The 70710-nt window shown below is 49.3% G+C and overlaps 1 protein-coding gene and 1 long non-coding RNA gene across 5 annotated transcripts; both read left to right on the top strand.

The window, feature by feature from the left end:
- The first annotated feature begins 19476 nt into the window (after positions 1-19476).
- On the top strand, positions 19477-22917 carry FAM241B (family with sequence similarity 241 member B). Of its 4 annotated transcripts, none has more exons than XM_002820870.4 (4): positions 19477-19616; positions 20783-20850; positions 21012-21142; positions 22094-22917. In XM_002820870.4, the coding sequence occupies exons 3-4, from the start codon at positions 21047-21049 to the stop codon at positions 22361-22363; spliced, it is 366 nt and encodes a 121-aa protein (XP_002820916.1). In that variant the 5' UTR covers positions 19477-19616; positions 20783-20850; positions 21012-21046; the 3' UTR covers positions 22364-22917. The 4 variants fall into 4 exon arrangements, with proteins under 4 accessions (XP_002820916.1, XP_054379328.1, XP_054379329.1 ...); XM_054523354.2 differs by lacking the exon at positions 19477-19616 and adding an exon at positions 19633-19750; XM_054523352.2 differs by lacking the exon at positions 19477-19616 and adding an exon at positions 19783-20171.
- Positions 22918-24153: 1236 nt separating this feature from the next.
- Positions 24154-36521, top strand: LOC129048461 (uncharacterized). Its single transcript, XR_008510823.2, has 4 exons — positions 24154-27334; positions 28688-28838; positions 29910-32682; positions 32802-36521. It is a non-coding gene; the product is annotated as an uncharacterized LOC129048461 (long non-coding RNA).
- The last annotated feature ends 34189 nt before the right edge of the window (positions 36522-70710 follow it).

Here is a 70710-nt window from a genome sequence, read left to right as displayed (position 1 = left end):
CTAACACGGTGAAACCCCATCTCTATTAAAAATACAAAAAATTAGCTGGCATGGTGGCGGGCGCCTGTAGTCCCAGCTACTCAGGAGGTTGAGGCAGGAGAATGGCGTGAATCCGGGAGGTGGAGCTTGCAGTGAGCCAAGATCACGCCACTGCACTCCAGCCTGGGCGACAGAGCAAGACTCTGCCTCAAAAAACAAACAAACAAACAAACAAAATAAAACGACACAAATCTTACACCCTTCATAAAAATTAACTCAAAATGGATCATAGACCTAAATGCAAAACACAAAATAATAAAAACACTAGAAGATAACATAGGAGAAAATCTAGATGACCTTGGATTTGAAGATGACTTTTTTAGATGCAACATTAAGGTGCAATCCATGAAAGAAAGAATTGATAAGATTGACTTCTTTAAAATTAAAAAATTTTGCTCCATAAAAGATGCTATCAAGAGAATGAAAAGATATGCCACAGACTGGGACCAAACATTTGCAGAAGATGTATTTGATAAAGGTCTGTTATCCAAAATATACAAAGAACTCTTGAAACTCCACAATAAGAAAACAAACAATTCAATTTAGAAATGGGCCAAAGACCTTAACACATACCTCACCAAAGATACACAGATGGCAAAGAAGCACATGAAAATATGCTCCACATCACATCATCAGTGACATGCAAATTAAAAGAACAATGAGATACCGCTATACATCTATTAGAATGGTCAAAATCCAGAAAACCGACAACTCTAAATACTGGCAAGGAAGAATTGGGACAACAGGGACTCTCATTCGTCACTGGTGAGAATGCAAAATAGTATAGCCACTTTAGAGAACAGTTTGTCAGTTTCTTGCAAACCTAAACATACACTTAACATACAATGTAGCAAGCACACTCCTTGGTATTTATTCAAAAATGTCAAAAACTTGTGTCCACACAAAAACCTGCATGTGGATGTTTACAGAAGTTTTATTCATACTTGCCAAAATTTGGAAGCAACCAAGATGTACTTCAGTAGGTGAATGGATAAATAAACTGTGGTACATTCAGACAATCGAATATTATTCGGTGCTAAGAAGAAATGAGTTATCGGCCAGATGTGGTGGCTCATGCCTTTAATTCTAGCAGTTGGGAATGCTGAGGCAGGAGGATCACTTGAAGCCAGGAGTTCTAGACCAGCCTGGGCAATATAGCGAGACCTCCTCTACAAAAAAAGAAAGGGAAAAAGGAAGGCAGGAAGGAAGGAAGGAGGGAGGGAAGGAAGGAAGGAAGGAAGGGAGGGAGGGAGGAAGGAAGGAAGGAAGGAAGGGTGGGTGTTATCAAGCCATGAAAAGACATGGAGGAAATTTGAATGCATATTTCTAATAAAATATGAAAGAAGCCAAACTGGAAATGCTACATATTGTATGATTCCAATTATACGACATTCTGGAAAAGACAAAACTGTGGAGACAGTAAAAAGATTAGTGGTGGCTGGGCGCAGTGGCTCACGCCTGTAATCCCAGCACTTTGGGAGGCTGAGGTGAGCAGATCACTTGAGGTCAGGAGTTTGAAACCAGCCTGGCCACCATGGTGAAACCCCATCTCTACTAAAAATACAAAAATTAGCCAGGCATAGTGGTGGGCACCTGTAATCCCAGCTACCCAGGAGGCTGAGGCAGGAGAATTGCTTGAACCCAGGAGGCGGAGGTTATGGTGAGCTGAGATTATGCCACTGCACTCACACTGCACTGCAACAGAGCAAGACTCCATCTCAAAAAAAAAAAAAAAAAAAAAAGATTAGTGGTTTCCAGGAATGGGGGTGGTGCAGGATGAATAAGTGGAGCCCAGAGGATTTTGAGAACAGTGAAACTACTCTTGCATGATGCTACAATGATATGTACACATCATTACAAATTTGTCCCTACCCATAAAATGTACAACCCTAAGAGTGAACCCTAATGTAAAGTATGGACTCTGGGTAATAACAATGTGCCAATGTAGGCTCATCAACTGTAACAAATGTGTGCGATGTTGGTAATGGGGGAGGCTATGTATGTGTGGGGGAAGGGAGTATATGGGAAATCTCAGGATCTTCTGCTCAATTTTGCTAGGCAACTAATGCTGCTCTAAAAAATAGAGTCTATTTTGAAAAAAGCACTTATTCATTAGGAGTTGCTGTTTTGGCTGAACTTAGAACTCTGAGACTACAATGTGCACAGGCCTGAACTAGTCTGCTGGAGTTCATGTGGAGGAGAAACAAAGCAACCTGGCCAACTGCCTGCAAACTTCCAGAGATGTGAGTTAGCTTCAATTGGTGGATTACCCTGAAATAAACTGTGTGGGAAAGGCAGGTTAAATGCTCAACTCATGAGTTATTACCCTAGTAAGGTGTATGTGTATTGGGCTAACTTAGCTAAGCTGGAACTATGTTTTCCAGAATTTCCTTCCCTGCAGAGTTCCAGGTTAGTGTCCATCATGGCAGATATTTTGCACAAGACTTGGAAGGCAGAAGTGAAGCAGCAGCCACATATAATTGTGTATGCTTAGAAGGTCAAGGCCAGGCACTGTGCAGCTTATGCACATTGTTGATATCTGTTGGCTAATTGTCCATGTGGGATAGAAGCCAGGCCTGCAGGTACTTCAGCTTCTCTGACTTCATGGTTAGAGTGTGTTTAATTCCACAATAAAGGGTGCATGTCATCAACATCATTGGTGTTGATGGAGGCTTAGATTTGGTGAGAGACTGATGTAGGCTCCTGCTCCTTTTCACAGGTTCCAATTTGTCTTTGCTCCCCCAACTTCATGTCCATCTTACATTCCTGTCTGTCTTTGTCTTCAGGTGCTAGCAGCCGACTTAGAAGCAACAGCTTCACACAGATGGTATAACCAGCTCCCACATTTGAGTAAGGTCAAAACCCTATGATAAATCCTTTATTTTAAATATCTCCTGATGGTTATCCCTCTCTGATGACTCCAGAAGATACACCTAGCAACTTCCAAAGTAATCAGTGACTTACTTTAAAAAAAAAAAACTTATTTACTTATAGATGAGACTTCCGATTTCAGCATTAACATGCAAAGGACTTGGAAGTCAATATTCTATACCCTAAAACAAGAAAAAAGCTAAACTGAAAAATCAGTGGCTTTTCTTAGATCCATCAGAGAATCAAGGTCACAGGGCAAACCACCACCCTGGAGAGATAGGTGCACAGAGAGGAACAAGCAGAATCAGCTTTCCTGAGCAGAAGCTCCTGGAGCAATGGTAGGTACACTTACACGGTAGTTTCGATGAAATGTTGGAGGCTGAATGTGTATTAGTTTGAGAGTGAGACACTCCTGGGGGCCCAGGCATAGGGGAGTCTCTACAGTTTCATGGTTTTATTTTCAGTAACCTCACCAGGTTCTCAAGGTGAAGATCTAAGGGAAATCCCCTTCTGTCCAGAGTGTTCTCCATAACTAAGGCCTGCTCTTTAGGGGAGAGCCTTATGTACCTCAGGGCAAGTCCAGCCTCCTCTAGCCTTCCTGTCTCACCTAAGGGGAGAAAAAACAAAAAGCTAAGGAACACTTCTGGCAGTCACAGGCCAGTGACTTATGCTCAGTAGAAGAGATTTGCATGAGGTTACAGATTGCTTCCTCTCCTCCCACTTTACTTCAACAGGACTCTAGTAACAGTGGATTATATCTGCCAGAGCTATAAGACACAGACTCTATTTAAGAAGGAGTTCTTAGGGAAATCCAAAGATAATAGGGGAGGGGGAAAATCCAACAAAGACACTACAGGAAATGGAAGCTTATGGCGCCTACAGGTAGAGCAAACAGTAAACTTGGTTCAGCTCCTAGCTAAATTAACATAACTCCTCGCTCCAAAGGCCTATTTCCCTCCCTTCCTATGACTTGATACATCACATTGGTTTTCAAAACAAACAAACAAACAAACAAACAAACAAAAACGACAAAGCATGCTAAAAGGCAAGAAAAAAATGTAATTTGAAAAGACAAAGCAATCCTCAGAACCAGACTCAGATATGTACTCACAGATGAGTTTCAACCCAGTGCAGTCATTATTGTTTCTAATGTCCACATTTTTCCATTTTTGGCCAGTGGAAGTCCTTTCAGGTTGGTTTCTCTGTCCTTTTGGCACAGCCCTCACAGTAGCTTCCCTGCTACTCAGACTCACCTTGTGTATTTCTTGTCCATGTGTACAGCTAGCTTTTTCTCCACAGAGCCCTCATTCCTCTTAGGAGGCAATGGTAATTAGAGGTCACAATCTGGGGGTTCAGGGTGTTTGTTGCCACTGAGTTGGTTGTTACTTGTAGGCCTTTTCAGTTAATATAAGAGCAGAGGCTGCTTTTTATAATTATTTATTGTTATAGTTTTTTAAAAGAAAAATACATCATGAGCCTCTACTGATAATTCCAGTTTAAATTTAGCATTCCATGCATTTTAGTTAAATTCTTTGAATTTATATTTGTACTTCTTTTCTCTTCTGCAAAAATTTTGACTATTAACTATATTAGCACAGTTACTTATTTGCTTTATCTCACTATGCATAATAATAATTTCAAACTAACAAACCAATATGATTACTAAAATAGGCTTACTAAATACAATTTAAGATATTTTTGAAGTTTTAAAAATCTTTATGACATATTAATGTGTTTTAAAATCACTTGAACTAATTCTCTGTGGTTAAGCCCCAACCTTGATATGCAGTAGGTTCAGTCTGTTTTCTGTAGCTTATAACAGAATACCTAAACTGGGTAATTTGTAAAGGAAAGGAATTTATTTCTTACAGTTCTGGAGGCCGAGAAGTCCAAAGTCAATGAGAGGCATCTGCTGAGGTTCTTCTTGCTGACAGGGACTCTCTGCAGAGTCACAAGGCAGCATAGGGTGTTACACGGCAAGGGGCTGAGTGTGCCATCTCAGGTCTTTCTCTTATAAAGCCACCAGTTCCACTTCCACAATAACCCATTAATTCATTAACCTACTAATCCATTAATCCATGAACTGATTAATTCCATTGATGAAAACAGAACCTTCAAGACCCAATCACTTCTTAAAGGCCCCACTGCTCAATACTGCCACACTAGGGATTAAAGTTCAACATGAGTTTTGGAGGAGACAAATATTCAAACCATAGCAGTAAAGTTTATAGGATTCATTGTGTCTTTTATTTTTGATGTTACTTTTAATTTTAACATTTAATTTTGTTTTATAATTATGTAGGATGGCTCCAAAGTCAAAACTACAACAAGATATTTTCAGAGAAGATTAATTTCCAATCCTGTCTCCTCTGTCCTGTTATTGGAAACTATTTTCATTAGTTTTTGGTTTATCCTTTCTTTGTTAAAAATATAAGCAAATTTATTCATTTATTTCTTCTTGTTTGTACTTAAATTCTCCCTTTCTTAGAAAAAAGCCACTGTGCTATATACCGTTCTGTATTTTGCTTTTTTTCTCTTGTCGACCCTCATTCCATAGTTGTGTATCTGTAACTGGATTCTGGGTGAACTGCACCTGTCAGGATGCAAATAGGAAGCAGCTATATTGGTTCTCCCCACTTCCCCTCCAAACCAGCTCTTCTTTTATTCTTTGTTGCCCCTGGGTGAAATCTCTGGCTGTTCTCAGGTTATCCCAATCACCAACAGCTAACAAGTGAATAGCATCTTTCCCCAAACACTAGAATGTTCAGTCCAGTGTGATATCAAAACTCCAGCTTTATTTAGAGCTTTCCCTCTCCCTCAGCTCAGACCAACAGCAGATTGAGTACCCTGCAGTGGGACAAGCGTGTGGGTGGGAGGTGTTATCAACTGCTCTCTTCTTTTCCTTCCCCTGCTCACCCTCCCAGCTGCTGGTTATTCTTCAGAGTGGGAAGACACAGGATAGTTCTTGCTTGGCTGCTCTAGTTGTCACTGGGTGCTGGTGCTCTCTGGGTGTGGCCATTCCAAATGCTGATTATCCCACTCTAGAGGTAGCTTCCTGGGGTCTTTGGAAACCATCTTATCACTAAGGATCGCTCACCTACAGTTCCCTAGGCACAGATATTATCCCACTTGCTATTCCCATGTAAGTCACCACTTAGCCCCTTGGTATCTGGGGAGACACCTGGTCCCTTCATACTCTCAAGGTGACCCAGCCTCGCTTCCTTCTTCAGGCTCCACATATGAGCCAGGAACTCAGGGATACTTTGCCCATCCAGATTCTGGAAGCAGTGGCTGCTCTCAGGGTAGCTGCTTCTCTTCCCTCTGCCAACCTAGGGCAGCTGCAAGGCAGACTCTCTTAGACTTTTCAAATGTGAATTGGACACATCCAATTCACACATCTACATCCTTCAAATGCTAAGGAACATGTGTCAAACTCTCTATGTGGTTTTCCTGAAACTCTTTAACTTGGCTGGAGGTGCCAGAATGCCCAGCACGCTGCCAAATCTCTCCAAAAATTCTTCTTCACTGGACTCTTCCACATCTTCAAACATTTTTTTTTGTCTTTGTTTTTATGGCATGGAGGTGGGTGATGGACCAGTGCTGGCAGACCCAGTTTTGGCATTATAATCACACATGTCCTATAGAAGTTGTCTAGCATCTCACTTTAGAACGGGGGAATATGGGCTTCTATCACTTTGTTCTGGGCCTCTGGGGCCGCTGCCAAAATTCTGAGGCGAAAGAAAAGCTGTAATTTCATTTTATTTTCTATTTTTATTTTTTGAGACGGAGCCTCGCTTTGTTGCCCAGGCTGGAGTGCGGTAGCGTGATCTCGGCTCACTGCAACCTCCGCCTTCTGGGTTTAAGCTATTTTCCTGCCTCAGCCTGCCAAGTAGCTGGGACTACAGGCGTGTGCCACCACGCCTGGCTAATTTTTGTATTTTCAGTAGAGATGGGGTTTCACCATGTTGGCCAGGATGGTCTTGAAATCCTGACCTCAAGTGATCCACCCACCTAGGCCTTCCAAAGTGCTGGGATTTCATATTCTGTTGTCTTTCTAATGAGTTGTGTTCTGAATGTAGCATTTGAGTTATTTTCCCATATTGCAGGTGGGAAAGACAAAGTGGCTCATTCCACAGCCCATGGTAACTGTTAAAACAGAGATTCTTAGCTCTGGTGCATTTGTTAGCCACCAAGACCTGGAACTGTGGGCTGCTCTGTTGCAAAAACTATTTCTAAGCATTTATTGTGGCCCAACATTTTCCTGTTGGAAAGATTCCAGTTCCTCTCTTCCTCCTGACTCCTGGGGCTGACAGGCGGCCTTCCCCTGCTACAGGCAGCATCCCATGCTCCCAGATGGGCACTCAACATCTTCAAGCACAATGTATGGTTAAGGGCATGTGTTTAGAGACAAACCCCCTGGCTCTGCCTCTTTCTAGCTGTGAGATTTTCTGGGCAAGTCACCTAACTGTGTACTTTGAACCTTGTCATAAAATGGGTATATTAACACTATCAGTTTTGCAGAATATGGTAAGGATTGGAGAGAGGTGTGTGTGTGATGTTTAGTCTGGGGCCTAACACATAATAAATGCTCAGTAAATGGTAATATATTAGTCCAGCTAGCTAGGCCATGCTGCTGCAACAAACACAAAAAATGCTCAACCTGAGGTATTTGGCACACAGGGCTATTTTCCATGCACTGCTTTCTGATGTGAGCTGGGTGGGCCTTTCTTCTTGTGCCTCTGTCGTCTAGAACACATGACCTCCATGGTCACTATATCAGGAAAAGAGAGAGCCGGGGTCATAGAGGATGTTTTTAAAGACAAAGTCTGGAAGTGGCTTATGCCTCTACCATCTTTTTTCTATTGGGCAGAACTCAGTCATATGGCCCTGATCTTATTTTAAGGCAAATATGGTTTTCCTTTGTGCCCAGGAATAAGAAATGGTGTGGTGAACACATAGCATTGCCCACTTGCTATTCAGCAGGGATACTCTTTTGGCCATTGGTTGTGGCAGACAGAAAGGGTTCTGGAAACACAAGATGATTGATTGACTTCGCTTTGGAGGGAGGGAGAGGCCACCTTCTCCCACCCTGATTCATGGTGGCACTAAGACCACCTGGAAGGCAGAAGTCTGGGCAGGTGGCAGCACTCTGGGGAAGGGTCAGGCTCAGAAGGGCAGAGGTTTCCTGGGGGGCACATGGTGCTTACCATCTGGCCTGAGGCCTCATTCGACCCCCAGAGCTGGCTTCGCTTCTGTGGCTTCCCAGGCAGGGCCAAGGTGGGACCTTGTGCTGTTGGAGATTCACACACTTGTTTCTACAGTCAGCCTTGGTGTCACAGGCATGGTGCAGGCATGGGACTTTGCACTATTGAGGATTCCACACCTGTTTCTGTGATCAGTGCCTTGTCACAGGCCTCCATCCTCCCTGACTTTCCTCCATCCTAAGCCTCAGAGGCAGATCCTGTGTAGCTTAGGTCACTAGCTGGAGTCCTGCTGTCCCCACGGTACCTGCAGTCTCCAAAACTTCCATGGCTTCCTATGGCCTAACAGTGCAAGTCACAGACTGAGAATGTAAGAGCTGGGGTGATCTTGGAAATGTCTGAGTCCAGGGGGGTCTTTTGGTAGCTAAGGAAAGAGGTGCCCAGAGTCCTGGCTTTACTATGTATTTATGTTTCATATTCTGAACAATGTCTTAGTCCATTCAGCTGCTATAATACAACACAATAAATTGCATGGCACATAAACAACAGCAATTTATTTTGAACAGTTCTAGAGGCTGGGAAATCCAGGAGGAAAGAAAGCACCAGCAGATTGGGTGTCTAGTGAGAGGCATCTTCCTGTCTTATACAGGACACCTTCCTGCTGCATCCTCACACGGTGGAAGGGGTAAATGAGCTCCCTTGTGCCTCTCTTATAAAGGCACTAATCCCATTCATAAAAGTTTCACCCTAATGACCTAATCACCTCCCAAAGTCTCCAGCTCCAAATACCATTGTCTTGGGGATGAGGTTTCAATGTACGCATTTTCAGGGACACAAACATTGAAACCATAGCACCCAAATAATTCTCGAAGCCTCCTCTTCCAACACCCCCCAAGATGATCTCCATCTTGCCAGGTCAGCCTCTGTCATCAAACATGTCATTTAGAGTCCCAGCCTCACACCTCTGCCAATGCCAGTTGCATCTCCTGAAAGGGCACCCTGCCCTTGACTTACTTCAGTTTCGCAAGACTTTCTCACCTCCGGAGCTCACTCTTCATCTTGAGCTCCTGCAGCCTAGATGGGCCTGTGCTGTGGTCCTCTCTGACCGTCTAAATTTTTACTTGACTCTGAATGTCCTTATGGGATTGTGTTTCTGTCCTTGAACCACCAGGGCTCCGGGAGGGGAAGGGTCACTAGTAATAACAATGGGTTGAAGATAACAGCAAACTGCATCAGGCTTCATGTGCTTGATATTATTGTCTTCATCAATTCCATTGCAAACATAGAGGATGGGAATTATCATCCCCATGTTACAGATGAGGAAACAGGCTCAGAGGGATTGAGTTACTTGCCCAAGGTGACCCAGTTAGTGAGCCGCAGAGTAAGTATCTGAATGGCAGTGTGACTGACCCTGAACTCAAGCCCTTAATATTGGGCCATCTGGTCGCATGGGTGGCTCCTGCTCATGGTGGTGGCAGGTACTGGTGACTGTCTACTCTTCCAGACAGCCCCATCTGAATGGGATGCATGGGGAAACTGAGGCCCATTGAAGGTCACACTGCCTAAGCACCGAGCTGGGAGGCAGAAGTAGCTCTGTCGTATCCCATGGACTTGCCTTACACTGGGGTGGGGGCTTTGCTACCTTTCCTGGCCATTTTATTTCCTGATTCAGCAGAAAGTGACCTGGGAGAGGGTGGGCCAGAGACACTATTGGTTCTGGTACGGCATAGGGACTGCCAACCCCCTCCTCCTGCCTTTCCCCTACAGACCATAGGTCCCAGCACCATTGAAATTTCAGTCCCAAACCTCAGCCAGGCCCTGAACATATGTTCCACCCTGAAAGGAACAATGAAGCAAGCCTCCAGGCTTAATTAAGACCCCACAAAAAGCCCTTCTGGGCTGGCCTTATTCTCTGCTTTTGGTTGCTTTTTCAACCACCCCACCCCCACTCTTCTGTTTCTGCCACTTCCTCTGTGGAAAGGATGAAAGGCGTTCCAGACACCCGGGCTCTTCCATACTCCCTGGTCCTCTTTTCTTCCAGTCTGCCCTCCCTCCACTCTTCCAAGCCCTGAAGTAGGAGAGGAGGCTGCCTGGGTTCTGGCGCCAGGCTGCCCTATACTCTCAGGCCCAGCTGCAGAAACAGGCAGGCAGTGAGAGCCTGCCTGGCTTCCAGTGCTTGCAGGGCTGCCCTCCCTGGGCTGGGACCCTCTGGCTAAGTTGTGGGGTCAGCCTGGCCCAGGTCTGCAATCTGATCTGGATTTCGGAAGAAGATTCTGCAACAGGTGGCTGCACTGACTTTAAGGTGGAGCCCCAGTTCTGAGGGTTCTGTAGCTGCACCCTTGGGTCCAGGTCTACTGGCCTGTGAAGAGTTGTCAAAAGGCCAAGCATGGCACAGGGATGCAAGGAATTTTTATGTTGAATAAATATATGAATTTTTACTTATTTAACAAAGCTCATGTACTGTGTACTGGATGCCTAAGACCTATTAATCCTCACATTAGGTATTATCATCCCTATTTTGCACATGAGACCATCAAGGGACAGAGAGATTAAGCAAACTGCACAAGATCATACAGCAAGTAGAGGATTTGAATCCAAGTGAACTGGCCTCAGAGGCCATACACTTAATACCTGCCTAGGCTGCTTCTAATGGAAGAACAGACGCATTTGACCACCACCAGATAAACTGACTCCTTCCTCAGTTCTGTTCCTCTGAATTATCTGTGCAGTTCAACAAATTATTATAAAGTGAAAGTCTGTGAAACCACTAGCCAGGTCAAGAAATTGAGCACCGCCAGCACCTCAGTCTCCCTGCCCATCATGTGCAAGCCTTTTTCTGGGCACAGCTTCTCTTATCCCCTAGAGCTAACCATTACATTTTCAGTAATAATTTCATTGCTTTTCTTTGTACTTTTAGCACCCCAGTATGCATCCTTAGACAATATAATTCAATTTTACTCTCCTTTGATCTTTATATAAATGAAACCATGCAGTAAAATTTATTTTGCTTTTGGCTTCTTTTGTTCAATATAATATTTTTCTATTCAACTATGGTATTGCATATAGTTGATGTTCATAGCCTTTACTACTGTATAGTATTATATTGTATACTATAACTTATCGATTTTACTCTGATAGACATTTGAATTGTTTTCCAGCTTCTATTATGAAAAATGCTTGTATACATGACATGGTGCACATGAGCATTCACTTTTGTGTCCTGGGTCATGAAGAATGCAAATATTCCCCCTTCCTAGGCAATTCCAAATAGTTTTTCAAAGTGGTTGTACCAACTTAACACATCCACCGGCAGCGTATGGAAACTCTCATTGCTGTACCTCAGCACCAATACTTGGTGTTGTCAGACTTGGTAATTAGAGTCTATCTATTCTATCTACCTGATGAATGTATGGAAGTATCTCATGAAGGTTTTAATTTGTATTTCTCTGATTATTAATGATGCTGGGCACTTTTTCAAAACTTTATTGGCCATTTGGGTTTCTTTCTTTTGTAATGTGCCTGATCAAATCTTTTGCCCACTTTTTTACGGATTGTCTATTTTCTTATTCATTTTAGAAGCTCTCTGTATATTCTGGATATGACTCATTTGTGGCTATATGTATTGCAAAAAACCTTTTCTTGGATACGGAGCTGCCTTTTTACTTAAAAAAAGTCTTGATCAATGAGTTCTTAAAAATTTAATGTAATAAAATTTACCAATCATTTTCTTTATGGTTGGCATTTCTTATAATGTGTTCAGAAAATTTCTCCTACTCTGAGGTCTAGAATATCTATATCTATATTTATACATATGATTTATATTCTAAATTCTTTGTTGTTTTGCCTTTCATATTTAGGTCAATGATACAAGAATTTATTTTTGGTATATGTACAAATATATTAGGTAGGGGTCCAGCTTCATTTTTTTCTTATAGGAATACCCAATTATCACAGCACCATTTATTTAAAAGATTCCTTTTCCTATGTTCTGCACTTCCACTTTGCCATAAATCCCAGTTTATGGGTTTGTTTCTAGACTCTATCTACTGATTGGTCATTTTGTTATTCCTGTACCTAGGTCATAATGTCTTAATCTCTTAATTTCTATAATCTTAAGATTGAATGTCTGCTTCCAGGAAGATGGAGAAAATATACTTTTTTATATTCCTCCTCAGTACAACTAAAAACTCTGAACATTAGGTGTGAAACAAATGTAAGAAGACTTTGAAAGATGGAGAGAACAAGGCAGGCAGTTTGGGGGCTTTGGAATCTGAAGAATGACACAACATGGGGTGAATTCCGTGAGTTTCCCTTCTGGCTCATATGTCCCAGATTAGCAGCTGAAGAAGCTAGCAACCTGGAAGCAGCCAAGTGTACAGACAATGAAAGCCCCCTAAAAGCCAGCTCTTTCTAGCCAAAGTACTAGGAAAGGTACCTAGCAAGACTAAAAGTTTTTAGCCAATAGCTGCTTTACTTTAGCCAAACACCACAGGAAAAACTCACACCTGCAAAGACCAAGTGGCAAGCCTAGACTTATACCTTTTTAAGGCCATAACAAGCCATCCAGAACCCCTGCTGGAATGGTGTTAGAGGCTGAATAGGAAGTCAGTACCTTAGTCTTCCTTATCTGGTAATGTATCTCTCCCCCACCATGATGTCAGTGGAGACAATCTGGGGAATAGGAACCCCCATACCCCTCAGCAGTAATGAGGAGCACTCCCTCCCCATAACTTGGGTGCCAATGAGGCTGAGTGAGAAACCTTGGCTTCTACCTCCACAGATCATGAATGATGCAGTGTCTCTCCTTCCCCTGATGGAGCACTGACAGAAAAAGCTAGCTAAAACAGAAAGTTTAATAAGAGCCAGAGTCTCATAATATAATGCAAAAAATCCAGATTTTATTAGAAAATCACTTGTCAAAACTAAGAACTAGGAAGGCATCAAATTGAACGAAAAAGACATTAGTAGATGGCAACACTGAAAGACAGAGGTGTTAGAATTATCTGACAAAGATTTTAAAGCAACCAAAATATAAATGTTTTATTGGGCAATTATGAACACGCTTGAAATAGTGACAAAATAGAAAGCCTCAACAATAGAGTAGAAGATATAAAAAAGAACTAATGGAAAGGAGAAACGGAAAAGTATAATAATTCAAATAAAAGGCTGAGCAGATGGTCTCAACGGCAGAATGGAATCAGTGAGCTGGAAGATATTTAATAGAACAATACAAATTGCCCAATCTGAACAAATAGAAAATAGACTAAAACCAAACAAACAAACAGAAAAACCCAGAGCCTCAGGGACCTATAGGACTACAACAAAAGATTTAACACTTGTGTCATTGAAGACACAGAAGGAGAGGAGGACAGTGAGGCTAAAAAAGCAGTTGAATAAATAATGGCTGAAAACTTTCCAAATTTGGCAACAGATATAAATCTACTGATTCAAGAACAGAGTGAATCCCAAATAGGAAAATTCCAAGGAAATCCATCTGAAACACATCATAATTAAACTTCGGAAAAATCAAAGACAAAGAAAATACCTTGAAAGCAGCCAGGGGAAAAAATGACACCTTATCCTTAGGGGAAAACAATTCAAATAACAGCAGATTTTTCATTAGATACCGTGGAGGCTAGAGGGAAATGGTACAATATTTTTCAGGTGTTGTAAGAAAGAACTGTCAACACTAGTGAAAATATCTAGTCAACACTAGAACTCTCTCTCTAGTGAAAATATTCTTCATGAATGCAGAGTATATCAAGACAATCACAGATGAAAGAAAACAAAAGTAATTTGTTACCTGACCTACCCTAAAACAAAAAGGCTAGAGGAAGTTCTCCAAATAGAAAGGAAACAATATAAGAAAGAACCTTAGAATAGTAGGAAAGAAAAAAATAACATGGTAAGCAAAAATATGAGGAAGTACAATAAGCTTTCCTTTTACTTTTGAATTTTATAAATTATATTTGTCAGTTAAAGCAAAAATTATAACACTGATGTGGCTCAAAACACATGTAGAGAGAATCTTTCAGTCAATTACAGTATAACGGGCAGAGTAAAGGAACATAAAGGGAAGCAGGTTCTTACATTTCACCCAAATGAATAAAATGTTGACCCCAGTGGACTGTGATAAGTTGTACATATGTTATACCCAGAGCAACTACTAAATAAGCTATACAAAGAGGTATACCTAATAAAATACTATTGATAAATCAAAATGGAATTTTAAAAAGTGTTCAAGTAACCCACAGGATTACAGGAATGAAAAAAAAAACAACAAAAAAAGAGAAATGACAAACGGAACAAACAGAAACAAAAAATAAATTGGCAACTTAAGCCCTAATGTATCACTAATTACATTAAAGGTAATGGTCTAAATAATCCAAATAAAAGGCATTCTGGCAGAGTGGATTAAAAACATGATCCACCTATATTCTGTGTATAAGAAATTCTCTTCAAATATAACAATTTAGGCAAGTTGAAAGTAAAATGATGGGAAAAGGTATATTATGCAAACATGAATTAAAGAAAAGCAAGACTTCAGAGCAAGAAAAATTACCAGAGATGGAAAGAGACATTATGTATGATGAAACAATCAATCCACCAAGAAGACATATCAAAACTAAATGTGTATGTACCAAACAACAGAGCTGCAAAACATGTGAAGCAAAAACTGACAGGAGAAATAGACAAATGTATAATTATTGTTAGAGACATCAATATGTCTCTTTCAACAACTGATAGAACAATTAGTCAGAAAATCATAAAAAATATACAACACCATCAAACAACAGCATGTAAACAAGATTCATGGGCTGGGCATGGCAACTCACACTTGTGATCCCAGCACTTTGGGAGGCTGAGGCAAGAGGATTGCTTGAGCCCAGGAGTTCAAGACCAGCCTGTGCAACATAGCAAGAACCCATCTATATAAAAATTTTAAAAAATTAGCTGGGCACATACCTGTAGTCCCAGCTACTTGGGAAGCTAAGGCAGGAGGTCGAGGCTGCAGAGAGCTGTGATTGCATCACTGCACTCCAGCCTTGATGACAGAGCCAGAACCTGACAAAAAAAAAAAAAAAGAAAAGTAAAGAAAAAGAAAGATTTATGGAACATTCCATCCAAAACCAGCAGAATGGATATTCTTTTCAACCTTCTATGAAACATTCATCAAGATAGACCATATCCTGGGCCCTAGAACAAACCTCAACAAACTTAAAAGAATTGAACTCATACAGAGTGTGTTCTCTGACCACAATGGAATTACTGGAATCAATAATGGAAAGATAACAGGAAATCTCCAACACTTGTAGACTAAACGATCCTTTAACATAATCCATGGATCAACGGGGAAGTAGCAAAAGAAATTTAAAAATACATATAACTAAATGAAAATGAAAATACATGTCAAAATGTGTGGGGCAGAGCTAAAAGTGCTAACAGGGAAATTTATAGCACTAAATGTTTACATTGAAAAATCTCAAATCAATAATCTAAACTCCTAACTCAAGAACTTAGAAACAGAAGAACAAAATAAACCCAAAGCAAACAGAAGGAAGGAAATAATAAAGATAAGAGCAGAAATCAGTGAAATTGAAAACAGAAAAATAGAAACAGAAGAATCAGTGAAGCAGCGCTGGTTCTTTGAAAAGATCAGTCAATAAGATTGACAAACCTCTAGTAAAAGTGAAAGACACAAGATAGAAGACACAAGTACCAATATCCGGAATGACACAGGGATATCAGTGCAGACCCTGCAGGCTGCCTGCCCTGTAGCCATGTGACTCGTTCTTCACAATGGAATGTGAGGGAAGTAATGTGCTACATCTATAATACTTTCTTTAAAAGAAATCACTAGCCCTCCATTTCTTCTGTCTCACCTTTCCATGAGCTGCATATGGCGAAGAAGTTGGTGAGGCAGTTTTGACCATGCAAATAAGGGTGGCATCCTAGGGTACAGGGGAGCAATAAGCTAGGAAGAGTGGATGTCCTTGGCTGGCCTTGTGAAGCAGAGCTGCCCATCTACTTGATTGAGTCACTGTATATTTAATTTTTTTTGTTCCAGTAGCATAGCCTGTACTCAAGCTAATATATTATACCTAGGTGGGTTTATGTCTTAGGGGACTTATGTCCTTACATATAACCAAGATATTGTGGGGCCACTCCAGTCTTCTGACCATGCAAGGTGTTTTCTGAGGCCTCCATCAATCCTCTGGTCCCCCATCATCTGTCCATGGATGAAGGCCATCACTGAACCACCCTTCATACCTGTCTACCTGACCCTTTCAAGTCCAGCAATTTTCCCACTATTCCTCCTCCTCCTCCTCCTCCCTTGTCATTGCTGGAGCACAAGAATCCTTCCACCACACCTCAGACACAATGGACCCAAGGATTTCCACAAGGCCGTATAAGGCCCTACCTGTCATACTCACTATCTGGCCATTCCCTTTCCCAAGCCTTATGCCCCCCTTTGAGATCCAGCACACAACACCTATGCTCCCATCATTTCCTCCTCTCCCCGTGTTTTCTCTGAAGAGGCCCCTGACATACTGTCTTCCATGGCCACAGGCCTAAGGAGGCACCAACAGTGGGCACTGGCAGGCTAGTGCTGCCTTTCTCCTACACCATTCTCTGGGTAATAAACACAGGCATAGTGTCTGCCAGAGTAGGGGAAAGAGACAGGGGGAAATAGCAGGAGAAAGAGATAGATTAATATATTTAAAATGACATCACCATTATCATCATGCCATTCTCTTTTGAGGCAGAAACAGTTGTTCCCACCTGCGGAGTCAGAGAAGAGGCCAGGACACCTGACTTAAAAATTATGAACTCTGCTATGAACAGAAATAAAATAAATAAAAGAAATAAAAACAAAAGCACATTTTTATTGACCACATGTTGGGGTTAAGGCATGACCCAATGCCCAATCTTGTGCTGATGGCACTGGGGAAGATGGGGGCACAATTGTAAAGAGGCTGCAGAGCTGAGATGAACTCAAGGGAGTCTGTTTGGTGGATGCAAAAGCCTGGAATGCAGAGCCCGGGGACCTGCCTTCATTTGAACCCTGGCTCTGTCATTGACCTTGGGCTTATCATCTACATTGTCTCTGAGCCTCAATTTCGCCTCGGTAAAAGAGGAATAATAACACCTACTCTTTCTATTTCATAATCCAAAAAAGAATGAAGTGGTCTCTGGGAAAGCACTTTGGAAGTAAGAACTCTGCACACATAGGGGTTATTATTATTATTACATGAAACAATCACGTTTGTGGATGAAGGGATTTAGATTGAGTAGAGCTGGCCTTCCAGCAGATATTCAGGCCCAAGCAAAGCAGGCCTTTGGGTGATCTACTTCGGGGAAAGCAAAGAGGCCAGGTGGGCAGAGCTGAGGGAAGGAGTTGCTGACAGTGTGCTGGGGCTAGAGTTGGAGGGTTGTCAAAGCCTTGCCAATGAGTTGGGGCTTGTTGGAGCAGACAGTAGGGACCATTGCAGGTTCTTGAGCAGGAGAGACACCTGAAGAAGGTGGAGAGATAGCAAAAGTGGTACGTTGCCTCCTTAGGCTGTTTTAGTTGGCAATAATAGGCTGTTTCTAAGTCCAGGCAAGCACTATCACTTCCCATCCCAAAGCTGTTCTTGACTTCTCTGTAGGGACTTGCTTCTTCCTCTCGACTCTTACGGTTCTCTCCAGCTGGAGTGTATCTCTTTGGCAGCAGTTATACCAGCTCAAATCTTCCTGAAAACATCCACGATTTTCTGCCTGTATCCCCTGGTTTCCCAGCCCACAGAGGTTACCTCCCTCTTGGGGCTCCTGAGTTCCGTGACCTACTTATGGGGCTCTGTTCATGGAAGGCAGTGTTTCTTGGCCCTAGCTGCTCATTAGAAGACTGGTTTTTAAAATGTCTCCAAGCCCAGATTGTAACCCAGATCAATGACATTGTGATCTCTGGGGTGGGACCTAGGTATTGGGATGGTTTCTAAACACTCCAGGTAATTCCAATGTGCACATTGCGATTTGGGATCACAGGCCACCTCTGACAATCGGGCATCCTGCCTTGTGATTACTGCTTTCATGCATGCACTTGGCATACCTGGAACACATTGGGGTGCAGGGAGAAAGCCCTAGGATTTTGGTTTATATTTACTTTACAACCTATGCTTTCAAAATGTGCATGCTTTACAATCGACTTGATAGTAGAAGAGGTAATGATCATAACAGTCAGTAGCCCTTGAGCACGTACTGCAGCCAGGCTCTCATCCAAGCACTTGACACAGAAGTGCCAGAAAGCAGTCACACCAACATTCAAACACAGGATGGCTCCAGCAGCCACCTTTATCCATCATGCCAATCTGTTCTCACAGTACGCATGTGTAATTTAGAAACAAACAAAAATAATAACATATAAATAAGATACAGATACCAGGGCGACCTGTGAAACATTTTTTGCTGATAAGGTTTCATGATCAAATAATCAGACTATGGTGGCCGACTATGAGTCCTCCAGACCAGGTCTAAATCTCTCCCTTAGTTTTGTTCCTTCTGCCCAGCAGCTAGCAGAATCTGGGTTCTAATAAATGCTCAACAAATATCTGCCACTCCCAGAAATATTTATTAAATGATAATCATAGCTAACGTTTATCAACATTGCCAATGTGCCAGAGACATCATACTTAATCTTCACAGAGGTCCTGTAAGACTATGATTACACCTGTTTTGTGACACTGAGCAGCTAAGTAACTTGCCAGAGTCGAGAACCTGAACCCAGACTGTGGGACTGCACAGCTCATTCTCCCCGACTGGTGAGCAGGTCCACAGGGAGCAGCTTATGAAGGTGGTGGGGGAGGGGTGGATTTTAAAACATCAGAAAGGAGGCAGAGGTGGATCATTCACTCCCTGCAGGTGGTTCCTTCTGCCAAGAGTGACCTTCTCTATCCTTACCTACCCTCCTGCCCCAGCTCAAACGCATCTTCTCCTGGAAGCCTACAGAGGGGTCTGCCACGTTCCTGCCTCATCTTCCCCACTGAACTTGGAACTCCTCGAGGGCAGGGTTGGGTCCTACTCAACGGGCATCCACGGAGCTGGCTCAGCAAACTTACACTGGTCATCTGAGCCTGCGCCCGCCCTTCCTCCCAGGCCAGGGCGCCCCCACCCCCTGGGTTTTTCCTCCGTGGACTCCGCTTCCTTTTCCTTCTTTTCTCCCTCCTCCTTCTTCTTCTTTTCCACGTGTCTTCTCCTCCCATCCTCTTTTCTCTCCATCCCCACCTCCCACTCCTTCCCACGCCCCATCTCCCCTTCCCACGCCCCATCTCCCCGACTCCCACCACCCCGCGCCGCCCCCAACCCCGGGCCGGGCAGGTGCAATTCCTCAGCCGGCCTACAGAGGGCGATGTGCGCCGCCACTGGGCCGCGCCCCTCCGGCGCGCGCTTCCTGTGAGGTCAGGTGGGAGGAAGCCGCCTGGAGCCGCCGGGAGTGGACGCCGCCGAGGCCCGGAGTCGCGCCTGCAGGTGAGTCGCCGCGCCGCGGAGGAAGCGCATCCCTCGCCGCAGCCCGGGCCGGGACTGGGAGCCGGTGTCGGGCTCCAGAGGCTGGGGCTGGCGGCCGGGGCAGCGTCCCTCCCGCCCCCGGCCCGGAATGTCAGGTGCGCCGCGGGCCGGGCGCGCGGGTGGCCCACCGGGCGGGGGCGCGATGACAAAGCACAAAGGGACTGCGCGCGACCACCATCCGCTCGGCCTGCGCCAGGGCCAGCGAGCTTCAGGAGGGGGACGCGCCTGTCCCGGGCTCCAGGCTACGGGCGAGACAACAGGGGCTCCTGACCTTTTTCGGCGTATATGTCACCAGTGCTATCTAGAATGTAGATGGACACTGAGGCTCATCTCCTGAGAACGAATGGCCTTTACCCAGACTCAAGGGGAGGCGTGGAGGGGACCCGCAGTCCAGGGGTCCGCGGAGTGGAGCCTTTCGAGAGCCACCGCAGCAACCCCCTCCCATATTTTGGGAAGGCTGGGCCCTGCGCCCGTTAGCCAAGGTTGGGCTCGTGTTCCCTGCGAAGTGAGGGACAGGTGAGGGGCGTGCCCTCTGCAGCAAAGGTGTGCTCTTCCGAGGCACATGGTGGCTGGTGTGGTCTGCCGCTACCAGGCAGTGGTTGTAACGTAACCCCGAAGTGACCCCGTCTTCCTGGGTGTTCCTGGGGAAGGCCCAGGTGGTGACATTGACTCCCTGGGGGAGCAACACACTCGACCCATTTTTCAGTGGAAGGGAAATGGAACCCCACTGGGGATCCTGGTGCCCTGGACTCCCAGTTTAGTACCCAGAGAGGGCCCTAGAACCAGAGCTTCTGGCATCGTGTTCTTTCTCTGCTGCCCGTAGGTGTGATCCCGGGCAGGCCACTTAAGTCTCCCTGTGCCTCCGCCTGTGCGATGGCCACGCTAGTACCCTCCTCGGGGGAGTGTTGTGAGGCTTGAGTGAGGTGAGCCTTGCAGGATGGGCCTTCCACAGGGCGTGGGCCACAGCAGGGACTCTAGTCCCAGTTGTGCTGTTGGCAGTGTAGTGATTGGCAATAAAACTTCCTTTGCCAAGGATCCTTTTGATAGTTTTCCTGGTGGACTCAATGTCTGAAATCTTTTTGCCTGGCAAACAACTTGCCTTTATTTCTCCCCTTTTTGTTAATCAGGCACAGCACCTGCTCAGCGTGGGTCACCTCTGTGAGCATCACTGACTGCAAGCCTCCCTCAATTTCTGGTAAATTTTTTCCTTCAAGCTTTTTGAGGTCAGGGGAAGAATCCTCCACAGATCTTCATGAGTCTGGTCCCAGATCACTAACAGTTAAAGGTTTTGTGGTGGGGAGAACTTCTGCGCCACTTGGCTTCCATTAGCCTGCCCACTCTGACCACACAATGCAGGTGCAGCCCATCAGGGACCCACAGCGCCTGGGAGGATGGTGCGGATCTTGGCCAATGGGGAAATTGTGCAGGATGACGACCCCCGAGTGAGGACCACTACCCAGCCACCAAGAGGTAGCATTCCTCGACAGGTAGGTACTCATTTCCTGTGGAGTGGGACAGATGGCCTCCTGTGTACTGGCTACTCCTAGCTTCCAGAAGTCTCTCTTGCTGGTCACTGACCTTTTCTAGCCTGAAGCCCTTTTTGCAGAGAGCTGGGTAAGACTTGGGGAAGATGCAGTGGCTTATTGTCTACCTCCCCAGATCTCCTTTCTCCAGGCAGCCTCCCCAGACTTCACACCCAAGAGCTCTCTCTCCTTTAACTTGGTTAGCAAACCTCACTGGAGCTAGTGTCTTTCTTTTAAGAGTGGGTTGGATGACAGAGAAGCTGGAGAGGAAGTGGAGGAGATGAGCCCTGGGCACAGAATAATTATTTTAAAGGAGTGGCAGGGCGCGGTGGCTCACACCTGTAATCCCAGGACTTTGGGAGGCTGAGGTGGGCGGATCATGAGGCCAGGAGTTCGAGACCAGCCTGACCAACATGGTGAAACCCCATCTCTACTAAAAATACAAAATTAGCCATGTGTGGTGGTGCATGCCTGTAATCCCAGCCACTCAGGAGGCTGAGGCAGGAGAATCGCTTGAACCCGGGAGGCGGAGGTTGCAGTGAGCCAAGATTGCACCATTGCACTCCAGCCTGGGTGACAGAGCGAGACTCCGTCTCAAAAAAAAAAAAAAAAAAGGAGTGATGATGAGTATTAAAATTGCTGGCCCTAGAGCCATGCCCTGTAGTCCAACCTGCCTCAACCACTTCCTCTCTCCTCTGTCCTGGGCCTGATGTGAGGAATATAGACTGGCATGTTCTGTGCTCTGAGAGCTTGTGACTTGTTTGTTGGGATTCTTATGGGTGGCATGGGGGATTGCTGAGAAAGGAGGGTGTGACCCTGGGTGGCTGTAGGAAGGGCAGGACGCAGCCTAGAGAGGTTGATTCCTGGCTGGTGCCTCAACCCGATGATTCATTCATCTCTGTCTTCACATTCCAGAGCTTCTTCAACAGGGGCCATGGTGCTCCCCCAGGGGGTCCTGGCCACCGCCAGCAGCAGGCAGGTGCCAGGCTGGGTGCTGCTCAGTCCCCCTTCAATGACCTCAACCGGCAGCTGGTGAACATGGGCTTTCCGCAGTGGCATCTCGGCAACCATGCTGTGGAGCCGGTGACCTCCATCCTGCTCCTCTTCCTGCTCATGATGCTTGGTGTTCGTGGCCTCCTCCTGGTTGGCCTTGTCTACCTGGTGTCCCACCTGAGTCAGCGGTGACCTCTGGGGGCTGATGGGGGTGGGCCTGTTGAGAGGGACTTGCTGGGTCTTGGTGTGAGAGCAGGCATATTTGGAGGGGATCTGGTGGTGCCTTGAAGGTGTGATCAGAGAGGGAACCACAGGTGTGTGTTTCCCCCTTGTGTTAAGCATGAAGCAGAGGGAGACATTAGTCCAGCATTTCCAAAGTGTGGGTGGATCTGTTGGTTCCCGAGATACTTTTAGGTGGTATGGAGCCTGCATTAAGTGGCACAAAATCAGAGCAAGAAAGTGATGCCCTTCCCAATTCTCTCAATCCTTTTATGCCGAGAAGATCTCAGCTGGATGCCAACATGTTCTGATGCCTGTGGAAGACATGCCGACGTCTCCTCTGCCTAGGGAGCAGGACTTGGGCTTAGGGAAGGTGGGAAAAATTCCAGACTTTTATAGCTTTGTTTTTGTTTTAATGGTATATTTTTATTGGCTACTTATTGTTTAGGACAAGTGGTACTGGCATTCTATTTATTGTGACATTTTCAATAAATAGATTTAAGTAAAAATGAGTCCATATAAAGAAATGTATGAATAATCGTACACCTGCATGCAGATCTGGAAAACATGGTAAAGAGGGATTGGGTTCGGGGAACAGGCAGCAGCGAGCATTTGACCTCAGCATGCTTTCTAAGATTTTCCCAGTAGGATCGCAGAACTAGGAGAGAAGGTCTAGATGAGATCTGGCTTGGACCCCTTGCCTGATGTGTGGATAACTTTCAGCCTCACTCTGAGATGTCAGGCATGATGGTCAGCTTTGTGGGGAGGGTTCCTCTGGCCAGAATGGCTGGTGAGGCTGCAGGGTCAGGAGAGCCAGGGTGCAGGTCCGAGGTCTCCCTTGCTTAAGGAGACCTTCCTGACCAGAGGCTGCTCAGCCTCTTTCACCCTCCAGAGGCTCCTGTCACCCCTGGCTGCAGTGCATTCTCCTTAGAAAATGGTGCATGTGGAATGAGGATGCCCTGCTTCTTCTCTGGAGAGGAGGCCTTGCGTTTTGACATGTGAGCCCTGGGTCTGCGTGGAGGCCCTGCCTGGGGAGGCACTGGGTGGCTGAGGCTCTGGGCCACAGAGGGAGGAGGGTTATTTATGGGTTGGAGGGAGGCTGGGTGAGTCAAGGACTTGCCTGTCCTGGCACCAGGTTTCTCATCCTTTTCTTGGGATCCGCTGGGTTTGGTTGTTTGCAGGGAGGAAGGCATGTTTTGGAGTTGCTAGGTCTGGGGGAGGATGGGTGCGAGAAGGAGCTTGAGGCCACCCCTCCATCTGAGAGCCTGCCATGCTGTCTGGAACAGGAGCTTCTCACCTGGGGCCTGGACAAAGAGAGGTGGGGGCTCAGCCCTGCTGTTGTCCCAGCTGGTCCCCGTGGCATCTCCTTCTGTCCTGACACTTCAGCCCACCCACTTGCCTGGCTGCAAGCCCCTACAGCTCCAGCCCACCAGCCACAGGGAAGTTCCTGGCCATACCCCACTCTCCTAACTCCCTTCTCCCTCAGCTTCTCTTAGAGGTGGGTTTTCCCTTTCATTTTTCCTTTGCAAAGCTGCAGGACTCTGAAAAAATAAATTACGAGTGGAAAACCCCAATATATAAAATACCTTGAGGGGATATGAATCTGAGTCCTCAAATTCAAGGCTGAGAATCATACCTTTTTCTAGAACTCAGTTTCCATTCCCAAAGTCCAAGCCCTTTGAGAATTAGGGTCCGTTAGAGAAGGCAGGGGTGAGCAGGGCTTCCCTCTGCGCCTGACTAGAAAGAGCGGGAGGAGAGGGGCCTGCCTGGCTTTAGGCAGGATAGTGGGGGTGGGCAGGGGCCACAGCGGGCAGAGATGGCTTCTCGTGAGGCTTGCTTGGTGCTTAGCTGGCCTAAGAGGCAGGGCTGGGGGCTGGAAGTCAGTTGGTGGGGACCAAGAGGAGGTGAAGTCTTGCCCTGTTTGTTGACTGAGCTCCAGGCCCCATAGAGCTGCTGTGGTTGGATTGGACTCTTGGCCCTTCTCTGAGCTACCTGTCTTCTCTGCCTCACTTCCTAAGCCCAGTGTCTGAAAGGTGCTGGGACAGCCTGTATGCAGACAGAGGCAGCTTAGTGTGGGGAGGCGCCCCCTGGGGTCGTGCAGCCTGCAGCTGGGAGTGACCTGGGGCTGTGTGCTTCCGGCCTGCCTGAATGCGCTCGGCAGGTCTCTCACCTGCACCGACTGACCCAGGCCTCACGGGGCGGCTGCGCCCTGCACAGGCAGAGTCTAGGTCCTTTGGGAGGCCATATCAGAGCTGAGGGGCCTGAGTGAGCCTCTGCCTCGGTCTACTCAGCATCCTAATCAGAAGCTCACTGAGGGGGTGGGCTCTTCCTTCTCTGCCCACCACCAATTCTGCCTGCTGTGTGACAGGACCCCCAGACTGAGCTGCCTGACTCATTCCAATCCTGCCCAAGAGGGCAGATTTCCAGGGAGGTTGCTGCTGATCCTCGAAGCCCTGTGTCTCCGTGGCAGGCTGGATTTCCAGCCTGGCTGCCTGGGGAGAGCTGCTCCTACTCCCACCCATGTGAGCCCCCAGCTCAGATCCCACTAGGCCTCCACCACCTCTGCGGGGCCACCCGGTGAGTAGAACTGCTGGGGTCTGACTTGTCTGTTCTGCTCAATCTCTGGGGACCAGCCGGCCTCCTGGTCCCCTCCACAAATTCCAAGCCCTTGGCTCCCTAAGCCCCTCCCTCTCCACCCTCTGGCTAGTCCTGGAAGTGGGGACCAAACCATCATCTCCCTGAAGGAGACACCAAGCCTGAGATCAGGTGAAACGGTGACTCTGGTTTTGCCAGGTCCCCCGAGCAGCCGTCTCCCAGCTCCTGCCTCCCTGTGACTAGGGCCACGATGGGGCCTTTTAGCATAGGTGAGGGCCAGGGATGTTGGGCTCCATCTCTGGGGCCTTTCTAGCTCTGTGGGTCTGAGGGGGAAGCCCTGAGGCAGTGGTCAAGGCCTCTGTCCACTTGGATGCCTGAACCTGAGGACGGGGGAGGAAAGCCGCCCCTGCGCTCTGTGGCTCACTGGGTGGCACAGGAGGCCTGTTTGCAGGCCTGGCTCTGCTCTTTGTGGACAGGACACTCAGCCTCTTGAGCCTTGGTTTCCTCATCCCTGTGAAGGGATGACGACCTGGGACCTGCCCGCCTCTCAGAGCCTTTCAGGGGATCACTGAAAGCATGGTGGGTAAGAGGCAGAGGGCCATGGAGAGGGGACTGCGCCCGCCCCTGAGCTGCCTCTGCAGGTGCTGCACCACGGCCCACAGCTTCTGTACTGGCAGCTTTGGCTCCAGAGTGGCTCCCTTTTCCAAGGCACCTGGGAGCCCTGGCTGGGGCGGTGCTGGGCTTTTAAGAGCAGGGTTGCCCCTCCCGCAGCTGTTAGAGAAGAAATACAACCACTTCGCTACGCTCCTGGAAGCTGAGGGGCTTGTTGCTGGTGTTGAATGTCAGGACTGGATGATGTTTGTTGAGAGTGTATGGAGTGCCTGGCCCTGTGCTAAGCACTTTATGTCATTTAATTGTCACTAGCACCTTATGACATAAGTACTGTCACTGTCATCTTTATCTCACGGCAGAGGACATGGCAGAGGGTTTATAACTTGCTGTAGGACCCAGGGCGAGCTGGGTGGACCTAGGATTCAGAGGCCCACAGCCCATGCTCTTGACCACTCCTCTCTTTTACCTCTGGCTGTACCTGCATCAGCGTCACCTGGAAACCTGCAGATACAGATGCCCAGCTGCACTACCTGCTGAGACCCGCCTGCAGCCCCATGGGATCAGCTGTTTGGGGGCAGAGGGCACAGAAGTTGGTGCAAGGGTGCTGGCTGCAGCTGCCCAGCTGGGTGGCCTCAGTGGCTTCCCAGTCCTGGGTCACAGTCATGGAGATTTAGCTCTCTTCCCTGCATTCTCGAATGCATATTTTCATTGCAAAGTGACAAATCCAGTGATCTCTCAAAGGGTTGAGTGGGGGCAGGGGAGGGAGGCAGCAGAGCTCTGCTGCCAAAACTAGATAGAGAACCTGTGGCCTGCCCAGCCAGTAGGACAAGCAAGCCTACCCCGCCTGGTGCTGCCACCCAGTGCCCAAAAGAGCAGCAAGAGAAAGTTCAAGAAGCAGGTAGAGTGAAAGCTTCAAAGAATTACAAAGGGGGTGTGTAGTGTATGGAGGGGTGTGTGTGTGTGCCTCTGAGCCTCTGGTTTGAGGCTGGGGGCAGAGCTGAAACCAAATGGCTTTAGGGACTCAGAGCTTGGAAGGAGAAGGTTGGAGCTACTTGAGATGAAGCCGGAGGGCCACTGCCCCAAGTGCCCAGGCAGGTGGAGCACAGGGCTGGGAGCCAGGGCTGGTCTGCATTGGCCCAGGGGCCAGCTTCAGTCCCTCTGGTGGGGAGGGGCCCTGCTGGGGGCTGAATGCCTGCTTCCCATTCCCGGCTTCAGCTCTGTTAACCAGAGACCTTGGCACAACCCAGCATCTCCCTAAACCTTCGTGTCCTCATCTGCACCTCCCACAGTGAGAGGATCAAGTATATTAATTCATGGGAAGCACTTAGCCGTTTCTGGCACAAGTTAGTGCTCAATGTTACTGTATTCATAGAGAAATGGTATTAGGACTCACTTAACATTTTTTTTTTTAACAGCAGCTCACATCTTACTTAAATTAATTTTTTAAAAGGAAGCTTCATATTACTATTGTAAATGGAAAGCCAATACTACTTGCCACTCACAGTAGGTATTCGTACAAATGAATCCAGGACAAAACGAATGATATTCCATTTTAGCTAGTCACTGCCATTGTCCAAGCCCTTAGCCTGATGCCTGCTTTCTTTGTTAAAAAAGTCAGTTTATGAAGATTGGGAGTGGTGCTGAAGCCTCACTGGCCCCTCACTGAGACATTCTCCTTGATGGATTCAGAGGACTGAAGAGAAACGAAGAGGAATGACTTCCTCACCGTCCGATTAGGTGCTGTGTTTGTAAATTGCTTATAATCATCTTGTGCACCACCCCAAATCATTTCACTCCCTGGCAGGTAACAGTACCCCACAACTGTGGGAAACGGTATGATCTTGAGCAAGCTATTTTAAAAGTCTTACTCTTTGTAAAGTAATGCATTCGTGTGGTTCGAAGATGATATAATGTACAAATGTATATAGAGAAAAGCCTATCTCCCTCCTCTGTCCCCATCCATCCATCCCTCCTCCACTCCACTGTAACTGCTGTTCTTAGTGTCTTCTAAATACTTCCAGAATTTAGTTATGCAAATATGAGCAAACATGAATATACTATTTTTTCTTTTTTTTTTTTAATACAAATAATAGAAAAAATTTGACACGTTTTTCTCTGCCTTTTGCATTTTTCACTTAGCAGTATATCTTGGCACGTTTTATATGAGTACATGAAGAGCATTTTCATCCTGCAGTATTTTGGTGTTTGAGTTGTCGACCCTGTCTTGGGCTCAATCCCCCATAGGGGATTGACTCAGTTGACCCTCAGGGCCTTGCAGCTCTGACCCTGAACCAACCCATGGGGTTTTTCTCTGAAATGTGGGGATCTTGACAGAACTGTCTCCCTTTCTCCAGGGCCCGAGGGGGGATGTCATAACCTTATAGGGTTTCTCAGTCTCCTTTGCAGTTGGATAGGGTGCAATTTCTGCCCTCAGCTGTCTCCCTGAAAAGACACAGTGGCCTCACCTGAACACCGCCTCCTGGGTCACACTGCACCCTAAGACGAGCTGAGAGGGCCTCCCCACAACCTCCGACAGGCAGGGAGTGACTCCCATCTGGCCTCCTTCATTCTGGAAAAACAAACAGGCTGGGCTAGACTTCCACGAAGGCCCCTTTCAGCTCTGAGACTGACACCTACCATGGAGGGCCTTGCCCTTAGTAGACGCTTGATGGATTTTGCTGCTGCCTGGTCTGGCATTGCCAACGTCGCTGCCCAACACGTTGCTGTCCCCACTTCCTCTAACACCCCATTTTCTTTCTTTTTTAAAAAATTTAACTTCACTTCAGGGGTACATGTGCAGGTTTATTGTATAGGTAAACTTGTGTCATGGGGGTTTGTTGTACAGATTACTTCATCACCCGGGTATTCAGCCTAGTACCCATTCGTTATTTTTCCTGATCGTCTCCCTCCTCTCATACTCCACCCTCTGAAAGGCTCCAATGTGTGTTGTTCCCTTTTGTGTGTCCATGTAACACCCCATTTTCATGAACATCTGGATTAAGGAGGTTAAGAAAAGCCTTGAGGAGCGACCAAGACCCCAGCTTTCTTTAGCTCTGAACTGGGTAATGAACTCCCAATGCCCTTTTGCAGGGACCTGAGGGACCCCCACCGCCTTGGTGTGCAGACCCGAAAGGTTGTGAAAGTTGTCTCATGGCGCCACCTGGTGGAATTTTCGGACAGGAGCAGGAACTCCCTTCCTGCAAATATGCTACAAATGGATTCTTCTGCCCTCCTGCTCCCGGTTAGTGCTCACCTCAGCCAGCCCAGACTTGGTATTACCTTGTATTTTGGAAAGATTTCTGGTGGAGAGCATGCACAATTCCATTATAATTTCTAATTCACTGTGGTTTCGTCCTGGGTTGAGCCTAGTGCCCGGAACATTCATAAGTTTTGTTTCATTTCATCCTCTCCCAAGCAAAGAAAAATAGATGTCCTTCCTTTTTCCCAGAGTAAAGGAATTTATATGTGGCCACACAGTTGGCAGGCAGCAGATCTGGAGCCTGCCTCGCCAGCCTCCAGCAAACTGAATCTGGGAGCCCTAGGGAGGATGGAAGGTGGCTGTGGAACCCCCAGGGAGAGGGTTTGTCACCGGGGTCTAGTCTTGAACCAGACCTTCCAGTATTTGAGTTTTCAGCCTAGGAGACAGAGTGAGAAATTTTAGATTTGGTGGCCCAGGGTTGCTGTGATCATGTTAGGTGACCCCAGTGGAAGGGGCTTGCTTACTGTTTAAGACTGCACTCTCTCTAGGTGGGGGTGGCGACGTCTAGCCCAGTCTCACCCAGTGCAGCGCCCACCAACCCCTCACATTTGCCTGTCCTTACTCAGAGCCTGGTGCCAGGTGGTTCCCCTCGATGAACGTGATATTTGTGACATGGGGGCCATTGCCTAGCTCTTGTCTTTTTCACTGGAGGCAAGAAGCAGGTGAGTCAGACAGGCTCCCCATTTGGTAGCTTTGGGCAAGTTCCTTACTGTGCCTCATCTGTGAAATGGGGATGACCTGTCATCTAGGGCGGTGTTGAGCTGCAATTGGAAGACGTGTATGCAGTGCCTGGGGTGTGGCGGTGTGCCACGGATGAGGGTTTGTAGCAGATCACCTCCTGCAGGGCCCGTTAGTGAAAATTGTCTGCCCTCAGTCAAGAAAATGTAAAATGCAATTTGCTTTTGAAATTCTGGGAGGAAAAAAATAGAAAAATTTCCCAATATGTCTACTTACCAGTATCATGCAGTGAAGACATCTGCCTCTGAGGCATGGGCCTGTGTGAGTGCGCTCGTCAGTCTGTGAGAGGGTGTGTTTGTTTATTCTTTTTTGCAGCTTTGAGCTCAGCTAATCCTGAGAAATCACTTTCTTCTGACGAAGTGGCTAAAATCTGGACGCTGTCAGCAAGGGAACATACAAGCCAACCACAAGTGCCTCCGACAGCGTGTTCCTTTTCCTGTGATAGTTGTTCTCAACCTAGCCACACCACCAGTTCATCTGGGCAGCTTTAAAACATGCAGCCTGGGTTCCAGTTCCAGAGCCATGAGCCAGCCTTCCTCCAGGTGGGAGCTGCCCTGTCCCCGGGGAGCAGGGTTTGTGGCTCCTTCCCTCTCACATGCCAGACTAAGTTTCTGAGGGCAGGGATCATGCTCAGCTCTTTTTTGTATTCCCAGTCCCAGACAGAGGCCCTGGCCTTTTGTCAAAACTTGAGGACTGCTCTGCAAACTGCATGAGAAGGCATGAGGCACCAGCCCAACTAAAGGGAGGAGGGGACCCCCAAAACAGAGCCCATTCTTCCTGCCTTGACTGGGTTGGATCCTGGTGACTGCTCTGTCACCTGTGTACTCAGGGACATTATTCTCAAGTTGTAAGTGCAGGCAGCTCTACCCCGCAGCACGTGTGGGATGAAGAAGGAAGGAAGGAAGAAAGAAAGGAGGGAGGCGGGGAGGGAGGGAGGAATGAAAGAACCTAGGTCAATAGTATAAATGTAGCCCTGAGCCGGGGGTCCCAAGGCTCCCCGTGACATCTGCCTGTATCCCAGCATCTCTTTAAATGAAGAAGCAGCCTTCCTTGAAGACGCACCAGGTGGGAACTGCTGCCCACTCCAGAAGCCTGGGTAGGGCTTCTCTCAAGACTGTGGTGTTCGCGCTTCTCTCTCCCTCCTCTGCTGCACTTGCTTTTCCTTGGAGTCAAGTGACAGGTCAGGCCCAGCCCAGGGTGCAGAGTGTGCAGTGACCCTGGGACACGTGGATGTCGTGGGAGTGACTCATTGTGGCCTCACAGCTCAGGAAGGGGGTGCACGTGCTGTCTCCTTGCTTCTGCCTTTTTCCAGGGGAGTTAGACTCTTGCCTTTTGCTCCAAAGCCCTTGAGAAACCAGGGCCGGATCTACTTGGGATCTAACTACCAGTGCCCTAGTTATGCAGGAGTTAGAAACTCAAATGCCCTCAGGGACCAGATAGGTGCCAGAGAGCCGTGTGAAGCAGCTGGGTCCCAGGCACCAGGGAGGGGTGCGGTCTGTGGAGGACTGGGTGGGGCAGACCCTCCTAAAGGCTTCATCGCACTGCACAGCACCTTGCGGGGTAAGGCTGCCGCCCCTGCAGCAGGGATATTGGTGCTCCTCCTGGCTCAGAGCAGGCCCTGGGGTCTGTGTTCTGGCTCCTCCTCCCCCAGGAGCTGCGTGGCCTCAGGGAATTTAGCCGCTCCGCTAAGCCTCAGTTTTCTCTGTAAGTGGGGGAAATAATGCCCCCTCTTGGGGTTGACGTGCAGGAAAAGGGGAAGTTTTATATTCCTTATGTATTCCATAACATGTTCTTGATATAGCACCTCTATTTGTTTTCTATGCCGTGTCACAAGTCACCAAAAATTTAGCAGCTTCAAACAACACGCATTTAGTATCTCACAGTTCCTGGGCATGGCTTAGCAAGTCCTCTGCAGAGCTGCCAACAGTGCCAGTCAGAGCTGGATTCTCATCTGGAGGCTCGACTGGGAAGGGTCCACTTCCAAGCTCCCTAGAAAGAATAAGCTGCGCTTTCTTGCAGGTATAGGACTCATTGCAACTTGTTTCTTCACAGCCAGCAATGGAGAGAGACTCCAGAGCTAGCTCTAGACATCCCCTCCCCTTTGCCGTGTTCTGTTGGTTGGAAGCCAGTCACAGGTCCCACTCACCAGGGGAGGGGATCACAGAAACGCATGAACACCAGGAGGCTGGGATCATGGGATCAACTTAGGTCCATCCACCATAGCACCTGATAGCTTGATGGCCACGATTACAATTGATTGGGTGCCTACCATGTACCAGGCAGGGTGTAGAGGATTTCACACATGTTGTCCCATCTATTTAAGTTGTTGTATTGATAAACTAAGACTCAGAGAGGCAGGCAACTTACCTGAACTCACTCAGCTGTTAAGTGGCAGAATTTAAACCCAGGTCCCTCTGCTCCCCATTTCTTGGGTCTTCCTTGGACATTACACTCAAGGCCACGGTCAGCATCAAGCTGTCCCTGAGGAGCCCTCCAACACCTTAAGGTACTTGTTTCAGAAGTCACTTATCTCCCTGGGTTCAAGTCCTTTAACTTGTTCAATCAGGCCCTGTCCTTGGCTGCTGAGTCTCTGTCTCACCTTCCTTCGGCTCTGTCCTCAGACGTCTCTAGAAATGGTTCAAGCTTCTTGTCCCTTGATTTGTCTGTCCAATGATTCTTCTGTCTCCTCTCAACTCCTTCCTGCTTTATCAGCTAATTCCACAAATAGCCACTGAGACTCCCTTCTGTAGGAAGGCCCTGTGCTGGGTGCCGCCCTCCATCTTCCCGCAAGGTTCTTACAGTCTAATGAAGAGGCAGCGTGTGCAACACTAACTCCACTTCAGCAGTTCAGTGAAAACAACACCATCTTTAGACAATAGAAAAGTCATTTCCTCTCTGTAAGTTAGGAGTAGAGAATACAGAGGGGGCTTAGGTACCTTCACAAGGTGATCAGGAATGCAGACCCCTCATCCAGCAGCTGTGCCTCATCGTTCAAGATGGCTGCAGAGCTCCAGCCATCATGCTGTCATTCCCATCAGCAGGACGAAGAAAGAGGCGAAGACAAATCATCTGTGACCACCCAGACGAGGTCAGCTTCCTGGTCATATGCTCCCTTGGCATCTTTGCTTCCCCATCACAATGCGGAGAAACTCATTCTTTGTGTCCTTGTTTGATGTTTATTCACGACTCTCCCTTGCCTCCCACCAGGTTAGAAGCTCCATGAAATCTGGCGTCATGTCTGTCTTCTTTGTTGTTCTAGTTCTGCGGTCCACGGCAGTGCTTGGCATGTAGTAGGTGCTCCATAAGTAGTTACTGATGGAAGGAACACTCAAGATTGTACTTTAAACATGCTCTTAATATTGGGATGAGTCAGAGTTGGCCTGGCCCAAATCTGGAATCTTCTGAATTGAGTCTGTGATGATGAGTGCTGCTAAGGGCTGTACATACATGACCTGGCTTAATCCTCAGCAGAACCCTGAGAGGAAGATTCTGCCATTTTCTTCAACTAGCAAATGAGAAGACATCATGAGATTGTGGAACTACTAACAGAAAGCTGTGATTTGAACTTGGCTCTCCAACTCAGAACCTCTATTCGCTTACCTAGTGACTTTCCAGGACACCAGGGTGACCACAGTCCCCTCTAGACCCCCCTCCTCTAGCCCTGGCTGGCTCCCTTGATTGCCAGCAGGCAGCTCAGTAGCCATGTGTTCAGTCACAGGTGCTGAGGAAGCATCATACACTTGGCCCCTTGTCCTGAAGTGGGGCTTCGCCTGCAGAAAATGGAGGAAGGAAGGGCAGGAGGTGCCAGCATCAACTGGGAGAATGCCAGTTCTCCAGTGCTCCTCGTCCTCTAGCCGATTTCCAGGAGCCTTGTGGTCCGGGGGTTCTTTCAGATTACAGAGGAGGGCAGGTGGGGCTGCTGTGGTCTAGGAGGAGGGTAGGGGCATGCCTTGCAGTGGGTGCTGTGTGTCCTGTGGCTTCTATTTCTGCCCGCTTCTTGGCAGGGCCTGCCTGATAAGGGGGAGATGATAGGAAACTGATACCCGCCTATGCTGGGCCCCCTTGAACCATGTGGGGCTTACAGAGCCCCCGGGCCATGGAGCGGTTCTGAGGGACACTGGAGGAGGGGTTCTAGCTTCTCCCCTCAGACTCCACAGAATACCCCAGGTAGGGACTAGATTCTGGCTGGAGTCAAGGCACTCAGAGCTCTGCTGGGCAATTTGGTCCAAGCCTCTGTTGCACAGATGGGACACAAGGCCAGTGAGGCAACAGGCTTGCCAAGATCACACAGCCCATCAGTGTCAGAGCTGGCGCTGGCTCTCTAAACTGGATGCGCTCTGTGGCTCCTTTGATTGAACAGTTCATCTGGCCCACGGGCCATCCGAAGGGCGTTTGGTGGAGGGTACTAGTTTGACGCCTTGCTTGAAGTTTGACGCCACAGCTCTGCTGTGGAGGTCCTGCTGGGGCCAGCGATTTCTGGTCATAGCTGCCAGAAGGTGGCGCTAGGCACCCAGTTGCCACTTAATTTCCAGAAAAAGAAAATGGCAACCCGGGGTCTGGGTGTAATTAGGGCAAGAGGCCAGCTTTAGAGCTCAGCTTCCAATCACCCTTCCACCCTGGCATGCTTGTGCATGGGCACCCAGGGGCAGGGGAGGGACTGGAGAACGCACATTGGGTTCCTCTGGTCCCAGACCCTTTGGAAGGTTGCAGTGTGGGCAGTGAATGGGTGCCCAGGTGTGCTCCATTTACTCATCTTGACTAGATGATAACCAGAGATGGAATAAAAGCAGCCGGGATGGATGGTGCCTCTCTCCAACAGCGAGACTCAGCCTGGGCCCCAGCTCAGGCCTTTTCACCTGGCTTAGCTCCCTGGCACACCCCCTCGCTTGGCACAGGGCACTTCGTCCCCTTCTGGGGCAGGGCCAGAGAGCTCAGGATGCCCCTGAGAGAGGCTGTCTCATTCCTGGGAACTTCCCCTCCTCCCTTCACCTTTCCTGCGCTCTCTCCATCTCTCCTTCCTGTCCTCTCCCCTCGCTCATCTCTCCTGCCCCTTCTTATCTCTTTCCTCATGCTCACCTTGTCCCAGTTCCTCCAGGGACCCTGCAGGTCTAGCCCCCACCCCCAACACCTCATCTGCAGAGGCAAACAGGGACCAATACCAGTGAGTTTCTAGGATGTGGTTTCCATGGTGACGGTACATCTCCTGCCTCCTTGGTGCTCAGCCCTGAGCAGATTGCCGTGGATACTCTCACCTCATTGAGGAGTGATTTGTGGGACTGTTTTTCTTCTTTACTTCATCTTCTCTCCAGACATTCCGCTAGCCCAGACAGCATTTTCCACCCTCATGGCAAACCTGGAAGCCTTCTCCAAAGGGCTTCCCACCCAGGGCCACTGAGGCCTGGAAAGCATTTTATTTATACGAGGTATTCCTGGTAACCTTCTCCGCCTTTCATAGGGTGCGTGAGTGGTCACCACAGAGAAACAGGCCAAAGCTGACCCGGTCCCCACCTTTTCTGCCCACAGTGTCCTTCCAGGCCCCTGACTTGTTCCATGCCGCCAATGCATGCCAACCCTGAGAGCTTCTGCTCGGCGGCCATTTTCCTTAAGAGTCTTTGGAGAAAGAGTGACAGTGAGAGGGTGAGGTGGGAATAATGAGCAAAGTGAATCCAGGCAAAAGAGGTAGGTTAGAAGAGGGAGAAGTACCGGAAAGGTAGGAATGAGAGGTGGGCAGACTGGGGGAGCTCGAAGGGAGAGGGAGAGGTGGAGGGTGAAAGTTGGTCACCAGAGAAAGCCAACCCATGAGTCCGCAGCAGGAGTCCTCTGGTGTTAATGCCCTTTATAAATCACTCCGCGGCCCCAAACCCAAAACAGGCCTCTTCTTTCTCTGCCAAGTAGAAAATGTGTTCGTCGACATAAAAACGTATTAAGTACATTGTGGCCCTCGTTCCCCCCAAGTTGAAAGCCATTACAATAATTAATTAAGGCAGGAGATTAATTAAAGAGTCGTTTCCCCCCATTCTCCCTGAATAGATCAATCAGGAGGCGGGAGAACATGTGCTACTCGGCAGACAGAGAAGGGGGGCTGGAGGGGAGGCCGAGGGGCAGCAAGGCAGTTACAGACAGAGCTAGAGACAAAGGACTTCCGTGCTGGGGGCTGGGGGCTGGGGGCTGGGGGCCGGGGCTGAGAGGAGCTGGCAAGGAGGCCCCCAGGAGGGAGAGCTTGCTCTGCTTCCAAGGACCTGTGATCTGGCTTCCCGTCTTGGTGTTCACAGTGTGAGGGTCGCTGTCACCATGGAAACAGACATGGGGACAGGAGGAATATCAGCTCTCTGCTCCTGGACTCCTGGATTCCCCTCTGGGAGTGAGAGTTCCCAGTGAGCAGAGTTAAGGCCCCAGGAGGCCTTTCTGTGGAGTGGCATGAGGGTTGGTGGCCTCCCCACTCCAGTGCCAGGCCTAAAACCAACTCCACACGAACATTGTCAGGCTGATGACAAGCCTGAAAGTTCTGTTCCTCACATGTGCCACACTGCAGACAGGACAGGCTAGTATTAGCTCAGGCTGAGAATCATTAGTCTTTTAGGTAACTTTTCTCATTTTGCTAAATTTTGAGTTCTTAATGATTGCTTTCTCCCTTTCTCTCTCCCTCTCTTTCACTCTCTTTCTTCCTCTTTCTTATGCCTTTGGCCGATCTATTTTCCAGCTGAATTTCATATTTCTAAGAAATGTTTATATCATGTAGTGTGTTTTATGTGTGCATAGTGGGTTTAACCCATTCCACCCTGTATCTCTGTCTTGCTTACTTTTGAGCCTTCCAGAACTTCCTGATTGGTTTGTTCAGAAGCACTGCTCTTATGTTTCTGTATTTTGTATGATATTTTTCATATTTCTAATAAACATTATAAAAGGATGGTGTTCCATAGATGATTCCCCATGATATCCCTGGTATCGTTTCCTCCTTTCTGTTGTTTTATTTTAGGTTTTTGTATCTTTGTGCATGCGTGGACTTAGCAGGCAGTTAGCTTTTCCTGTTGAGAGGAGATGGCTCAGCAGAGGTGGGTGATGATGAAGCAGCTCATCCAGCACCTACTCTGCCACTTACAAAGTGTAACTCAGAATGATGAAGCGGCGCACCTTTTACTCACCCTGTCATTATGGATGGGGGCTTAATAGGCACTAGGTTTTGGAAACCCATGGTGGACAAGACAGATGTGGTCCCTGCCTTCTGGGGAACGACAGTCTGGTGGGAGAGACAGACATCAAACAATAAATACACAAGGATACAGCTACAAATTGTGAAAAATACCACGCAGGCAAAACCTGGGTTCTTTGATGGAGAATAGCACATGCCTACTTTAGGCTAGGGGTCAGGAGGAGGTGACATTTACACTGCAGCAGAAGCCAGCCAGACAAAGTGTGCAGTGAAGAGTGACGGTCCCCAGCAGGGGTGGAGCCATCGGAAGCTGATGAAGCTTCAGCCTGGGGGCCCTTCAGTGCACTGGAGCCTCACAAGGCTGTGGGGGTGGCCCTAGCAATAATGGATCCACATGGTCACATGTTTTTGTAAAAATTGTATAAAGTACTTTAACTGAAATCAGTTAAGAGCACTGACAAGTGGCCAGGTAGGGAACCACTGGGACCTGGTTAAGGGAATGCTGAGTTGGGGAGTCTATTTGGGTTTAGGGAGATGTATTTACATGCTCGTGGCACTGCCATGTATGGTCAAGGTCAAGGTCAAGGCCATCATGGGGTGGGAATGGCTCCCAGGCACATTCTTCCTGCCCATCGTGCTGGGCAAGAAGGTGCAGTGTTTGGGGTTGACCTGAGCAGACCCTTTTGCTGGTGGGGAGCGTGGCAGGTGGGGCATGGAGGAGCATGTGGCTGGGAAGGTGCAGAGGCAGATTCAGGGTCTGGAATATTGTTTTGAATTTTGTGAAGTTTGTGGAATTTGTCAGCTTTTTAAATCTTGTTATTTGTTTGGACTTTTCTCATTCTAAACAAGTTTTCACTTTTATGCCTAATTTTGCTTTTGAGTTTCTGAATTTCCTTTTTTTTTTTTTTTTTTTTTTCAGAGACAGGTCTCTCTCTGTCGCCCAGACTGGAGTGCAGTGGTGTGATCTCAGCTCACTGCAGCCTCGACATCCTGGGCTCAAGTGATCCTCCTACCTCAGCCTCTTGAGTAGCTGGGACCACAGGCATATGCCACCACACCCAGCTAATTTTTGTGTTTTTTGTGGGGATGGCATTTTGCCATGTTGCCTAGGCTGGTCTTGAACTCCTGAGCTCAAGCAGCCCACCTGTCTTGGCTTCCCAATTTGCTGGGATTACAGGTGTGAGCCACTGCGCTGGGCCCTGCATTTCCTTTTTATGGAAACTGTGCCCTCCACCCTTCAGCAGGGATCTGGGCTCTGCCCCTGTCTGCTGAGCCTGTCTTCTCCTCTGTGGCTGAATGGTGCTCAAGGGGACGTCCTCGGGGCGGGATTGGCTGAGGCCCCACCCTGGAGGCTTCTGGGGCTGCTTCCAGGTGTCACCATTTCCCTCACCTAGGAGAGGTGGGGCCAGGAGGCGGACAGAACAGGCCCTAGGCCCAGAACCGGGGCCAGCTGTTTCTCCTCAGACACCCGGCGCACTCTGTGCTTAGAGCTTTTCAGAACTGGAATTTTCAACCCTCTCTTCTCTTCCTCTACCCCCTGCCCTCAGGCTGCAGTGCCTTGAATAATCCCACTTAAGAATCATTTGGGGTTAAGGCATCACCTTCTGCAGTTGTTTTCTTTTTCTTTTTCTTTTTTCTTTGAGATGGATTCTTGCTCTGTTGCCCAGGCTGGAGTGCAGTGGCACTATCTCAGCTCACTGCAACCTCCACCTCCCAGGTTCAAGCGATTCTCCTGCCTCAGCCTCCCAAGTAGCTGAGACTACAGGTGCACACCACCACACTCAGCTAATTTTTGTATTTTTAGTAGAGACGGGGTTTCGCCATGTTAGCCAGTATGGTCTCGATCTCCTGACCTCATGATCTGCCCGCCTTGGCCTCCCAAAGTGCTGGGATTACAGGCATGAGCCACTGTGCCCGGCCGAGGTTTTCTTTTTTAAAATAGCCAGTGCTATCACTCAGTGTTTACACATTAAAATATGTAGGTGATATATCAGGTGGACAGAGCAAGATAAAAATACACACATAATTTTTATCCACAATACATAAAATTATCCCAAAGGAATGTGCATACACTGAGAAGGATGGGCGGGAATCCACAGTAGCATAGAAAGGCCTGTGGGTTGCTTGTGTTTTATGAGTATGTGTGTGTTTGTGTGTGTGTTGAGGGGAGCAGTCTATGGGGATAAATGCAAAGTAGCCTAAAGAATTTTCCAAAGAAAAATGAAAGCCCCAACAGGCCTGGCTGTGGTGGCTTCTGAAGGGGGACCCAGGCCTGCTTGGACGAGGGGCTCAGCAGGAAGCCTGACCCCGCCAGGTGCCTTCAGCTGGCTCCCCTCAGGCCAAAGCCCCAACACACCACAACCCCACAGGACAAAGCCTGGAACTGAAACTGGTTTTGAAAAGTGGGGTTTGTACACAGCCCCAGGGAATGCAACCCACGCCCTTCACTCTCATTGGCTGTTGCCCAGTGCCGTGCTTTCCTGTGGGCAAGGACAGGGTTGAGGGGGAGATGTCCCTCTGCAGTTGAAGTTCTGCCTGGCTGCCCCCACTGCCCTCCAATGACACTCTTCCAGCCTGAGTTTCCTCCCCAGCCACGGTCGGAGCCCTGGAGCCCCAGAGATGCTCATCAAAAGCGTGTGCAGCGGACCCCTTTCAATCCCCCTCGCCTTCTTGTTCAGAAGCCCCATGAGTAAAGTGGACGGAAGCCAAGCTGCTGCATCTTAGACAAGTCTTTGTGGGGTGAGGGTGGCTCAGGGGCAGTGGGTGTCTGAGTGTCACCCCTCTGCCCCACCCTCCACTCAAAGTCAGGAACATGGACCTTACTCCTGCTCACCATGCTTTGCCCTGAACCCTGCCTGGAGTGCAAAATGCTTCCCTCTCCTTCCACAACTCCCTGTGGCTCTTGCCCTTGGAAAGGCCTAGAAAGTGCAGAGGCGTGAGGCCACCTGCCAGGCATCCTGCAGCTTTCTCCTCAAATTCCAGCTGCCTGGCTCCTGAGATACCAGTGCTAGCTTGCAGCCCCTTCCTTGGGGCTATGACTGCCTTGTCCCTCCTTGTTTACACTTTTCAAGCTGCAAGACAAAGATTGGTTGAAGAGTAAGTGGTGTCCACAGCTGCCTTGAAGAAGAGCAGGGGTGTGTCTTGGGGCTGCATGCTACTCAATTCCTAACAATTTCTTGTGTTCTGGCCCTATTTCTACTGGCCAGCCCTGGGGGGTGGTGGTGCAGTGGGGAGGGTAGGTTGAGGAATAGGAGCAGGAGGTTACACAGCTGGTCTGTGCAGGGAGGGCTGGGGGGTGGCCCACTACAGTCTACAGGTCCCCTTGGGTATGTGACTGAGCATTTCCTTGGTTGATGGGCTGGCTGAGGCCTAGGAGCCAGTCTCGGGTCCTTTCTGCCCTCATTGCCCTAGGACAGGCCTGATGAGGTTGGTGGGGTAGGGGCGAAGCTGTGGATCTTCAGCCACTATTGGAACCCTGTGGACTAGATAAAGAATGTAGCAAAGGAGACAGTGACATTTGGCCAACCAGCCCATCCCCCATCTGGAGACCCCCCATCTGGAGAGTATGTGATGAGCTCATGCCCCCTGGGGTTTCTTCCACGGTGGGAAGAACTCTTTGATCCTTGCCTGAGGCTGTTTTTAGTCCCAGAGTCCAAGCTTGTGATGTGCCGAAGGCTGGGTTTCCTGGGGCTGCCCCAATATCTCTGCTGCATGGATGCCGTGATTGGGCTTGGGAGTAACCACATTTGTGTCATCCGCCACCCCGGGGGGAAGTGGGCATCTGGAGGAAACTGCAAACCTCCGTCCCACCTCTGCCCGGAGCAGGAAGCACAGGCAGTGAGGCACCTACAAACCCGCTTCCTGGAGTCATACTTCATTTCCCAAATTAAGAAATCATGCAAGGAAAAGAATAAGCATCCATGTTTTAAAACAAACAGGAAGTTGTTATGGCCACTTTGGGCAGAGGGACGTCTATGTCACGGGAGTCCTGCATGGGCAGCTTTGTCTGGGTTTTGCCTTTGAACAAGCATTGGCCGAATGCCCATCAAGTACAGGGCCCGAGAAAACTCCTGAGACTGGGGCATATAGAGGTCAATAAGTGGTGGTTCTTGCTGTCACCATGTTCATAGTCTAATGCACGTGTGACAATAGTGCAGGGAAAGCAGGAAACGGCTCCTGGGGGCTCAGAGTCAGGGTGAGCAGCCCGCCGCCTGGGGACTGGGGAAGGTACAGTGGGCTTTTCTAGCTGCCACTACCTGCCCGTCTGCTTTCGTCCCAGGGCCCTGGTATTCCCTGAGGATCCACCTGTCCTGCACAGAGCCCTTATGCTGCAGACGCAGCGAATTCTGCTCCAGCTTCCAGTAGAAATGGATCCTGCTGGGTTCACACCAGCCAGCATATTCCATTCTTGGCCTCGGTCACTGGCTCCTGGGTGGACATGTGGTTCAATCAGAGTGAATCTCGGGACATCTGCTTTGCCTGCTGAGAGGTTCTCTCTCTCTTGTCTCTTGTCTCTGTCTCTGATGTGAGAGATGAGCATGTAGTCAAGGGAGATTCTAAAAGTCACCTTGAGATCACACAGGAAGTCAGCCTTATGATAAATATAAAGCCTTGAAAAGCAGAGGTGAAACAATGAAACTAGGTCCTTGGTGACATTTTTGAGCCCCTGGGTCAAGCTGATTAGCAGCGGCGGGCTGCTCCGAGCGGCTGCTGCCATTGCACTGGCTGCAGCCGGAGGGTGCAGGCGGTGGCCACAAGAGCAGATGTGGGAGTGGCAGTGGCGGCAGTGGGACCCCTGTGCCCTGCATCCCCTGTGCCCCCCATACCTGAGGCAGCTGACTGCACCTTTCTCACAGTTGTGTGGCTGAGCGGGACCCACTGCCAGGCCTGGAGCCTCCGCCGCTCCGGACTCTGGCTCTACATTGCCACTCTCGCCCACTTCCGCTGCAGGGAGGAGGCAGACAGTCCCTGGAGCCTGCCCCTGGGAGCCTCCCAGAGTCCACTGCCCTGGGGGCCACAGCAATGGGGCCGGGCAGAATCACCCAATGGTGGGGGAGCAGCACAGTTAGAGGCAGAGGGGCCAGCAGAGAGGGGCCCTGAGGCAGACCTGGGCCCAGGGTAGAGCTGGCAGAAGCCGGGCGTGGCTGCAGCTGCCCATGTTGTTGCTGTGGACCTGGCCTCCCCGTGCTTTTGGGGGCCAGGAGCAGGCAAGAGTCCTGCCCTCTGGGTACAGCTGCAGTCACCCAGCTGTGACTGCGGACCCAGGCATCTCTGCACTCTCTGGTGCCTAGGAAGGCCCCCCTTATCCTTGCAGGCTTGAAGGTGTCTGCTTCTGCTGCCTGACCTTTCCCCACTACCAGCGCCCACTCCAATCTCAGAGTAAGGATGGGACCAAGCCCGGCACTGTCACAGCCCAGCTGGGTGTGCGCACGCTCAGGGTGGTGCTGACATGCCAGCCCCCTGCCTCCTCAGCCCCCTCTGGACTTTGGGCGCTGACAAGCACGAGAAAGAGGCTAAGAGGATGTGAGGACAGCTCAGCACTGGCCTGTAGGGACCCCTTAGTATGAATGGCTTGGGTGCCCTGAACAGTGGCAGGAGGCAGACAGGCTCCTGGGCAGAAGAGGGTGGGTCCCCAGTGAAGACACACCTTGTTCAAGCTGGGAAGGTCCTGAAGCCGGTGGGGCTGGGTCACCATTCCTGTGAACCAGAGGGGCAAACTTGTGGTGCTTTTCCTTGGGCCTGCCCATGGCTGCCCATGGATTTATCAGCACACATTTCCTCCCTTCTCAAGCCCATAAAAACCCCAGACTCAGTGAGACTCAACTAGAGGATGGAGAGAGGATGGGACAATCAGCTGCAGAGAGGAGGTCTCCTCTCTGCTGAGAGCTGAAGAGACGATGGGACAACCAGCATTACAGCTATAGAGAGAAGCTACCCTCTCTGCTGAGAGCCGAACACTTGTATGGACACCCTGGCTACAGAGGGGAGTTGCTCACTGTGGGTCTCCTCTGAGCTGCTCCATTGCTCAATAAAGCTCCTCTTCATCTTGCTCACCCTCTGCTTGTCTGTATACCTCATTCTTCCTGGACACAGGACAAGAACTGAGGACTTCCCAAATGGCAAGGCTAAAAGACCTGTAACACAAACAGGGCTGAAACATGCCCCTTGCTCTCCAAGTTGTGGGTGAAGAGAAGGAGAGAATGGCTGCGGCCCTTTGGGGACCCCAAGCCTGGGAGCTCCCTGAGCCAGGGCCGTGACTCCCTCTTTGGGGCCCTGCGGTTCCTGGCGTCTCCAAGCTTCTAGGCACCACCACATTCTGTGGTGTCAGCTGGGGAAGCGGCTTGTGGTGCACCTGGTCCAGCCACAGCCTCCCAGAGAGCCGGCACCTGTGCCTGCTGGCACCTGGAGCTGCCCCTCCCACAGCGGCAGCTCGTGTGTCTGACTGTGCACAGTGGCTGGACCCCACACTTGCTCACACACCCCTCACCACTCCACACCTGACTCGCAGTCTCCCTGGGAGGTGTGGGATCCAGGCTGGTAGTGTGAACTGAGTGCAGACTGCCAGGCTGAGTGGACAGAACAAGACAGAACTGGGCCTGAGTGGACAGGCCCAGTGGGCCTGAGCAAAACTGGGGCAAAGGCACCACCAGCCACAGAAGTTTCCAGCCAGAAAAGCAACACCTCAAGGATCCTGTAACAAAACCAGTCCTGACATTCACTTTACCTCTGAATTTCCCTGCTTATGTGAATAATACATTCCTTTTTTTATTTAAACCACTCTGATAGCTTTTGTTGTTGCTGCTGCTGTTATTTTGAACACAGACTCCTAAATGAAGTGGGCTCCTGCTCCATGACCAAGCTGGCACTTGAGATGGATCTTGAAGCATGTGCTCTAGAATGCTCCAAAGCATTCTTTTCTGCAGCCCTCTAATTTAAGCCCTCATCCAGTACATCTTCGCTGAGCACTGACCGTATGCCCTGTTCTCAGCAGAATGCTGGGATACGCAGATCAATGAGATGTTGTCCTATGGTCTCTGCTGGAGAAGCTCATTCCTTACAGGGGATCCAGATGGGTATGCCTGTCACTGCTACAGGTATGCATGGAAGGCTTGGTGGCCCAGAGAGGAGGGGGCGGCCCCTCTGCGGGGGAGTCAGTGAGGATGGCCTGGGCCATATTGACTCCCCTCCCCAGGCTTTCCTCCGAGAGCTGTCCCTCCCTCACTGCCAGCTCTCACTCAGTGGAACCAGGCCTGGGCAATCAGAGCATTCCTTCTGTCTGGCACAGGGACTGACTCCAGGATTGCCCCGACCCCAAGCCAGATGAATGGAAGTGTCATCTGGGCCTTGGCCGGAGTCTTGGGGTTGGTGGGATGATAGGATGTTTGTAGCTGCCGGGGTCATCTTAGGGCTTCCTCTCAACCAGAGGAACTCAGGTCTTTGTGTGGTGGCTCTAAAAGAAACAAAAAAAATTGCTGCTGGAGGTTGTGATGTGCCCATCTACATGAGTCCCAGAACTGCTGAATCTGGGAGCAAGAAGGGACCTCCAACTCTTCGGGTCTGGCCCACTCATGTTACTGGCGAGAAAGCAGAGGCCCAGATGGGCCGGGTGGCATGCACAGGTCCTCCTGGAAGCAGGGCAGAGCTGGGAAGGAACGCCAGTGCTCTCCTGCCCTGCCCCCCACCCACCATGTCCAGCACCTGTTCTTGTCCCTTCCAGCATCTCGGCATGAAGCTGTCCTCTCTGAGGAGAGGTCTGCCTTTCTGGGCCTGCTGGAACTGTGGTGAAGGCTGCCCAGAGCCTAGTGTGCCAGGCCCTGACCCTGCTGATCACTTTCCACAGCTGGCAGGGTGGGGGTGGGGGAACTTCTGAAGGGGGCGAGCTTAGCCCACTGCTTGGCTCTGAGCAGGTGGGGTTCTGCAACTGAGCTCAAGGTTGCGGCTGTGCAGCCTGCTTCAGGTTGGGAGGGTCATGTATATACACATCCATCACCAGGAGGTGAGGGAGGAAGGGCTCCAGAGGCCTCACCTCCCAGCCGGGCTGGCCAGGGCCTTGGCATGGGGCAGGGGGATGAAGTGTTTCACATTTCTCATGTGTTACTGTTCCAAGAAAGACACAAATTTAGAGCCCGGGTGACCCCCAGTAGATGCCCAAACAGAGCTGGAGAAAGATCAGGCAGAGACTAGTGAATGAAAAGTGGCGGGCAGACAGGTGAGCAGCCGGCTTTCCCTCCCGAGAATGACCTTTTCTGCCACGCCTTCGGCTCCCAGCACTGACTGTGTGATCCGCAGGGCCCAGTGCAAATGCAAGATGTGGCCCCCTTTGTCAAAAATTGTTCGGAATTTCAAAATGGCCATGGCAGAGCATTAAACCCAGAATGGGGCCAGGGCGACTGCAGTCACACCCATGAAGCCTGCCCTGTTTGTGCAGTGTCTGTGTGGGGAAGGGCTCCGGAGCTGTCATGGGGAAGTGCTTAGGAGCCCAAGTCTCTGGGGCCAGACTGCGTTTGAATCCCAAGATCTCCGGATTTAACCTCTGGGATTTAACCTCTCAGAGCACGAGTTCCTTTGTAAGATGGGGATAGTAACAGGGCCATTGTGGGTATTTGGTGAGTCAGCATGTAAATCGCTTAGCACAGTGCCTGGCCCATAGTCAGGTTACATGAGGGTTTGTTATTGTTATGAAGGTGAATATTTGTCTCCACCTTCCCAGCTCACATCTGGGCCTCCTCACCTGCTCCCTGCAGGCTCCAGCTGCCTGCTAGACACAGGAGAGTGGTCATGTTTAGAGGCCAAGCTGGGTCCTGAGACTCAGCCCCACTCAGCGTCCCCTCACCTTCTCTTCTGTCAAGAGCAGGCCAGCGTGAGCCAGGGTTGGTGGAGCAGAATCCACTCCCCTGCTCCGGGAGTGCACAGCTGTGGTTGCCAGGAAGCCTGGCCTCGTGAACCCGATGGTCTGACCCCTCAGCCACTCTCCCTGGAGTGTGGAGGTGGGAAGGCCACCAGGGTCATCTGACAGCCTGGGTAGGGGAGCGGAGGGGAATGTTGGGGCTGCCCTCTTCCCTGGGGCAGTGGCGCTGGGAGGGACAGTGCCAGGGAGAGCTGTGAGAGGGGAGAAGTGGAGAGTGGAGGCCACCAGGTGGACTCCAAACCCTGGACTCCTAGCCCTGCTCTGCCCACTGGCTGATCCCCAGCCAGTCCTCAGCCATCCCTCTGGTGTGCTCTTGCCCCTCTGCCAAATGGGATGAAGACTCCTGAATGCCACAGAGATTCTCTGACGAGCAAAAATATGAGAGAGAGAGCAAGAGTGGCGGGGCGGTGGGGAGAGAGAGAGAGAGAGAGAAACAAAAACAGAGAGAGAGACAGGGAGGGAGGGGCATGAACACAGACAAGTAGGGGCCAGCGCAGATGTGCAGTTATTTATCCCATCCTCACAGGCATGCTGGCTTCAGGAGGGGAAGCTCTGGACCTGGTGCCTAGAAGTGGAGGTTCCTCCTCTTCCTATTCCTGGGTCTGGTCCCCCCAGGCCAGCAAGCGTTGCTTTTAGGCTGGTTAGCTCACATCGAGATGAGGGAGGGTGTCTGGCACCTGCTGGGGGGCTCCGAGCTGGACACCTCTACTGAGCTTGTCCTCAAAGTCCCACTTGGTGCTGACAAGCCGTCTGGGGCTCAGCTGGCCAGGATGACCTAATGTTCCACTGGGTCTGCTTCTCTGCCATCTTTCCAGGGATGGCCCTCGGCTGACCCTGGCTTCTGGGCCCCCAGACCCAGGCACCTTGAGGAAGAATAGCAAACAAGCCGGATTTCAGGAGGCACAGGGCCAGTGTATGACCTTGGACTGTTTGCTTTTTTAAACTTAAAAATATACAATTTTAATTTTCATCATGAAGACAATTGTGTTCTTGGAACTTCCAGGCAGCCCCTGTCTTGGCCAGTTCCTCAATTAGGTGCCTCTCAAGAGGGAAAAAGCCGAAATACAATTACTTGAGGAACAATGGGCTGGGGCTATATTTAACACGGGGCCAGCCTGGGGGACCACATGCTCACCCCCTCCCTGGCTCCTCTCCCTCCCGTCTTAGCCCTCACCTTCCTGTCCTTCTGTCTGGGTTCCCTGGTCTCCCAGCCGCCTCCACCTCACTGTCTCCAGCTGTCTGCACCCTGAAGCTGTTACTGATGGACAATCAGACAAGCCTCTCCCAGGACAGCTGTGAACTCCTTCCTCCCCAGATCCGCTGAGCAGCCTCACGCCTCTGAGGTAGGTCACTTCTGAGTCAGAGATAGAAAAGTCAGTGTCACTGAGCAGAACCAGCATCTCTAGGGGTGGAGTTGTCTGAAAGAAAACCATCCCAGCCTCCATCTGCCACCTTCGGAACTCAGAAACAGTCTATCCCCAATGCCCCCAGCTCCCTAGCTCACAAGGGACACTCCCTGCCTTTGTCTTGGCTGATCCTCCTTGTAATCATGTGAGGCAGGCCCATTTTACAGTGGAAAGCACTGAGGCTCTGAGAAGTTACATTAGTACCAGAGTTACCACAATGCCAGGAGCTTCTGCTTGGACAAGTCAGCGCCTGGGGGTTTTGGTGCCAGGTGTGCATCACACGCAGGTGGCCGCTGAGGTCTCAGTTGTCAGGTCTAATGAGTGTGATGTCCAGATGCTGGGGTTGGGGACAGCTTCTTCATTTGTGGGCATTTTATTAGCATGTGGTACCCATAGGAGTGACCGCCATGGAGAAGGGATGTGGCGCAGCTCATTCAGACAAGGGTCATGCAAGGAGGATGGGAGAGGAGGCCTGGAGCAGGCAGCTCGGATGCCTCCTCAGAGAAGCCTCCCAGGACCACCCGGTGAGGTCAGAACATGCTCCTCTGGGTCTCCCACAGCACCACGGGCCTTTCCTTCATTGCACTTATCATGGGTCCAAGTTTATCCTTATGCCCATAGGTTTTCATTTTGTTTTGCTTTTTTACTCTGTATCTTCAAAGATACTGTGAGCCCCTTGAGGACAGGGATATGTCCTTCTGTGCACACCAGGAAAATTTCATAGCTCTTCCTCTTAGATGACAAGGACCACTCTAAATCCAGAGACACTTCAAATGGGTGTTCATTGATCAATCACGCCAGGCTTTGTGGTCCTTTGGGCTGTCAGGGACATGCAGCATGAGGCACAAGATTCTAGCCACAGGCCAGGCTTGCTACAAGCCTAGTGCCCTTTGCATATCCCATTGGAACTCCTAATTTCTTTGGGATCTTCTGCTCACAGATTGTGATTCTGGTTTGTTTATTTATTATTTTATTTTATTTTTTGAGATGGAGTTTCACTCTTGTCGCTCAGGCTGGAGTGCAATGGCGCGATCTTGGCTCACTGCAACCTCTGCCTTCTGGATTCAAGCAATCCTCCTGACTCAGCCTCCTGAGTAGCTGGGATTACAGGCACCGCCACCATGCCAGGCTATTTTTTTTTCTTTTGTATTTTCAATAGAGATGAGGTTTCGCCATGTTGGTCGTGCTGGTCTCGAACTCCTGACCTCAGATGATCTGCCCACCTCGGCCTCTCAAAGTGCGGGAATTACAGGCATAAGCCACCATGCCCAGCCGAGATCCTGGTTTAAATGGCCCTTCCTTGAAGTGTTCCTGTCAAGGGGCTCCTTTTGACTGGATCAGCATCTTAAGTATTCCTTGAGGGTGGGAGATTAGGGGGAGGGTGTTGAGGTGAGGGTGGATGGCAGACAAAGTGATGGGGAGGTTGTGGTGGGGTGGGAGGTTGATGGCAGCGATGGGGTGGACAGAGGTGTGGCTGCATCAGTGATGCTCTGCTAAAGGAGGGATCAATTGGGAGATCCACCAGGTCAGACTAGGATCTATCGGTGATCAGCTGGCGAGATCTCCTGGCCAACGTGTTCATCTAAAGACCAAAGATGGGTTAAACACCTAGCTTATGTCCTGTTCCCGTGTGCTGTGTGCCCCATAGTGGGTAAGCCAGATCAGCAGGAATTAAAACCTGCAATTAATGTTCAACAGCTGGTAAAGGGAGAGAAGGATGCCGAGGCTTGGAGCTCCTATTACCTCCCTGGGAGAAGTCATCAAAGGAGGGAAAGGGGTGAGAAATGCACTCAAGAGCATCAAGAGACCCCACAATGCCTGGCTCCGGGGCTCCAATTCCAGCTTGTAGTGCCAACACATCTCAGTTCCTCCTCAGGGACAGCAGGAAGGGGCCCTGAGAACAGGCCACCATCGGTGCAAACAAGTGACAACCAGGAGAATCCCCCAGCCCTTAAATTCACATGGGCCAAAAGATAAATTTTAAGAGATTCAGCTGAACTTGCTCCAACCACAAACACTAGACAAATAATCTGAAGCACTCAACAAGCGTGAAACTCGGCCAGCTCTGCCCTCCCGGGTTCCTTGTAACTCGAGGAGCCAGCAGCAGCCATCCATTGTGACTAAAACATCTGGGTCAGGAGAAACCTTATTCAGTTCAGCTGGTGCAGACCCCCCAGGGCCCCTCCCCCAGTGCTCGACTCCTTGAAGCTTCCCCGGCCTGGATCTAATGGTAATGTCTTGGATTTATAGTGCTTCTGGCTCCAGGGGGCTTTATAGACATCATCTAATTGAGAGGAGAGGAGAGGAGGGGTGGCGTTGTGGGGAGCAAGGATCCTCCTTTTTTTTTTTTTTTGAGACGAAGTCTCACTCTGTTGCCCAAGCTGGAGTGCAGTGACGCAATCTCGGCTCACTGCAACCTCCACCTCCTGGGTTCAAGTGATTCTCCTGTCTCAGCCTCGTGAGTAGCTGGGACTACAGGCATGCACCACCATGCCCATGCCTAGCTAATTTTTGTAATTTTAGTAGCTGGGTGTGGTGGCTCACGCTTGTAATCCCAATACTTTTGGGAGGCTGAGGTGGGCGGATCCCAAGGTCAGGAATTCAAGATGAGCCTGGCCAACATAGTGAAACCCCGCCTCTTTTTAACTGGGAAGGCTGCTAGGCAGGAGACAGAGATGTCAGAAAGCCTGTGCCAAGTGGCCTCCTGAGAGCCACACAACAACAGCCTCAGGGTGAAAGATCTTTATTGTGGCCTCCTGTGTACCAGCCCTGTGTTGGGAGCTCAGAAGCACGAAGAGTTCAGAGGCATGGGGCGCAGACTCTGCTCCGCAGGAGCCGTTGACCTGGTACAGATGATTGAGGCCCAGCCACAGGCCCTAGGGTAGACAGGGGGTGGTTAGAGGCCTGGACATGAGGTCCTGCTGCTCTCTCCTGGTGGTCCACCTTGCAGATTCCAGCTAACCCTTCTCTACTCTGCTTTCCTGGCTTGGGCTAAAAGCTGGCTCTTTGGCCTGGCACTGAAGCTATTTGATGTCCAGCGGCTGCAAAGGGTGTTTCCATCTTTTACTGTCAGCTGTTGCTTCTGAGCCCCTAGCATGTGCGGGAGACCCTTACATCTGCAGTCACGGTGTTCCACGGTGCTGGTGAGGCGCATGGGTCCCAGAGGAGCTGTGGCTTGCTGGACGTCAGCTGGAGGGTGGGAGAGTGGGATTCAAACCCAGCCCATGCTCTTTTGATAACATCCTGAAAGAAAGCAGGGCATCTGACAAAGATGGACAGAGACTGGCTCTAAGAGAAGTGTGCACGTCTTTGGAGGTGCGTGGGCTGAAGTAGTGTCTGGGACAGGAGGAGGAGCATGTTTGGAAACTGAGCAAGCACAGAGCTTTCCATGTTGAAAGGACAGAAGGGAGGTCAGATGGCAGGGGCAGAGAGAGTCGGGGGAGGGAGAATGAGCTGGGGCCTGGAGAAGAGACAGGTCCTGGGGGTGGATAGGGTGGGCCCTGTAGATAAAGCTGGGGCCGTGTCCAGTCTGCCGGGGATGTTCCAGTTGGCATGGTGACCCCGTATCCTTATTACCTGCTTCCACTCCTCTTTTTGTGAAGCTGTTCTGGACATGCCAGCCTCATATGCCACCCCCACCTCCATGCCTAGCGTAACTGCCTGCATAGGCAAGCTGACTACAAATGAGTGTCAAATGATGGGGTCTCCAAGGATGCTCTGTGACATGGAGTTTGGAGGCCTGGCTGAGCACTAGAGTGAGAGGATATTTGATTTTAGCTACTTGCACAGTGAAAACCCAACACTCTCAGCTGGTCCGTGTGGCTTCATTTTCTATGTCAAAGAACCAGGATAACAAAAGTAGCTATTATTTATTAACCATTTTCTATGCACTCAGCACTGGGCTGGAAACTTTACAAACTACTTAATCCTCAAAACTACTGTACAAGGTAGGCTCAGAGAAGGTAGGTAAGTTTCCTGAGGTCACATAGCTAGAACATTCTGACTATAATTTTAAGGTGATTTCCCCAAAAAGAGAACCCTTTCAAAAGACCCTGCCCCAGAGTAGCTGCTTGAAACATATTTGTTGACTCAAAAACTGAACTTAATTGAGTCTTCAAGGATGGGTGGGATTGCATTTGTTGAGACAGCAACAAGCAAACATGAGCTCTCCAGGCTGGGGACCAGCATGAGAGAAGACAGAGGGGAGGCCATGCATGGGTGTAGGGGAGGCAGGAAGGAGAGCTGCTCACCAGTGGGAAGCCTCTGCTTTGGGGAGGGACAGGAAGGAAAGCTGCTCACCAGTGGGAAGCCTCTGCTTTGGGGAGGGACAGGAAGGAAAGCTGGTGGCTCGGGGGTGGGTGGTGCTGCTGCTACTGAGTTTGGAATGCAGGACAGACAGTAGGGAACCATTGTAGGTTCTGGAGGGAGGGCAGATGAAACTGGTGTTGGATGATGGCTCTAAAGGATACGGGGATGGGTAGAGAAAGAAGAGACTAGAAAAAGAGAAGCCAAAATGAGGCTAAGTCAGAGAAGAAAAGATAAACTAGAGTGAGAAAGAAAGAAGGAGAGAGCCATGAGGCCCCGGGAGAGGGGGACACACCGGTAAGTGGTTAATTGCTACCATTTGTGCACTGTAATTCACCAAGCCCCCGCATATATGTTATCTCATTTGATTTAGTGCTCAAACCCGGCCTATGAAGTCATAGTTCACTCCCACATACGGAGCCCTGCTGGATGCCAGGTACTTTATGTACATTTCCTGTAGCCCTGTCAACAGCCACAAAGGGTAAACATGACCCTTTTACAGACCATGTACCTGCAGATCGGGCAGATTAAGGAACTCTCCCAAGATAAAAGACCAGACCTGTCTGGCTGTGTACCTAGGTCTGACCCACTGTTCCGGACTTGATCCCATTTACAGAGGAGGAAGCTGAGAGAAATCTTGGATGCTGCAGAAGACCCATGAGCATCTTGGTGGCGTCTGTTCCATTTGGCTCCATGCCCATGGCTTGTCTTGCTGAAACCCGCTTCCACACTGTAGCCTTGGGGCTTGGATGCCATGTGGCCCTTTCACCCCTCGGCCATTTCTGCTGGTCCGGTGATTCCTAAATGAATGCATCCCCTTAAGGCTCTTGGAGGAAGCTCTTCCAGATTCCTCAAGTCAGCTCTTGAGGCCCATAATAGAACCTTGGTGAGTGGAGGCAGGTTCTTGAGAGGAGACAGACTCCAGATCAACTCTTGCCTTGCCAAATGAGGATTAGGGCTTGGCACTGTAAGGGTTGGAGGGCTCTTTATCAGGCTTCGGGCCTGGATGGGAAGCAAACTCCAGGGACATAAAGATATTCAAGGGGCCAGGGACCGGGCCCGTGCCAGACCAGCCAAGAGCTGATCCAGGGAGCAGGCACGGGGAGGGCTGTCCACAGACCAGGTGCAGGTGGCAGCCCCAGGGCTTAAGGGGCCATGCCCAGGACCCAGCGGTGGGGGCCCTGCCACCAGGATGGGCACTCCCTGTATCCAGCTCCACACAGCCATAGTTCCAGAACCACTCACCAGCCCTCTCAGCCGCCTCTCTTGGCTGGAGGATGGGGATTCTGAAGGTTTATGGGGCCTGCAGAAGGGGGAGGCCTGCCTGTGGGCTCCTGCCGACACAGGTGTCTTCTCAGTAGGGGAATGGAAAGCTCTGGGGGAAGTGGGTGCTAGGGGTGGCTAGGGCACCACACCACTGCCAAGTAGACTAGCCTGCCCTGCCAGCTGGAGAGGCTTCCTAAATATCTGTTGACCGAGTAGCAGAAAGGGAAGCCAGTCTGAATTAAAGTCTACCTTGGAGAGAGAATGCATGAAAAGCATATTCAAACAAGACACTAGAAGTCCCTCCAGGACCTGCCCTAAGGAATAGAGAATGGCTGTCATTAGCATCTTATGAAAGAATATCATGGGAAGGTAACCTGAGCCTTCCTTAGTGGGTCAGAGTGCTTCAAGTCTGCTCTCCAAAGTTTCTCTGTGTCCTCCTGGAGCCTGCTTGTGAATCTCAGCAGACAGCTTTGGTTGTCAGAGGCAAGCTTCAGCCTGCCTCTGCTGGAAGAGCTCCAGCCGCCCTCCACCCTCCGCCCTCGACCCTGCCCCCTGCAGGATGAAGGTTTATATAAGGAATTGCTGGGTCCTGCTGTGTGTCCACATGTCATCCTGAGCTGCCAGGTTGCCTGAAAATAGACAAATGTCCTATGCGCCAGGACCCTGGTCCTCCGGTCTGGGGCTCTCCTGGGGGTCCAGGTGAGCTGGAACAATGAGGTTGGTCTTGATCCTTCCAACCATTACACCTCTCTGCCCAGCTAGGGTGCAAGCTGGGGGTGAGACAGAGTTAGCTTGCAGGCCCCTGGCTGTAGGGATGGCGCCCAGCCTACCCTGATGGACAGAATTCTATGTGTTGAAGGAAGGCTGGGCTGGAGTCTAACCTCCCACCTCTGCCCCTAGGCTTCTTCTTATCCCACTCTCCAGCACGGTGACCTGGCCTAAGAGAATGCCTCTCAGGTATGTGGCCAGCAGGGACTGCATGTCCTGATGGCCCTGTGCTCATAATGGGAAGCCAGGCAGATGCAGAACCCCGGCTATGGGTTCTAATCCAACCCTGGATTCCATGAAGGGACAAGGATGGTGGCAGGATCTGCCAGCATGCTTGGTGGGATCTGCCGTCCCCTGAACCAGTGCCCCAAGCAGGTGGGAAGTAGCCTGCATTCCTTTTCTGCCAAGGGCAAGCCCTTCCTTGACAAGGGTAACCCACAGGGCCCCAAGGGGTGCACAGGAGAGGAATGTAGGCATGCCGGGCTCTGCCTCTCAGATCCCACTGGGCTTTCTAAAGAGAAGTGGCTTAGGCCATTAGGAGGGATAGAAGGCTGGTGCTTTGGCCAAGCTAGTGGTTCACGGGCATCAAGAGTGGGACTTCCAAACCAATAGCCTGTGGGACAAAATGGTTTTTAATAGGCCCATGCAGTGTGGGGTTTTTTGTTTGTTTTGTTTTGTTTTTGCTGTGTGCTTTTGTTTTGAATTTTGAGTTCACTGTTGGCACTTAAATTTAAGAATCTTTTACATACAAATCTGGATTTCCAGTTTCTCTGGAAAAATCAGAAGACCTGGGCTGGAACTGAGTGGCAGGTGACCCTCTGGAGCTCCTCGCCCATCAGCATCCCTCCCTCCAGCTCACTGCCCTCACTTTGGTCACTTGCCTGGCACTGGAGCCAGTGAGGCTGTGACCCTGGAACTGATGCTTTGGGTGGGGACAGTCCTCATGGGTGCTCTGTGGGGTCTGTCTTCTAGGGAAGGCTGGCCTGGGTACATGATGGTTGGGGGTGGGTGTGTGCCCGATGACTGGGGTGGCAAAGGCAAGTGCCTTCACAGCTAGGCCAGGAGAATTCACCTCTGTAGGGGCTTATGAGATCCCTACCCCCACCCACTTCATTCAGGAGGGTAAGGACTGGGAGGGTCAAAGGCTTTTTTTGGGAAGGGGACAGCTTTCCCCAAAGTGTTGAGCTCCTAAACTCCGGCCTGATTAGAGGCTGGAGGAGGAGGAGGGGGAGTCTTCCTCCAGTGTCGGGGCTCAAGGCCATGGCCAGGAGCTCTGATCACTAAGGCCCCAGGGTGGCGAGGAAGCCCTGTCAGGAGCACATCTGAGGCCGAGTCAGCTGCTGCCTTCGCCATCTCTCCATCCCGCCGCCAACAACTCCACGGAGTCTCCTTTGGCAGAGCCTGAACCCAGGTTTTCTGTAGCTGCAGGTGGCTGGGCGGGGGTGAGGACTGAGCCTCAGGGCAGTTTGCAGAGTGCCCCAGGATGCTGTAGTTTGATTGGGGAGCGGGAGAGGATCCTCTGTTAAGGCTGAAGGGGACTATCTCTTCTGACCCAGGGGATCCACAGTCCTGTGTCCTAAGCACCTGTTCTTGCTGGAAAGCCTTGGAAAGCAACGCTCTGGAAGAGAGGAAGAGGGCCTCTGCTGCATAGCATGTGGGTGTGGGTGTGGAATACAGTTACCCACAGCCATCGAGGGAGCAGCTTCGTGGCCTTAATCATTAGGAGGGATGACCCTGAGTGGCTCCAGTTCTGGGCAATGATGGAGTGGAAGACAGGCCACCCTCTGGGGACCTCCCCAGAGGATTTCAGCTGCCCTCCTGCCTGTGACCGCCGGCAAGTAGTTTAACCTTTGTCCAACGAGGAACATCAGAATAGTTTTCTCACTAGGTTGTTGTGAGGCTCAAAGGAGATTATAAATAATGGCAGCCAATATTTGTTTTATTGATTACTGGCCATGAACCAGGCAGGAAGTCCCAGTCATATCAAACATCTGCTCCTTAAGAAAAATGGTGTGTTAGTGCCTATGTGTTGAACACTGCTGAGCCAGGTGCGACCCTGCGGCCTCCAGAGGACCTGCACCAGGAGTGCAGCTGAGGCTGGGGGATCCAGCGGATGTGGGGACCGGAGATCCTGCAAACCTGCTCCATCCCCACACGCTGCCCAGGAACAGCCTGAAGGAGGCAGGAGAGAAGCACAGCATGGGGTTCGGGCACCAGCTGCTAGGAGCACCAGGGTTCGAACACCAGCCACGCCCCACACAGACCTCGGGCATGTTGCTCACTCTTTCCAAGCCTTGGTTTCCTCATCTATAAAATGGGCATGATAGTGGCATTTATGGCACAGCACTGTGGTGCTGCTCAATGAGACGCCATCTGATGCATAACATTTTCAAAGAGCAACTGGTATTTTCCCGTCTGGATTTCCTACCCCACCCTTCTCAGGGTCTGCAGCCAGGCTCCTCAGCGGTGATGTTCCTCCCTTCTGGGAAAGGACGTGGCAGAAGAGGGCAAAGGGAAATGGAAGGAGCCTCTTCCTGAATTTTGTGTGCAAAAGCCTCGGCTTTAGGGGAAGCTGTAGGGCGGCAAATTGAGAAAAAACATCCTGAATGAGTAAGAGCAGCCTTCCCGCCTAATCAACTAAAAAAGCGCTCCCCGAGGGGGAGGAGGGTAGCGGGGAGATGGGGAGCACTAGCTCACGGCTGGAACCTGGGGAAGGGCTGCAGTCTCACCTGAGGGCTACGTGTGGGAGCAGAGGGCACTCATGCCTCCTGTCCTGGTGAGAGACCGGAGGAGGCAGCCAGGCCCAGAGAAGGGAAAGGGCTGGGCAGTGTGATGAGGTCACGGACCTTAGAGAGCCTCATTATGGGCTTTCCTCCCCTACAAGACTGTGGAAGCAGCAGATGGGTCCTGATGAAACCATGGCCCAGAAGAAATGGAGAGATCCCCCCACCCGCACCCCACCCCCCCCAGACTGGAGGGTTCCTGAGACAGGACCACAGGGCAGCTCGATGGCTACCAAGTGGACTCACAACATTGAGGTCTCACTCAATACCTTGTCACTCTGACAACCCCATGCCTACCCACAGGAACTCAGACATCCTCCTGGGGAAAATGGCCAGAAGTTGAGTTGTCTGAGATGAAGATTCACCCACGACTGGCAGGGGATTCAAAATGAAAATAAGGCTGAGTCACAGAAAATGAAGACCATCCTGTCTTGCACACTTGAATTTATGAACTGAGATTTGTGTTGCTTACAAATTCACACAAAGGAGTTAGCACAATGCCGGGAACCACCAGGCTCTGGCTGCTATGTCCCATGTGGTTGGGATGCTGTGGTGGGCCCAGAGCCGGATGAGATGCTGAGCTGGGACTCTATCAGGTGGCTGGTCACCTTCCCTGCTGAGGGCATCAGGTGAGTGGCTGTCCTTCTGAAAGGGTGTCTGAGTGGCCACTCAGCTTCTGGTGCTTCCCAAGCTGCCTGAGATCTGAATGCGACCATCCTCTCTTCTCTCACCCACCTCCACAAGCATCTCTCTCCATCTCCCTGGACCCTGAGACCTGGAGCTTTCAGCCTGACATCTGGCATAGCCTCAGATGCAGTGATCATGGAGCACTCTCTGGGAAGATGGGCCTCAGTTGTTTCCTGCCCTAGCCTGGAAAACACAGAGATCTCTGAAGATAGCCCAGACTGAGTTCACCAGAGCCATGGGGAGGAGCCAGCCCAGGCGAGTACCATTTCTGCTTCTGGAAGGGGCCTTATCTCACCCTGCTCTCACTCTGGAATCCTAGGAGGCAACGGCCACAGCCAGCAGGCATCCATCTTGTCTGGGAAGGGGTAGCCCAATCAGGGTCAACAGAGAATCTCCCAGAACAGAACTCTGGCTAAAGCATCTAAAAAAGCTGCTGGGGGTTGAATATGGAGTTTTCTGTACCCACCTGGGCCCCACCTGAGGGTCCTCACCTGAGAATCCAGGCTTTATTCTCATTCTTGGAGCTGATCTGCCTGAAATGTCGTCATATTAGTCAGGGCTTTCCAGAGACACAGAGCCAATAGGATGTGTGCATATATAGAAGGAGGTTTCTTTTAGGGAAGTGGCTCCTGTGATTATGGAGGCTGGCAAGTCCAACATCTGTATGGGGAGTGGTCAGGAAAGAGTTGCTGCTGCTGCTGCTGCTGCAGTTCACGTCCAAAGGCTGCCAGGGGAGAGTCGGCGTTGCAGCTTCAGTTTGAAAGCCGACTGCTACAAAATTCTCTCTTGCTCAGAGAGATCAGTCTTTGCCTGAGGGAATGAGGCCCACCCCCATTAGGGAGGGAAATTTGCTTTACTCAAAGTCTATCAATTTAAATGTTCAAATACACCCATTCAAATACACCCTCAGAGAAACATCCAGAAGAATGTTTGACCATATATCTGGGCACTGTGGCCCAGCCAAGTTGACACATAAAATCATTCATTCATTCATCACAGTCATTCATTCATTCATCCATCCAGTTTGGTTGGTGGGTATAGAAACCCACCCAAGCCATCTCAAATAAGGGGAATTTATTGTAAAGATGTGCAGAGATTTCACGAGAACCCAAAGATGGGCACCAAAGTGTCGCCAGACATCGCGGAACCATAAAGAGCACAGACCTTTATTTAATGGGTATGGGAAGCAGTGATGGGCGGGGAAAGCATGGGGTGGAACGGGGGATCTTTGATTTTGTCCCACCATCTCCCCCAGGTGTGGAGGAGTGGGTCAGCCCTTTGGACATCTCTTCAGCACACTCCAGAGCCTTAGAGCAGCAGCAGCGTGGGGGAAGACCATGAGAGCAGCTGATTTGATACCCATGACTTGTGAGGGGATGGGGAGAGGAGAGGGCCCTTGCTGCAGGGTTGAGCATCAGAGACAGAGCAGAAAGGACCCAGCAGGAACTAGTCTGAGTCATCTCAGAGGAAGGGTGGGGGAAAGGGATGGGAGCGTGAGAACATACTGTTCCCCACTTCCCCCACCAGGCTGTCTCCAGAGCTTCTAACAGACATTCACGTGTCCTTTCACATGACCTTGACAACTGCTGTACCATTTTACTAGGGAGGAAACTGAGGCTGGGGATGGGGGTGGGGACAAGAGGAGAACTTGCCCAAAGTCGAACAGAAAGGTCAAAACAGGAATCATTGCCCAAGCATTTGATTTCCAATTTCAGAGCTTTCCTGAGCCACACTCAGGGCTCTCTCTGCACAGTGGCGACCAGTGGAGAGTCAGGCCAATTTGGTTAGAATTATATACAGCGGGGTTCACAACCAGCACTGGAGACACTTGCCAGCTGCATGTTCCGAGTCACCCCCAGCCTACATGGTTTGCTCCATCTAGACGCTCTCTCACCAAGACTCATGCCACACTCTCCTAACTGCCTTCCCTGCCTTCACTCCTGGCCTCACAATCCACTGTTGGCAGAGCAGCCAGCATGGACTTTCTGCCCTCGCTTGATCTTCTTCCACTGGTTTCCAAAGCTTTTTAGCATGGAGTTCACACACATCAGCCTGGCCCAAGTGATCCAGTCCTGGCCTCTGTTCCCATCTCCAACACTCCCCCTCACTCACCATGTCACTCAGCATGTTTGAGGCTGCAAGTGACAGAGAGGCAGACTCAACCAGCTTTATCACCAAGGAGAGCATGTGATCTCCTGGAGCAAGACATCTGGAGGCAGGGCAGTGCCAGGGTTGCTTAGCTCAGACTCCACAGCATCAAAGATCCCAGTGTTGCCACTCTTTCCTCTGTCATCCTCAGCCCATCAAGATGGCCTCTTAGGCTGCCACGATCCCAGGGCCACCTGCAGATGACAACATCCAGAGGCAGAAGAAAATATTTCCCCCATGGTCTCTTTCCATCAGTCATGAAACCTCTTCCAGAAGCCTCCCTCAGAGTACTGCTCTGGCTCATTGGTCTGAATTGCAGCATGCGCCCGAGCCAGGAGGGAAGCTCTGTGATTAGCCTAGACCACTCAAGTTCATCCATGGGACTGCACAGGGGCTATGTACCCACCATGGAAGAACATGGCTACCTAATAACTCAATGAAACAGAGGCTGTGCTAGCAAGAAGTGTTTCTGTTGGAGCAAAGAAGGGGATGGGTATTGGATGGGCAAATAATGGCACCTGTCACTCTCACTGTGATCCTGCCTCATCAACCTTCTCCCTCCCGCCTGGAACATTCTTCCCCAACTTGATCCCTTGCTGGCTCCCTCTCTTTTAGGTATCAAAGAGGCCCTCCAGAATCCTCAATCTGTGATAGTCCCCCACTCAGTTATTCTCTCACAAAGCATCTGGCTTTTCTCCTTCAGAGCACTCATCCCAAGGTAAAGTTACATTTTTATTTGTCCCTTGCACCAGATAGGAGATCCCTGAGGTGGGATCGGGTCTACTTTTGCTCCCCCAGAATCCCAGGTTCCACGACGGCATGTGGTGCAAAGTAGTGCCTACATCTATATTTTGAGTGAATAGCTGCATGAATGAATGTCAGATGCTATTTAGGCTTTTCAGATAGTTTCTTTTAAAATTTTCTTGATAACTCTTTGACCTAGTTATTTTTATCCTCATTTTACAGATGGTACCACTGAGGCAGAGTGTCTTAGTTCATTTGAGCTGCTATAAGAGAATGCTCTCAGAAATAACGCCACACAGCTACAACCATCTGATCATTGACAAACTTGACAAAAACAAGCAATGGGGAAAGGATTCCCTATTTAATAAATGGTGTTGGGAAAACTGGCTAGCCATATGCAGAAAACTGAAACTGGACCCCTTCCTTACACCTTATACAAAAATTAACTCAAGATGGATTAAAGACTTAAATGTAAGACCTGAAACCATAAATACCCTAAAAGAAAACCTAGGCAATACCATTCAGGACATAGGCATGGACAAAGACTTTATGACTAAAACATCAAAAGCAATGGCAACAAAAGCCAAAATGGACAAATGGGATCTAATTAAACTAAAGAGCTTCTGCAAAGCAAAAGAAAGTATCATCAGAGTGAACAGGCAACCTACAGAATGGGAGAAAATTTTTTCAATCTATCCATCTGACAAAGGGCTAATATCCAGAATCTATAAAGAACTTAAACAAATTTACAAGAAAAAAAACAACCTCATCAAAAAGTGGGCAAAGGCTATGAACAGACACTTCTCAAAAGAAGACATTTATGCAGCCAACAAACATATGAAAAAAAGCTCATCATCACTAGTCATTAGAGAAATGCAAATCATTGAGACACCATCTCACGCCAGTCAGAATGGTGATCATTAAAAAGTCAGGAAACAACAGATGCTGGAGAGGATATGGAGAAATAGAAACGCTTTTACACTATTGGTGGGAGTGCAAATTAGTTCAACCACTGTAGAATACAGTGTGGCAATTCCTCAAGGATCTAGAACCAGAAATAACATTTGACCCAGCCATCCCATTACTGGGTATATACCCAAATGATTATAAATCATTCTGCTATAAAGACACATGCACACATATGTTTACTGCGGCACTGTTCACAATAGCAAAGACTTGGAACCAACCCAAATGCCCATCGATGATAGACTGGATAAAGAAAATGTGGCACATATACACCATGGGATACTATGCAGCCATAAAAAAGGATAAGTTCATGTCCTTTGCAGGGACATGGATGAAACTGGAAACCATCATTCTCAGCAAACTAACTCAGGAACAGAAAACCAAACACCACATGCTCTCACTCATAAGTGGGAGTTGAGCAATGAGAACACACGGACACAGGGAGGGGTACATCACACACTGCGGCCTGTCGTGGGATGAGGGGCTAGGGGAGGGATAGCATTAGGAGAAATACCTAATGTAGATGACAGATTGAAGGGTGCAGCAAGCCGCCATGGTATGTGTATACCTATGTAACAAACCTGCACATTCTGCACATGTATCTCAGAACTTAAAGTATTATAATAATAAAAAAAGAGAATGCCATAGACCAGGTGGATGATACACAACAGAAATTTATTTCTCACGGTGCTGGAGGTTGGGAATTCCAAGATAAGGCACTGGTAGATTCGGTGTCTGGTGAGGACCTGCTTCCTCACAGATGGCTGTCTTCTCGCTGTGCCTTCACAAGGTAGAAGGGGCAGGGCAACTCTCTGAGGTCCCTTTTATGAGGGCACTAATCCATTCCTGAGGGCTCCACCCTCATGACCTAATCACCAAAAGCCCCATCTCCAAATACCATCACATTAGGTGCCAGGATTTCAACGTGAATTTTCAGGGATACATAGCACTGAGAGATACTAAATAACTTATCTAAGGTGGCATGGATGGTAAGGAGCAGAATTAAAATTCACATTACTTCTTCTGATTTCAATTTCTGTGCCCTTTTTCATATCCACTTAGGTGTTTCTGGTTAAATGACAGACAACTTGACCCAGAGTGTATTAAGCTGATTTACTGCAAACAAACACATTTAAAATTGGTTTCACTGAATATGATATACAGAGAAATGGATGAAGGATAAATTCTTGAGACTTAGCCCTGCTAGTAGGATGGCCCTCTTGTACTTCCATGTGCTTCAAACCATGGTGACGATGACACACCCTGGTATTACACCTGCCCAACCAACATGTCTGCAGATGTTGGTTTAGCATTGTCTGCATTGTTCTAGAGTGAAATGGGTGTAAGGCTGTCACCATTCTCACAAATTGTTAATAAGAAGCCTTTATCAAAGGGGTATCTTCAGACTCTCTGTTTCTAACACCTTCTGAACCATGACTTGGAGCCAGCAGAGGAGGCGGTGGGTACAAACTTCAGCACAACCACGAACGCTGCTGTTCAAGAAATTACAATTTACGTTCATCCCAAGTTGTAAATGCTAGTCTTTTTTTCCATGGACCTCAAACAATTTTATCCATGAAGCTCCTTCCTCATAAAATTTGTGGAAGCCCAATGCATGCCTGGAGAAAGAGGGTGCCCTGGATCTGGAGGCTGGAGGAGTGGAGGGAGGGTGTGCTGAGCAACTCCCTCTGGCCTCCTCTTTCTCTGCCCCCAGGGCTCTTCTAGGGTGATTCTAGACTTCCTCAGAGCACAGTTGGAAACCCTTGCTCTCCTCCAACCCCTTTGCTATCGGGACTGAAACAGAATGCCAAGAGGGTTAATGCCTTCCTTTGTCACATGGCTAGTGCGTGGCAGAGAAGTCTTTGACTCTTGCTCCAGTGCTCCTTTGAGAGGAACCAGCAGACAACTCTTCAGGCAAAGGGCAGTCAAGACACATTTAAGAAGCAATGTTGGCCCGGCACAATGGCTCACGTCTGTAATCCCACACTTTGGGAGGCCAAGGCAGACAGGTCACTGGAACTCAGGAGTTCAAGAACAGACTGGGCGACATGGCAAAACCCTGTCCCTACAAAGTGTACGAAAATTAGCTGGGCATGGTGGTGCACACCTGTAATCCCAGCTACTAGGGAGGCTTACACGGGAGGATTGCTTGAGCCCAGGAGGCAAAATTTGCAGTGAGCTGAGATTGCGCCACTGCACGTTAGCCTGGGTGACAGAGTGAGATCCTGTCTCAAACAAACAAACAAACAAAACAAAAACAAAGAAGCAGCAATGTTAACCCCACTTCTATTACTTTCCTGCTTTCCACTCATGAGCTCTTTGTAGCTTATTTTCATAGGACCCAAAGGTGTTTGGCTGAGCCTGACATAGCAGAATGACTAGCAGATGATCACATTTGTTATATGAGTTCAGGGAAATTGAAAAAGACACCCAGTTCTCATTAAATGTGATCAGGCATATGAAGAGCTTAGCACAGAGGATGAAATCAGCAGACATCAGCCAGCATTGTTATTGTCATTGTCCTGCTCTAAGCTTGCTTCTGTCATCTGTTCACATTGTGACTCTGAAACATTCTCATCCCAGTTTCCTTGCCTGTAAAAGGATGACAATGACACCATCCTCTTGGGGTTATTTCGAGGACCAAAATAATGGATATACAACCCTTTTGAAAAATACAAGAGTAAGCCAGCATTATTATTATTTGGCAAATAATTGAATTTTCTTCCAATTACACATCAAGTCAAGCACAATTCACCTATCAGGTTTATGACTGTGATCATTCTCGATGGGAACTTGCATGTGAATTTTACAGCTCACACTTCAACCCAGAGAACGTTTTATTGACTTGCAAGCTAACACCTGTGATCAAGGCAGAAAACTGAATTTCAAAAAAACCAAAGCTTAAATTTGGAAATTGGGGCATAAATAGGAGAATGTACCAAGCTGTGATTTCTTTAAAAGCTCACCAGACACATAACTGAAATACAGGATTCTAGTTTTGTTTTGTTTTGTTTTTTTGAGACAGAGTCTTACTCTGTCGCCCAGGCTGGAGTGCAGTGGCATGATCTTGGCTCACTGCAACTTCTGCCTGCCAGGTTCAAGTGATTCTTGTGCCTCAACCTCCCGAGTAGCTGGGACTACAGGTGCATGTGACCATACCTAGCTAATTTTTGAATTTTTAGTGGAGACGGGGTTTCACCATGTTGGCTAGGCTGGTCTGGAACTCCTGGCCTCAAGTGATCTGCCTGCCTTGGCCTCCCAAAGGATTCTAGTTTTTAACATCAATTTTGTCTTTGTGTTAAAGACAGGTTGGTGGCAAATCAATGAAAAAATCAGTATTGTCTTCTGATACCACACTGTCCTCCTCATACTTTATTTTGTTTTCAATTTTAAGTTGCAGTTGAAGTCACTTGTCTACTTGAGAATCAGCCTCTTTGACTAAAAGTTAAAAGGCTTGAGTTCTAGTTTAATTACACCACCAACTAAGTGTCCTACCTTTTATAAATTACATGTCTCCCTGGGCATCTTATACTTCTCTCCTACACAATGGTGGTGTGTGGTGTAGTGGTGGTGGTAGTGGTCATGATGGTGGTTGATTTGGTGTAGTGATGATGGTGTTGGGGTTGGCTTGTGTTGTGGTGGAGGTGTTGTTGCTGGTGGTGTAGGATGTAATGGAGGTGGTGGTGGTAAGCATGGTTCTGATGGCTGTGATGGTGGTGGACATGGTGATGATGGTTGTGGAACGAAATGGTGGTGGTGATGGTGGTCGTGATGGTGATGGTAGTGGTGGTAGAGGGGATGGAAATGGACAGAGAGATAGTGGTCAACGAGGGTTTGCCTAGATGGTCTCTAGGTTCCTCTCAAGTCCACTATTCTATGTTCTTTGATTTCTGCTGCCATTTGTGTGGCCAGTGGTTGTCCACTGGGGCAATCAGTGAAACAGAGGGGAAAGGAAAAGATTCAAAATTGGCATTGTTGAGAGTTTTCACTCACTTGAATTCTCTTTGTAAGGTCTGTGTTTGGGGCACTAGGAGTCCTGTTCTATAGTATTTGTGGAGTAGGAAAGAAGATTTGATTAGGGAGGTTAGGTTTGGCCAAGAGTCCATCAGACTTTGATGTCTTCTACCAGCTCCCAGAATTGAGATGAAAAGGACAGCACTGTATTAGAATTTTGCTATAAGAACATTTGAAATTGGGGAATATGTAAATCAGAGTCCCAAAAAGAAACAGATGGTGCACTAAATTAGGATAATTCAAGGAGGTTTAATTTACAAAGGAATATTTATAAAGTGTGGCTAGGGTAAAGGGGAACCATAATGGCTGGTACAGAAGCCTGGGCTAAAAATAGGGGTTACCATCCTAGGCTTCTTACAAGAGGGAGAGTGTATTAGGGTTCTCTAGAGGGACAGAGCCAATAGGATGTATATATAGGAAGAGATTTATTATGAGGAATTTACTTACTCAAGGCTGAGAAGTTGGAGCTGCTGTCTGTCAGCTGGAGACCCAGGAAAGCCAGTGATGTAATTCAGTCCTGAGTCCAAAGACCTGAGAACCAGGGATGCTGATGGTACTAATCCCAGTCCAAGGGCAGGAACTGATGTCCCAGCTCCAGCAGGCAAGTAGGAAGAAAAGAAAGGGGGCCAATTAATTCCTCCTTCCTCCACCTTTTGTTCTATTCAAGCTATCTGCAGATTGGATGGTGCCCACCCACACTGGGGAGGACAGCCTACTGAGTCCACATATTCAAATGCTAATCTTATCTGGAAACCCTCTCATGGACACACCCAGAAACAATGCTTAGTCTGGGCACTTCCTGGGCTACTCAGGTTGATACATAAAATTGACCATCACAGATCTATTACAAGCACTCAAGAGAGACGATATTTGTGTAGCAGAGGCTGCCTCAGGAGGAGACTTCTGTGGAGGGTCCCGGCCAGCAGAGGCAATGCTGCAGGGAGGGAGCCAGCTACGTGGGTCTCACTCTCTTCCCTTCTTTTGGTCTCCTGCCTGGGCTCACAATTGGCCAAACCCAAGCACAGCCAGGGCAGGGGAGCCTACTGAGGTGGTTCACACCCATTTGTCTCCTGGGCAGAGAGCAAGGTGGAGTGGGAAGGAGAGAGGACCTGGAAGGGGAACAGAAGGCACAGGATCCCATTACCATTAATTCATCCACAGAGCACATGGTTCTGAGCATCGATGTCCTGCTAACTAATGTTCTTGCATCACAGCCCGCATGCAGTGTACATGTGACACATTTCTGTTGAATGTGTTGGGATGGCCTTTGAGTTTGGAGTAAATACTCAGCCTGGTCTCCCTCTGTCCCCAGTGAACATTCTCACCACCAATGGGGCCAGGACAAAAGGCTGCCCCCGCCCCATGCCCCCTTTTCCTGACCAGCCCATGGTGCATTCCACCCTCTGCATAGCCAAGCCTTGCTCAAGGCTGACTTATTGAGGTGACTGTGCTGTAGCTTCCTGTGTGTGGGAGCCAGGACCATCGGAGCTCTGTGTCTCATGCCTTGAAGGCTGTCTGGCACTTAATAAGTGCCACTAACAGGAGACACTCCATAGGTATTTGAGGAATGGATAGCAAATGCTTTTATTCTCTCACAAAAACATCACGCTTTCTTGTCTTCCTGCTTTTGGTCATATCCCCCTTTATCCTTCTCCTATCTTCTTGCTGTGTCTTTTGTCCAAGTACCACATTCCCAGGAAGACTTCAGGGACACCAGCCCACAGCAACCAGCCCTTCCGTCGTGACAACAGTGGGTTCCAGTCCAGTGCCAGATCCTTTCCTAATTGTCCCCCAGGTAAGCTGCTCACCTCCTTGGCCAGTCTTGAGCTGGGCTTGAAATCCAGTGCCATGAATTTAGGGGCCTCATCTTTTATTTCATTTGTTCTCAACACCCTACAGCCTGCCCTCAGGCTACATGATGCAAGAACAATGATAATAATAATAGTGATCGTAATAATGAGCCATCTGAGCCCACGCAGAACCCTTTCCATTCCATGACTTATTTCTTTCTTTCTGTTTGTTTGTTTTTGAGATGGAGTCTTGCTCTGTCTCCCAGGCTGGAGTACAGTGGCACGATCTCAGTTCACTGCAACCTCTGCCATCTTCCCACCTTAGCCTCCTGAGTACCTGGGATTACAGGTATGCCCCATCATGCCTGTCTACCTTTTGTATTTTTTGTAGAGATGGGGTTTCACCACGTTGGCCAGGCTGGTCTCAAACTCCTGGGCTCAAGTGATCCACCCACTTTGACCTCCCAGAGTGGTGGGATTACAGGTGTGAGCCACTGCACCCGGCCTACATGAATTATTTATTATTTATTTAATTATTTATTTTAATTCTCACAACGACCCCATGAGGAGGGCCATATGTTGGCATCCCCACTTTAGGGATGTGTAAATTGAGGTTCAAAGAGGTTTTCAGTTACATCTCACAGCTGGTAGGCAGAGAAGCCTAGTTCAATTCCAAAACCCGCTCTTGTTACCATGACATCAACTATTTCCACACCTCTACTCTGGTATTCTCCCACTCTTCATCCCTCCCCTCCCCCACTCAGCATCTATAACAGGCCTGGGCATATAGTAGGTGCTTAAATAATGCATGTAGATTCATTGCTAGGTGAGGTATCCCATGATTGATCAATGACCCTAGCCTTTCTATTAACACCGGGAGGTACAGGAAAACTTTTGCAGTCAGGCCTCATCTCCAGAAGTTAAGCAAGTTACCCTCCAATAGCCTGACAGCCCCTTTGTCTCCCCAGACTGGGGCTTGGTCTGCCTTTCCAGCCATCCCAGGACATTGCTCCTGACAATCGCCTTTTGCTTCCAGAGCAGGAACAGCCTGCAGAAAATCCTCCTTTGAGCCCTCCGAATCAGAGCGACAGGGGCCCATAAAGTCCAGGTTATGAAGTGTCACAGTGTCTGAAACAACTGCTTCTTTATTGCGTAAGCACATACCAGGAATCCGTTCATTTCTGGGCAGCGGCTGACAGAAAAAGAGAAAGATTTTCCATGTATTTATTATGTGAAACATAACATATGGGGGATATGAATGGTGATATGTAATTAGACATAAAACGAGCCAGACTTGAGGAATAGCCAAAAATCTGTGGCAGGATAATGAAAGTGCTTTGAGTGGTATCATTTATTTCACAATCTGTCATTGCAATCGACGGCCTCAGTAACCTGTTGAATGCCGCAGAAACACACAGCTGGAAGTTTGTTTGGGGGGAGATGCCTCCCAAGCACCATCTTTGATTAGTTCCTGTGTCTTTTCTAAGGCAAAGACATATTCATCTTGGAGCCCTGGTGGCAAAGAAGCTAGATAAAGAGTGGGTGTGGAGGAGATGAGGCCCATCCCAGGCAGAGGGTACGTGGAAGCCTGTCTGTTGATTCCCCCAGCTGGACTGGGCTGCACTGCTGTCTTTCATATCACACCAGCTAGGAGGGGTGAGAGCAGGGGCACCGTGGCAGCTTCTAGTTCCAGCTCTATGGCAGTCTCCCTTTGCAACCTTCTCAGACCACTGGAATTCCCTGGGCCTCACTTCCCAACTCTGCAGAACAGGAAGATTGACCCAAGAACATCCACATGCAAGGATGCGTGCCAGGTGAGTGGGGGACACAGTGAGAAGACTCTGATGTCCTGGCCCCTTTCATAATAATCCTATCCAGCTTGTCATTCATCTCTGAGGGTGTATGTCAAGACTTTCAAATTAAAAACATGGGCCGGGCATGGTGGCTCATGCCTGTAATCCCAGCACTTTGGGAGGCTGAGGTGGGCGGATCACTTGAGGTCAGGAGTTTGAGACCAGCCTGGCCAACATGGCAAAACCCCATCTCTACTAAAAATACAAAAAAAAAATAGCCGGGAGTGGTGGTGGGCACCTGTAAATCCCAGCTACTCAAGAGGCTGAGGCTGGAGAATCACTTGAACCCAGGAGGCAGAGGTTACAGTGAGCCAAGATTGTGCCATTGCACTGCAGCCTGGGTGACAAGAGTGAGAACTCTGTCTCAAAAAAACAGAAACAAAACAAACAAACAAACAAAAACATGCCAGAGCTGATCCTTGTGGTAGTTGACTTTTAAATTAAGTTTGAAGGTCTGCTACACATACACCTGGCACTTAGCAGGTACCCAAGTTCTTCCTTCTTGCAGACAACTGCTCACTAACTCTTGTTCATCTTGCTTCCTTAAGCTCCTCCACATTTGTCTCCAACACCACCTTTGCTTCTGCAGCTGCCCTGGCTCAGTCTCTCACTGTCTCTTTCCCAAATATCATAACCACTTCTAGTGTGGTCTGGGCTGGTGAGGCTTCTCTGTTTGCCTCTCTCCCTCTCATTCTCTCTTCATTCTTCTCTGCCCTGTTCTGTGTCCCCAGACCAAACCCCTGCAGACTCCTTCACAGCCAGCAGCTAGTTCTGGCTATTGCCCATGGAAAGCCCCAAAAGAAGACCTAGGGGCTGGTTTTTGCACCATTCCTGCCCCGGATCATGTTTCCAGTGGTGGCTGCATCCTCAAAGGTCTGCAGCTCCTGCCGATGGTGCCTCCAGCTCTCACCTGGCGCAGTGATGCGATTTCCTGCCCTCACCCACTACTTTGGGGCTCTGGGGGCCTTCTCATTCCTCGCTGGTCCCACCCACCCCTCCATGAGCAATAGCTTTATTCATCCATGGATTGAGCCCCTTAAGTCAGACTATTTCCTGCCAGACTCCCCAGTGTACACGCTGTCCCCTGCTTCTGCTGACGCCATGCACAATTCTCAAAGCACAGTCCTGACTGCGTCTCTCCCATGCCCAGACACCATTGCCTCTCCATTGCTGCAGTCAGTGTGAAAGGGGCAGTGTGTGCAGAGGGCCGCTCATAACCCTCTGCACTTGGCTCAGATGTTCTCTTCTCTAGTCTCCTTCCTCTGTTGCTTGTCATTTCCCAGCAGAACAAGCTGCTCTCCCTAAACGCAATCCCCACTGCTCCCTCTCCCCAAATCTCCATAGCTCCAAATCCCACCTGCCCATCGAGGCTCAGCTAAAATGTCACCTCTTCCATAAAACTTCCCATCTTCTTCCAGCTGGAAGCAATTTTCTCCTCATCTACACTCCCAGGGGATATTATCTGTTTCTCTCTTGGTCACTTATCACTTCCCCAACCTGTATTAGGATAATTTATATACAAGCTGTAGCTTCCTTTCTGGGCTGTAAATTCCAGTGGTGCCTCTTTCATCTTGCTGAGGGCCGTGTGGAATGGTCGTTACACAGGTGTGCTCTGGAGACAGCCCTCCCAGCTTCAAAGCCTGGCTCTGCTGCTTTTTAGCCACATTAACTTGGCACATTATGTTATCCTGTGGAGCCTCTTGTTGCTCATCTGCAAAGTGGGAGTGTGCGTTTTGGGGGTAATAATACCACCTGTCCTATAGGATTGTTGGAGGCTTACATGAGTTAGTACATAGAAAACAGTCTGAAGGGGGTTGGCACATCATAAGCACCCTCACATCTTCTGTTCATCTTATTCTCAGTAGCATGTGGCTAAGTCATTCCATGTGCTGTCAAGATAACGGGAGAGTAGACCGGATGATAGGGCAATGCCTGGAAAACAAAAACGTCCTCATCACAACGATTTTCCTAGATTGGTCATGGTAGAGAATGTGACCATTTCCAAAGCTGGAATCCCATTCAGAGACAAAGACCAACTTCTCATTAAAACATCAGACAAACTGATGCCTACAGCTAATGAGTGGCCAGAGCTGGGGCTTGAAGTTCTCTCACAGCAAGTGTTCTTCTTCTATGCTCTGCCAAGCTTTTAAATAATTAGTTTCCAAACTTCTAAGCCTTAAGAGAAGTTGACCTCAAGGAGACCAGCCTGGAAGATGGGACCCCCAGTGGAAAAGGGGCAAGGACCCACGGCCCTGGGGATTCCCCAGGACTTGCCCCACGTTCTCACAACTTGGGAGAGAAATCCAAGGGTCTGCAAACGCTGCCTTG

Source organism: Pongo abelii, chromosome 8 (assembly GCF_028885655.2).
Source record: "Pongo abelii isolate AG06213 chromosome 8, NHGRI_mPonAbe1-v2.0_pri, whole genome shotgun sequence".
Lineage (NCBI taxonomy): Eukaryota > Metazoa > Chordata > Mammalia > Primates > Hominidae > Pongo > Pongo abelii.
The sequence above is the reverse complement of the archived record's forward strand: the minus strand, read 5'-3'. Positions and strand labels throughout refer to the sequence as shown.

Bases quoted from the DNA above. Each gene is read 5' to 3' on its own strand.
- FAM241B (XM_054523352.2), top strand. From the start codon at position 19,999: ATGGCCTTTACCCAGACTCAAGGGGAGGCGTGGAGGGGACCCGCAGTC. The intron at 20,172-20,782 runs GTGAGGGGCGTG...TTTGTTAATCAG, and splicing joins CCCTGCGAAGTGAGGGACAG to GCACAGCACCTGCTCAGCGT. The intron at 21,143-22,093 runs GTAGGTACTCAT...TTCACATTCCAG, and splicing joins GAGGTAGCATTCCTCGACAG to AGCTTCTTCAACAGGGGCCA.